General features: G+C 44.1%; 2 long non-coding RNA genes across 2 annotated transcripts; both read left to right on the forward strand.

The window, feature by feature from the left end:
* The first annotated feature begins 23859 nt into the window (after window positions 1-23859).
* LOC139830551 (uncharacterized) lies at window positions 23860-25787 on the forward strand. Its single transcript, XR_011742995.1, has 3 exons — window positions 23860-24275; window positions 24936-24992; window positions 25462-25787. It is a non-coding gene; the product is annotated as an uncharacterized lncRNA (long non-coding RNA).
* Window positions 25788-30241: 4454 nt separating this feature from the next.
* LOC139830550 (uncharacterized) lies at window positions 30242-32216 on the forward strand. The gene is made up of 3 exons (XR_011742994.1): window positions 30242-30808; window positions 31469-31525; window positions 31995-32216. It is a non-coding gene; the product is annotated as an uncharacterized lncRNA (long non-coding RNA).
* The last annotated feature ends 39873 nt before the right edge of the window (window positions 32217-72089 follow it).

Below are 72089 nucleotides of genomic sequence, written 5' to 3' on the forward strand. Positions count from 1 at the left end.
GATTCATGTTTTCTTCTTATTTTAGGTTCACGTGCTGTTAGTTTACGATCCTCTGGTTTATGGTTCTGTTCCCTTCGTTCTGCAATGTGTGCATTTTCTTCCTGCAGGTTTTAGTATGATTGCACTGTGCACACGGTCCTTTCAGGCGCTGGCGAGGCCAGTTGTTGTTGTCGACTTAAGAATGTAAACTCGTGTGTTGCCTATGTAGCAGTCTTCGGTACAATTACATATACTACATGCTATATACAACCGAAGAAATAGACCCTGGGACCTTTTTTCCAAATACACCAACGAGAAGAGGTATTGGTAATCAACGTAATCAACCTAAGTTTGGACTAGAAGTTATGTGACAGAACCAACAAACCGTCTCCTATAAGTAACATTTTGCATGTGATATCCACTATGTAAAACATTAGTCTCATATGTATTTCCGTACAAAGTACCACTGCAGCAACTACATGTATCAGCTTAATAGGCACACACATGTTATACATTGTGTCCACGAGTGGCGGCACGGATACACACTCATACTCAAACACATCTTTCCGCTGATATACATATCTTTGTTTCATGAATTTCTGTCTATTCTTTGGTTGATGCAGGCATTTTCATCTGATTGTTACATGCAAATGGTGATCTCATCTTACCCATTTATGCCACAGTTTAAGTGGAAACATCTTTTAACACCTCTATGATACGCCGATATGGGATCACTGTTACTCTAAAGTTTCTCCATATAATCTAGCATTTCACGCAGAAGACTTAAATGGCTTTATGTTATTTGTTCTAGCTGCGAATATATGGAAGCCAACAATTGCTGGAACTTACGAAAATAAGTGTTTCTTCCTTTGTTCTCCTTTCATTTTTTCCTAAGTCTTGAAGCTAACGGTTCCACATTATGGAAAATTGGAGATGCAATGAATAACCAAAGAGAGGTAACCGTCAACGTATTAGTTATATATAGTGGTATATTACCAATTAACTTTTTTTGCAAGGGCATGTTCATGGAAGCAGATGATGCAATTTGTTACTTTCAGAAAATTAGTTTACACTGAAGTGCAAAGAAAATTTGGGATTCATGAGAACATCACATGTGTCAGCTGATCTTTATCTAATTTTCTTGCAGATGTACACTAGGTATCGGCAAGGTGAAACATGTATATTCTCCGGAGTTCTGTGGGGTTCTTAACTACTGTACAAAGATATGAATTTCCTCACGAGTCACCAATCATCAGGAAAGAATACACTGCAAATTAACTACTTTCTGAACTTTTACACTTTGTTTTTGCTAGACTAATCAAGAACATTGGTTGTCCATGAAGGATATCTATTTCTTTTTGTTGTTGTTGACTATGAATTCAGATATGTTAAAATGTGTGATGGGTTCAGGTTAGCAAATTTCTTCTACACGATGGCCTCAAGATATATGGCTAGCATCGTTTTTTATAGATTCTAACCATTTTCACTATCCGGGAAGAAGCACAAGGGACAAAGATTGGTATAATTCTGGACACCTTTACCAGGAAAACCTACAAGATATGCTGATTTGTCTGACCATGGGAAAGAAACTATACAACATCTTCGTATTTCATTTGCTGAAGGGCCTACATAGCATGTACATTTGTTAGTAGCTTCTGGTTTCTGGGATGGAAATGGTTCCAAAAACGTATTTGTTGACTGCCTGCTTTGCAAAATGAATTTAGAGGCATCTGCATAGTATTTCTTGCGATCTGTTTGTCTGTCATTGTTTACATATAATATAATTTTGTTTTCAAAAACACCAAATATGCAACTGAAGTAAACAAAAATACGGATCATGTCACAAAGCAATCAGGGCCAGCAAAATCAACAAACAGTTGTCAGATATAATGAAGCGCATGCCTTGAATGGCTCGCATCTCTGTCACGGGCGCGGCGTGTCGCCGCGTCAACCTTCCTAGTACACATAATAACAATCATCATGGCATATCACTCAAATGCACAAGTCCTATGCATGGCACTATATGCAATTTGAAAAGTTTTTGTTGGTTTGAAATTTTGCTCTCTGGAATTCTTCTAACTTTCTTTTATTGAAATTTGGGATGTTACAAACCCTTCCCCCTTACAAAATATCTCGTCCCGAGATCGAAAAGAAAGTTAGGTACTAAAGAGATCTGGGTACTCCTTCTTCATGAAGTCTTCGCGTTCCCATGTGGCTTCATCCTCGGTATGATTGCTCCATTGTATCTTCAGAAACTTGATGCTTCGGGTGCGGGTGGTTCGATAAGCTTCCTCCAGGATGTGAATCGGCACTTCGCGGTAAGTCAGGTCCTTGTTGATATCCACCGATCGGTGATCGATGTTCTTGAACACTTCGGTCTTCTCAGGGACTTCAAGGCACTTCCGGACGAGTGAGATATGAAACACGTCGTGCACAGCCGACATTTCTTCGGGCAACTCCAGTTGATAAGATACTTCACATCGGCGGCTGAGGACTCTGAAAGGTCCGACATATTGGGGTGCGAGCTTTCCTTTCAGTTGGAATCTCTGCATTCCTTTCAAGGGGGATACCTTGAGATAGACGAAGTCTCCGATCTCGAAGGTCATCTCCCGACGTCTCTTGTCGGCGTAGCTCTTTTGTCTTGATTGCGCCGTCTTGAGGTACTCTCGGATCTTGTGTACTTTCTCTTCGGCTTCACGAAGAACATCTGGGCCAAAAACTTGGCTTTCTCCGACTTCCGACCAGTTCAGGGGGGTACGGCATTTCCTTCCGTACAAGGCTTCGAAGGGGGCCATCTGTAGGCTAGCTTGATAGCTGTTGTTGTAAGAGAATTCTGCGTAAGGTAGGCAGTCTTCCCACTTGGATCCGTATTCCAGTACACATGCTCTCAGCATGTCCTCCAGTATCTGGTTGACTCTCTCAGTCTGTCCGTCGGTCTGAGGGTGATAGGCGGTGCTGAAATTCAGACGGGTTCCTAGTCCTTCGTGCACCTTCTGCCAGAATCTTGAGGTGAACTGTGATCCTCTATCTGACACTATCGATTTCGGGGTTCCGTGCAGGGCGACTATTCTGGAGATGTATAGTTCAGCTAACTTTGGGCCTTGGTAAGTGGTTTTTACGGCGATGAAATGGGCGACTTTGGTCAATCTATCGACCACTACCCATATGGAATCATTGCCTTTGCTGGATTTGGGCAGTCCAGTGATAAAGTCCATTCCTACGGAGTCCCATTTCCATTCTGGAATCTGGAGTGGTTGCAACAGTCCGGCGGGTCATTGATGTTCTGCCTTGACTCTCTGACAGATGTCACACTTGGCGATGTAGCTGCCGATTTCTCTCTTCATTCCGTGCCACCAGAATTGCTCCTTCAGGTCTTGGTACATCTTGGTACCTCTGGGGTGGATTGAATAAAGGGTGTCATGGGCTTCTTGCAGGATGACTTGTTTCAAGTCTGAGTCCGATGGTACGCAGAGACGTTCTTTGTACCAAAGAACTCCGGCTTTGTCTACGGTGAATCCGGGGGCTTTTCCTGCGGCTATCTGTTTCTTGATTCCGACAATGCTAGCGTTGTCCTTCTGGGCTTCCTTGATCTGGCTAACCAAGGTGGGTTGTAGTTCTATGCTGGCTAGGAATCCTTCACTAACCAGTTCAAGTCTGAACTGTTCAAACTCTTGATGTAAGCTGGGCTGTTCGGTTGCGAGCATGGAGTTCAACTGGCACGGCAGTCGACTCAAGGCATCCGCTACCACATTGGCCTTGCCGGGGTGGTATGAATCTCCATGTCGTAATCCTTGATCAATTCGATCCATCGGCGTTGTCTCATGTTCTGCTCCTTCTGGGTGAATATGTATTTGAGGCTCTTGTGGTCGGAGTAGATCTCGCATCTATTACCCATGAGGTAATGACGCCAAACCTTCAAGGCTAAGACCACGGCTGCAAGCTCGAGGTCATGGGTTGGGTAGTTCTGTTCATGCTGCTTTAGCTGTCTTGAAAGGTAGGATACAACCTTGCCTTCTTGCATAAGCACACATCCAAGACCAGTCTTGGAGGCGTCGCAATATACGTCAAAGGGCTTTGCGATATCGGGCATGATCAGGATGGGGGCTGTTGTCAGTCTACTCTTGAGTTGGTGAAAGCTCTCTTCACATTTGTCGGTCCACTCAAACTTCCTGTCCTTCTTCAGCAGTTGGGTCATTGGTCGAGCGATGCTCGAAAACCTTCTACAAATCTGCGGTAATATCCGGCTAATCCAAGAAAAGCGCGGACCTCGGTTTGGGTGGTTGGGGCTTGCCATTCCATAACGTTCTTGATTGGCAGGATCTACGGCAATTCCTCCTGCAGACAAGATGTGTCCCAGGAATCCAACTTCTTCCAACCAAAACTCACACTTGCTGAACTTGGCATACAATTTGTGGTGTCTAAGGGTTTCTAGGACAGTCTCCAAATGTTGTTCATGTTCCTCTTCGGACTTGGAGTAGACGAGAATGTCGTCGATGAAGACAATGACAAACTTGTCCAAAAAGTTCATGAAGATCTTATTCATGAGATTCATGAAATAAGCGGGGGCATTGGTCAGTCCAAACGACATGACGTTGTACTCATACAACCCATATCTAGTGGTAAAGGCAGTTTTCGGAATGTCGGTGGCTCGGATTTTCAGGTGATGGTATCCAGTTCTAAGGTCAATCTTGGAGAAAACTTTGGCTCCGGTGAGTTGATCAAACAAGTCTTCTATCTTGGGTAGGGGGTATTTGTTTTTGATGGTGACATCGTTAAGCTTACGATAGTCCGTACATAAACGATTTGCACCATCCTTCTTGTCCACAAACAAGACGGGGGATCTCCAGGGGGATGCACTCGGTCTAATCAGACCTTTGGCCAACATATCATCTATCTGTTTCTTCAGCTCCACAAGCTCGGTTGCGTTCATGTTGTAGGCTCTCTGGGCTATGGGTCCAGTTCCGGGGATTAACTCGATGATAAACTCGATATCCCGATCCGGGGGCATACCGGGTAGATCATCCGGAAACACATCAGGGTAGCGAAAAATGACCCTGATTTGGTCCAGAGTTGGCTTGGATACACTTTGGTTGCAGGTAAATTTTTTGGGTAGTTTTTCAGAGATATGCTCTACTACGATACCGGTGCTGCTGGTCATGGTTATGGCTTTCTTGGCACAGTCTATCAATCCATTGTGTTTTGACATCCAGTCCATTCCTAGGACGACTTCCAAACCTTTGGTTCCCAGAATGATTAGATTGGCATAGAAATCTACATCATGGATTTTGATGGGTACATTTTTGCAAAATTTTGTGGCTTTGGTGGTTGATCCGGGAATTTGAACTATCATAACATGCTTCAAACTAAGGGGTTGAATTTTACTTGTTGATGCAAAGTCTTCGGTGACAAAAGAATGAGATGCTCCAGAATCAAACAACACTCTGGCAGGGATGTGGTTGACAGAAAACATACCCAGTACAACATCCGGTGCTTCCTGGGCTTCTTCGGCGTTCATGTGGTAGAGGCGGCCATTGCGGTTATTGGGGTTGTTGGGGGCGAACTTCTTGCCGGTGGAGACACGGCGTTGCTGCTGAGCAGGTGCAGCGGTGTTGCCGGCGAGCTTGGCGAGACGCTTGGGACACTCATTGGAGTAGTGCCCCACTACACCACACTCATAGCAAGTGATGGTGGTCTTGTCCTGCTTGTTCGCAACGGGGACGGCATTGCTTCCGGTTCTGGGAGCGGTGTTGGTGTTGTTATTGTTGTTGTTGGGGGCTCTGGGCGGAGCGCGGTTGTAGTTGTTGTTGTTGTTGTTGTTGTAGTTGTTGTTGTTGTAGCCTCCTGGCTTGGAGTTTCCTCCACTCCGGTTCTGATAACCGGGGCGCGAGTTCTGCATCGGTGGCTTGTTGTTTCTCGGAGTGAAACCTCCGCTTGAGCTAGGGCGAAACTTCTGGGTATGGCTAGACCCACTTTGATTCGCCATGCGGCGCTTGCGGTTCTCATTGGCTTGGTTCAGCTTGCCCTCCATCTGGATGGCGGAGTCAACAAGGGCTTCAAGGTCGGCGAAGGGGATGTTGACGAGGATAGTCTGCATCTCATCATGCAGTCCATTCAGGAATCTCTCCTTCCTCTTTTCAACGGTGTCGGTCTCATCAGGGGCGTACCTCGACAGTGTAAGAAACTTGTCGCGGTATTCAACCACCGTCATGCGACCTTGTTTCAGTTCACGGAACTCATCCCTCATCTTTTTGATAAGACCCGGGGGTACATGGTACTTGCTGAACTTTAGCTTGAAATCCTCCCAAGTCATGAATTGACCTCCGTTCATGGCACGGGTGCTTGTCCACCAAGCGCGGGCTGGTCCAGCGAGATAGTGGGTTGCAAACAAGACTTTCTCGTTGGCTTCCACTCCGGCTACTTCCAGGTTGTTCTCCATAGTCTGGAGCCAGTCATCGGCGTCGAGGGGTTCCTCGGTCTTGCTAAACACCGGGGGATTGGTGTTCTGGAAGTTCTTGAGTTTGGATCCGGGGTGGTCATGATTTCCATGGCCTTGGTTGGCGATGGTTTGCAAGGCGGTGATGTTGGCTTGGCGTTCAGCTCTTTCTGTCTCCCTGTCTGCAAGCAGGGTTTGCAGCAGTTGCACCATCGCGTCGTTGGTGCGATTGGGAGGGGCCATCTGAAGATATAGAAGATCATGAGATGAGAGGGAACATTCTATGGTTCATTTTGGTTAAGTTTGAAAACATTTGAAAACTTGTAATCTTTTCATGACAAACATAACATTCATTCATTCATTCAACACATAGTACAAACTAACACTCACATACTCCCATGGTTTTAAGAACCATTCTCATGCTACGATACAAAGGACGGGATACAACTCACACCTACATAAGTGAAACTAGTGCAACTACTCCTCCTCCTCGACATCGATCGGGACGTAGTCGTCAGGTCCTGCCTCCAGGAACTCGTAGTCCTCCTCCTCGGTGAACTTGTCCTCCTCAAAGTCATCGTCGTCGCTCAGGAAGGCTCCTCCTCCCTGAAGGTCGATGCCTCCGTCGTCATCCTCCAGCTCACGAATCTGATCCTCCTGGGCCTTGACAGTAGCCTCGAGTGACGCGATCTTGGCGCGAAGGCGCACAATCGTAGCGTCCTTCTTGGCACGCTGCTGGCGAAGGCTCTTGCGGTCATTGTTGAGTAGCTTGATCGCCTCACACTACTCGATGATGTGAGCATGGGTCTGGTTCGCGTAAGCGCGAGTGGCGTCGAGGTCCTTCTGAGTCTGGTAGAGCATGAAGTCCAGGTGCTCAGCGTGGTGCCTCAACTCCGGGTGCGGCTGCAGCTCCATGGGCACTCCCATGGCATCACGCCTCACGAGATGCGCGAAGCGAGAGGCGAGGATGCGCACCACGTTCTGTCCACAGAGGCGCACAAGTGCCTCCTGAAGGCCACGTGCGAGTCCGTCGAGCCAGTTGCTCTCGCGGAAGGAGAAGAGGATCCTCTCCGAGGTGGGAGGCTCCATCTTGCCCCTCAAGTCGGCAGTGATCACCCACTGCAACTCTCCCCCGGGCGTGTCGTCCAACTGAACCCCGTGGAACTCGGGGTGTGGGCGCCCAAGGAAGTCAGAGACGGCGTTGAGGTCGTGCTCGATGATCAAGCTCCCTCCGTTCCCAAGCTGGTAAAACTTGGTGTTGATGGGTTCATTCGGCTCCATCTGAAAGAGAATTGGATGAGTAAGTTAGAGAGTGCAAAGTGTGGCAAAATTTTAAGTAGATTCAAATAAGATAGAACATGATTCATCAAATTTTGGCAAAGTCTCAAAGACAAGAGTGTAAGTAAATTTTCACAAATATTTTCTTTCATTTGATTTCAAAGTTAAGTTTTTCAGAACACCCATTCTAACTAAGGTCTTGTAAGGTCAAACAATGGCTCTGATACCAACTTGTCAACACCCGGATTTTTAAGTCCGGATGCCTATTATGTCATACATCGCAATCCCAGGAATATTGTTGTTGCGATGCATAATAGTTAAGTATCATAGTCATCATTCATTACAAACCATAATGTCTTACAAATCGGAATCACATGATCAATATTACACGAATAGTTGATCTATCGATCAACAAACAAACACAAGTTCATAGCGGAAACGTAAGATACAAGGACTCTCTAGTCCACAGGCCAACACTTGACGTCAGAAGACTCCTAGTTGTCGTAGGCGTCCTGCTGGTCATCTCCTTGTTCATCTTCATACTCTGGCCATTTGAATAGCCAGGTACAAAGCCGTGAGTACTTCAAGTACTCGCAAACTAATACTAATGTAAGTGCTAGACATTCTAGTAAGGTTTGCTAAGCTCTAGTTTATTTGCATAAAGCCAATTTTAGTTCACAAGTATTTGAGAAAAGCTTATTCAAGTGCTAACTAACTCAAGTGGGAACATTAGTGTCATTCCCACCATTCAAGTGGTGATTTCAATTCAATTCACCACAAGCCATTTCACCATCTTCTTTCAACATCATTTTCAAAGATATGACATCGGAAACTGTATGGCCTTTCCAACCGTCCGTAACCGTGGACGCGGCTATTCGAATAGATTGACACTCTGCAGAGGTTGCACACTTGTGCCACAACATTTTATTTCATCCGTCGGGATTACCCCGAATCATCGTAACACAGTACGCGGATCATCAACCATAACCTTTCACTTACAAATCCTAGTATGAGCACCTCTCCCCATGAGCTTGGCCTCCCAGTGAAGACCAACTGTCCACCTGGGAACTGCACAGGGCTTGGCCGTACAATTCACCTCAATTTCACATCATTTCTCAACAACGGAGGCAGCCTCAAGCGTAACCCCTATGACGTGTGTTCAGAGGGAACCCATACTAAGATGCATAAACTTCCAGTTAAGCCCTACCCATAATCAGGTATTGTGGGGGTACTTAATATTGGAAAGGTATCGCATTCAAACCAACATCATGTTTATCAAAAATCACCATCTTCTCTTGGTTATATTCACCTTCAAAAATCATTCAATGGAATGCTTCATCATTCCAAGGTTTCAAATTCAATTCAAGTCACATTGTTCCCATCTAGAGTAGTCAAGTTGTATTCATTAGCACTAGCTCTAAATCATGAGGGGGTGCTATCTTGCTTTGCTTGATGGAGACTAACTTTACTACTCTAGTAAACTTATTTACCTTGACCAAAGTTAACTATAAAAGCAACTTCTTGAGAAAACAAGTAGAAAACTTGTAAGGTATAAACTTGGGGTAGGCTTATGTAAGAAAAGGTAAGATTCATGATGCCTTGCCCCAAGGGGCTTTGCACTTTGCAAGAATATTAGCTTGCCTTGGTAGTTCTCAAAATTCTCCTCCTCCTCCTCCTCTTGGTAGCAACCTTCTTCTTCCGTGTACTCTCTGGTGCTAGCGTCTAAATTTGAATACGAGTATAATTACTCACTAATTCAATGGCTATTCCATACATCACATATAATCACACAAACTATTCTATGCACACAAATAATCTAATTAGGGAGCATGGGTTGTGTTGCTTGAGGAGATTTTACTTCTTTTTATTTAATATGTAAATGATAGTTTCCATAGGGTTCTTGAGAAATAATTTCCTCTTATTGAAATCTTCCTAAGATTTAATTTCTCAACAATCATACATGAACCTATATTGACCTAAGTCAAACCTTCATGATCATCATTTGAGAAAATGATTTAAATGAGGTAGATCACCTCATATCATTTAATAACACTACACATGATTTAAATCTCCAAGTAATTCATATAGGAGAGTTTGGGCCAGGGGTCCAAACATCACATGAATTTATTTGAGACAAGATTTAAATGAAGTATAATACTTCATATGATTAACTTAATAGTTTTGGACAATATCAACTATGTAAACTAGCCATATTGTCCATCAATTCAACTAGGGCATGATCATGCAAAGTGACCACACCATTTTATTGCATAAACAATTAGTGTAAGTCAAATGTGAGCTATTAGAGTTGGAATTAACTTAGTATCTATTTTGGTTGATTTTTAATAATTATGTGAATATGGAAAAGTCCCTGCCTTCTTCTTTTTCTCAGATTAATTCTACAGCAAATCTTGGCATGGGACCTGACAAGGTATCAACTTGTCAATGCCTACGAGTTGTAGACTAGGGTTTAGTTGGAAGTAGAGGGCAAGTAGATCTCGAAGGTTTCAGCCGAAAAGTACTCGACGAATATGAAAACTAGGGTTTGAGAGACAATGATTCGATGCTTTCTTTGTCCCTCGACTCCCCCTTATATAGGAGGTGGAGCCGAGGGATTCATGTTGTACAAGTTACAAAGTCCGGGAAGGTTTACAACTCATCCCGCAAGATCACAAACACCACTTCTATTACAATTCTAACTTTCCTTAATATCAACTTGGGCTTCCGAACCTTCATATTCTTCGGGTCGTGGGCCTTCAGTAAACCCAGGGTACTATCTTCGGCAGGCCCATTGGGGACGCCTATGTCAGTAACCCCTGAGATTTTGCTTGAATCGCAGAGTCAGGGAAAATCTCCACTGTTTATTTTTACTCGACAACTTAAAACTTCTCTATATTTCTTTATGTTGATTTCTATATTGTACAGGGATAATGGTAGTTGGGGCTAGTTCATCTGACGGATCAGGTACTAGTTAACTGCTCTAGTGGCAATCCGCAAAAACCTACTTCAAGATCACGTCCCTGGACATGATCTCGGGATACTGGTGTAAACTTCGACAGGTGCCGCTTAAGGTCTTACCATTCTGTCGAGTCCCAGTCATATTTATCGGGTACCTAACGCGTTGATACGTCTCCAACGTATCTATAATTTCTGATGTTCCATGCTTGTTTTATGACAATACCTACATGTTTTGCTTGCACTTTATATCATATTATGGCATTTATTGGACTAACCTATTAACAAGATGCCACAGTGCCAGTTTCTGTTTATTATGTCTGTTTATTGCAGAAAAGGCCCAAAAACCAAAGTGCTCGGAAAAATCCAGAAAAATTACAGAAATTCTATTTCACTGGAAGACTCACAGAGCCAGAAGGGCAAGCCAGGGGGAGGCCCAGGGCCTCCTCACCATAGGCCGGCGCGGCCTGGAGGGTGGTCACCTCACCCTATGGTGTCGTCACCTCGGGACTCTTCCGACTCTGACTCTTCGCCTATTTAAGCCGTCGTGACCTAAAACTTCGACACCGCTTGACGAAAAAGCCACGGTACGAGAAACCATCCAGAGCCGCCGCCATCGCGAAGCCAAGATCTAGGGGACAGGAGTCTCTGTTCCGGCACGCCGCCGGGACGGGGAAGTGCCCCCGGAAGGCTCCTCCATCGACACCACCGCCATCTTCATCAACGCTGCTGTCTCCCATGAGGAGGGAGTAGTTCTCCATCGAGGCTCGGGGCTGTACCGGTAGCTATGTGGTTCATCTCTCTCCTATGTACTTCAATACAATAATCTCATGAGCTGCCTTACATGATTGAGATTCATATGATGATGCTTGTAATCTAGATGTCGTTATGCTAGTCAAGTGAATTTTACTTATGTGATCTCCGGAGACTCCTTGTCCCACGTGTGTAAAGGTGACAGTGTGTGCACCGTGTGGGTCTCTTAGGCTATATTTCACAGAATACTTATTCACTGTTATGAATGGCATAGTGAAGTGCTTATTTATATCTCTTTATGATTGCAATGTGTTTTGTATCACAATATATCTGCATGCTACTCTAGTGATGTTATTAAAGTAGTTTTATTCCTCCTGCATGGTGTAATGGTGACAGTGTGTGCATCCGTGTTAGTACTTGGCGTAGGCTATGATTATGATCTCTTGTAGATTATGAAGTTAACTATTGCTATGATGGTATTGATGTGATCTATTCCTCCTACATAGTGTGAAGGTGACAGTGTGCATGCTATGTTAGTACTTGGTTTAGTCGTGTTGATCTTTCATGCACTCTAAGGTTATTTAAATATGAACATTGAATTGTGGAGCTTGTTAACTCCGGCATTGAGGGTTCGTGTAATCCTACGCAATGGTGTTCATCATCCAACAAGAGTGTAGAGTATGCATTTATCTATTCTGTTATGTGATCAATGTTGAGAGTGAAAACTAGTGAAAGTATGATCCCTAGGCCTTGTCCCTAAATACTGCTATCGCTGCTTGTTTACTGTTTTACTGCGTTACCACTGCTGCATTACTACTGCTTGTTTACTGTCCTGGGCAAAGCACTTTTCTGGTGCCGTTGCTACTACTTATTCATACCATCTGTATTTCACAATCTCTTCGCCGAACTAGTGCACCTATTAGGTGTGTTGGGGACACAAGAGACTTCTTGCTTTGTGGTTGCAGGGTTGCATGAGAGGGATATCTTTGACCTCTTCCTCCCTGAGTTCGATAAACCTTGGGTGATCCACTTAAGGGAAACTTGCTGCTGTTCTACAAACCTCTGCTCTTGGAGGCCCAACACTGTCTACAGGAAAAGGAGGGGGTGTAGACATCACGCGTCCGTTAGGATTTTTCTTCGTATCTGTTGATACGGATAAAAGTAGCAAACCGACGTCAGAGACGGCGCCACGCCACACAGAACGGATCTGGGGTCTGACCTTCGCAAATTTGCGGCATTCAGAAATTGATCGCAACTTTGGCGTTCTGAGAATATATTGTCGAGTGCTTATTCGGCTGTTGGAATGGCACATTTTATTGAGTCAACGGATGACTTTATATTGCTTTCCCGATGGGAGTATATGTAGAGTTAGTTATAACTCGAAATATATTCTTTTGCTCTTCCATCTTTCTTCTTCTCTCTCTTTTTTTTTATAATTTCATCGGGCACGCGGACATCGTTCCCGATGGGAGTAGCCCCCGAGGCTACAACCAAGGACTTGTGCTTGGGTGTAGGCTCCACACCTTATGCCGCTATATTTTCTTTCTCTCCCGAAGTTTTCAAATTTCTCGGGTGCGCGAACAGCGCTCCCGATGGGAGTAGCCCCCGAGGCTATGAACAAATATTTGTATTTGATCATAGACTCATGCCATTTCTATTTTGTCTTTCTTGATCTTTTCATTTTTTCAAAGTAGCCCCCGAGCATTTGATCAAAGGCTCTCCAATACTTTTCCATGTCGCCTTTTTCATGAAGCTGTTGAGTCGAATTTTTCTCCTACCAAAGTGACGTTATTGCTGACGATAGCCACGATTGCAAGTCCGAAAATCGCGAGAAGTTTTCTCCCACTGCCTTGCGGGCCCAAATTATCTATTATCTTGACACGTCGTGCAGGTGGGGGACACACGTCCTCCGCTTTTCCTGGCGCTCGTACCGTAACTTCTCCAGGGTTAAAATAATTTTTTACCCCTATTCCACGTAGTTATCATCTGCCGCACAGTTTTTCCATCCAACGGTCCGCCGCTTCACCGCACCTCTATATAAGATCTCCTTCTTCTTCCTCGAGCACTTCTGCTCGCGCCGTTCTCCTGCTCTCCTCTGAAAAACTTCCTCATGCGCCCCACAACTCCCTGAGCTCATCTTCTCCAAGCTGCATTCATGCGCCATTGTTGATGCCACCGTGTAGGTTGATCAAACACAGCACGCCGGAATCATCAATGGCTGCCGTAGATCTGGGAAGCGCGGAGTGGGAAAGGTCCAAAATTTCCACCCAGGACATCAACCTCTTGAAGAAGCTGGGGATCACCAAGAAGCCCAAAGCGCTGTGCTTCCCTAGTGAAGAAAGCTACCCAACCCCTCCAATGGGGTATCGGGTAAGTTTCGTCGACCATCTCATCCGCGGTCTTTCCGCCCCTATTCATCCTTTCCTCCGCGGATTGCTTTTTGTTTATGGTCTGCAACTTCACCACCTCACGCCCAATTCTATCCTCCACATTTCCATTTTCATCACCCTCTGCGAGGCCTTCCTTGGCGTCCAGCCTAACTGGGCGCTATGGAAGTGCATTTTCTTTTGTCGCCGCAATGGCTCTCCCAATGTCGCCTATAATATAGGCGGCGTTGTTATCTCCGTTCGCCCCACAGTCGATTACTTCGACGTCAAACTCCCTGACTCAGTTCAAGGGTGGCGCAAGAAGTGGATGTACATTCAGGAGGAAAACCATGGATGTGCTGAAGACAACATCCCTCCTTTCGATGGTGCCGAGAAAATCTTTCGCCGCCGCTCCTGGGATGCAGAGGCTACCGAAGAAGAAAAATTATCGACAGAAGCCCTGATGACTCGCATCCATGAGTTGCAGAATACTCGCGGCAAAGAGCTGTCAGGTATCCAAATCACGGCGTACTTTCTTAGAGCCAGAGTGCAGCCTCTTCAGGCTCGCAAATACCCTCTCTGGAAGTATGCTGGCGACAAGGACACAAATCGGTTGTCGGTGGATTTAGAGGTCAAGGACTTAGAGAAACTTGTCCGAAAAATCTCCTCGCTCAGCAAAAAAGATCCTGTCCCTTATTCGTGCCGCGTAAAACCATACAGCGCCACCAATGCGCTTCCCAAGGTAACCTTTGTCAATTGATTTGCTACTGCCTTGCCATCTTTTTCATAACTCTTTTACTGACACCTCCCCCTGTTTTTTGTATAGAACCATCCAAATCTTGTCTCACTTCCTCCCCTTCCTGAAGGTGGAGAAGTCGATGAACGGGCTGTTGTCACTGACGACAACCAAGATGCCCCTTCTCTTGAGAATGAACCCGCAGAATCTCAAAAATCTGCGGGATCTTCTGAAAAGGAGGCTGCCTCTGAAGCTACTACATCGGCACAGTCTCCTCCTCCTGCTGTTTCTCCAAGGAACAAAAGGAAAAGGGCTGATGTCGAAGATTCCGGCACGTCCAAAGCCGAAGAAACTGCTCCTTCACGTCAGAAGGCAGCTTATGATCCATACCTTGAGGCCCTCATCAGCTCGTAAGTCACCTTTTATTTCCCTTTATTTTTGTACTCGAATTTTTTTGTCTATCTTGCTTTTTATGCTGCTAACATTTAATCGCAGTGGTGATGAGGAAAAAATACCAGCTTTTGATGTGGCTGTTCGAACGAGTACGTCGCATACTCTAGTTGTTTTTGAGACGCCAGTTGAAGGAGCAGAATCTTCGCCTCCCAACTAAGTGTAACAATAGCAACTAGAGCTAAGCAAGATAGGCACAAGATATATGTAGCACAAGTGATAGCAAGATATATGTACTTCAAGCACGATGGCTATCACAAGGAAAGAGAGCTCGGGTATAGAAATAACCGAGGCACGCGGAGACGAGGATGTATTCCCGTGTTCCCTTGCTTTGCAACAAGGTACGTCACGTTTGGAGGAGTGGAGGTCCCACGAAGGATTCCCCGCGCCACGAAGGCTCACCCTATTCTCCGAACCACACCCACGAAGGATAATGGCCCTTTCCTTATGGTTAGCTTTTCCTCCGCTCCGGAGATGGCAAGCTCCACAACCACTTCACAAGCTCCACGAAGGAGAAGCCCGGGCCCCTTCACAATCTTCCACGAAGAGATCACCGGGACACCAACCAAGCCAACTAGGAGGTCACCCTCCAAGAGTAACAAGCTCACGGTCTCTCACTCGAACAAATCATGGTGGAGAGCTCAACACTATGCAATGATGCAAAGCAAGAACACCGGAGGTGTTCAAGTTCTTCACACTCAAATCCCACCAAAGCAACGAATGCTAGGATGAGATTGGAGAGGAAGAACAAGGGGGAAAGTCAACCAAAGACTCCAAGATCTAGATCCCAAGAGATTCCCTCACTTAGAGAAGAAATGGTTTGGTGGAAGTGTAGATCTAGATCTCCTCTCTCAAATCCTCAAGTATGAGCAAGAATGGTTGGAGGAATCAAAGGGGAGAGCAAGTTCTTCAAAATGGAACAATGGAGGTGAGAGAATGGGAAGAACTAATGGTCTCAAGGTGGAAGAAGGGTCTATTTATAGCTAGGAGCAAATAAAACCGTCGGGGGAAAAAGACAAGAAAACTGCAGGAAAATCGGGCTGAAAAAACAGCCCAGCCGGCCAGCAGGCCGGCCGACCGGAGCCTGGGCTGAGGAGGCCGGTCAGGCGTCCGGTCGGGCCGGCCCACCGACCGGGCGGCAGCAGCACGCTCACTGGGCGGCGAATTGCTCACACCGCGCGGGGGCGCTAGGGCCGCGTGGGCCGTTCGGCGGGGAGGCGGCCGGTGGAGCATCCGGTCGGGCCGGGAGGGAGCCGGGCCAGGCCGGCGCCTGGGCCAGTTGGCGCTCGGTCCGGTTGGCGCCCGGACCTGGCCGGCTGGGCCGGCGCATGGCCTGGCAGGCCGGGCGCCCAACCGGCGGCCCCTCCTCCTCTTTTTCCTTTTTCTTTTATATTTTCTCTTTTTCCTTTTTCTTTAATAACTATTGCTCCCGAACTTCGATTGACATGAAACTAATTACGTTTGGAAGATAACGACAAATGCTATCCTATAAAAAGTGCCAACTCAAGAATCTGTAGAAGGGAATTTTATCATGAATATAAAAGGTAGAACCTTATATCATGAATAACCGGTAAAATTACCCAACCTCGAAAACGCCATAGAAGATGCATGCAAACTCCGTTTTCGATGAACTTGGGCTTGTTGTAAAGCTAGCAACAAGCTCAAGAACCTCACATAGAGAAACACCAAGAAGCAATAAGGATATGCAAAGTATGCAAAGGATTGAGCTCCCTAAGACGATGTGATCAAGTTACTCAACCGAAAGCCCCTCTTAATAGTGCGGCTATCTATCCTATAATCCGGTCTCCCAACATCCACCTTGAGACCGGTAAAAGGAAAACCTAGCAAGGCCATACCTTTGCCTTGCGCATCCCGCTTGATCTTGATCATAACTCTTCAAGCTTCACTCAAGCCGGAATGCCTCACTTGACCAATGTTGCTTCGTGAAGACTCACAAATGCTCCCCCATACACTATGATGGGAAAGCTCCATTGATGCACATCTTCACTAGTCCATTATCACCAAATGGATGGCAAGCTTCAAGAATGTGATTCACTTGAGATGCTCATCTTGAACTTGCCCAACTCAACCTTGTATCTTCTCATACTCACATAAGATAGAGCATGGCTAATATTGAGTTCCACATAAGAACTCCATCTTCGTTTCTTCTTCTTCTTGATCATATCACATATATATCTTCATACCGATGATCTTGATGCCAATACACAAGGTATACCTTTATCTTCATGGCATCCATACTTGAATCCAACACATGGAGTACAAGTAGCACCTATGGAATATTCCTTCATATAAACTCAATGAAAACATTAGTCCATAGGGGTTGTCATTAATTACCAAAACCACACATAGGGGCAATGTACCCTTACAATCTCCCCCATTTTGGTAATTGATGACAACCACAATAAGAGGGTTTATATAATGAATATTAGAAACAAGTACGCAACTTATCCGAGAATAAGTTGTATACAAGAGGTTGTATTTGATATAGTCAAGTAACACAAAGCTACTAGCCCATATCAAAACCGGCTCTACTCACACAACTACAACAAATGCAAGAGATGTGAGTAGAACCAATATATATAGAGAAAACTCCCCCACAATGTATGCACGTGTAATGAACATGAATTCATTGCATATATTGTCAAGATTAACCTTTGGGATAGTTTCCACTATATATATACAACCATGCAAGACATATAAATATGAAATGCATGAGAGGACAAAACACTTAAGCACAAACCAAACTTAAGTATAAAACCATTCCCTTAAACCCTCTAAACTTCTCCCCCCTTGGCATCGATTGTCAAAATGGGTGAAAAATTTAGAAGGCCAATATAATGTGAGTTCCTCCCCAAAGTGTGCACTTCTCATAATTTGAGTGGAATCAAGTGCACATATCCAATGATGAATACTTGAAGGAAGTCAAACTATATTGAGGATCAAAGATTGCATAGAGATAACATGGTGAAATGAGCTTCAACAAGTAAAGCAAGCAATCAAAGATCCAATTGGACAAACAAAGATATCATGATAAGAGAGATATAGTGCTCTTAAAAATAAGAAAGCTCCCCAAGGTTCGTGCACAATTTATAATGTTTGCATTTGAATACAACATGCACAAACATGGAATCCTCACTCCCTATATATCATTTAGAACACAACTAAGATAAAGAGAGTATGCTTATCAAGAACAACTTTAGTCCAACAATTACGAGATATGAGTGCATGAAGAAAATAAACCAAGCACTCATAAATTTTCTTTACCAACCCACTAAAAAACAAAAGGGGTAAAAGATGGTCGGCAAAGAACAAGGATATCAAGGTGATGGATTAACGCTCTTATGTATATGAGTTTCTAAAGTGGACAAAGTGATCCATAAAGAAACATGCACACACAAGAGGTTAACAAAATAGATGAGACAAGATATCCAAGATGAAGTCATAAAATATACCAAAGGATGTTTGCTTAAGAAGCATATATAGCCTATGGCTCCAATTTTCACTTATGGTATATGAATGAACTTCAACCAAGTTAAACCTCAAAAACATCACAACTAACAATAAGGGAAGTAGAGCTAGTTGGAGTGATTTGAGAAAGGCAACAAGTATCATAAATATGGACTTATTTCGCAATTTCATCAATATTGCACATAAGAGCTCTTTGAGGAATTGATATGCAATAAATTGCTAGAGGGCATGTGTGGGTAGGTGAATCATAAACATGATGTATATATATATTCCCAACATATGCATCTTCTCAAATTACTCAAATGTACAATAAGAAGTTTTACTTTAAAAATGATTTTTCAAGAACCGCAATATTTTCGAAATAAATAATTTCATGCCAAGATACAACCTACAAGAGGTTGGATGCTATATGAGAGTGCATGAATAAGATACTTGTTACCGAGATGGAAATGGCTTGATGTAGTAGATAAGAGTTCATCGATCATCCTAGCTTGACTCCAATCCTCATATGGTGACAACACCTTCCTTATAGATGAGACAAGCCTCCATTGCATCTCCAATGTACCTAAAACATCATTCAAGTACATCTTGGTCCCCAAACTTATTGGGTCCAACATGGTTAGACTAACCACAATATATAGGACACACTCCATATAAACATGTGCATATTTAGATGAAATTTGAATTTCATGCACATCTTAGCCATTTAGGATTTGATGGAGTATATCCTACAGAATGGATCGAAAGAAAGCAAGCATGCTACAAGTATAAACAAATTACATATAAGCATGCACCAAAACTTTTAAAGATCCAAGAAAGATATACTTTGGACAAAACACCAAAATAATTAATAAGGCATAGAGGTGTCACAAAACAAATTTGTTGTCCAAATTATATCTAAGAAGCAAATCACAAAAGATTTGTTCAACAAAGTTCAACAAGTGAACTAAGAAGAAACCATTGAGCATAGAGGATGAAATAAAGCAAACATGCTCAAAGACTTATCTCATTCAAGCTAATAAAATATGTAAGAAGGAATGAGATAGCAAACTCCCCAAAAGAGCAAGGTTCGAACAAATAAACCAAACCCTCACTTTTCACAATGGCACAATGTACCGTAAAGAAAAGGTATGTATTCCAAAACAAACACTTGATATGAATCAAGAGGATTTATCAAAAGATTTTTCAAAGGGACAAGGAAGACATATGGGAGCTATAAAGATTTCTTGGAAATAAAATAAGGAAGTAAGAAACAATCCAAGGTGAAGATGATCCAAAAATTCAACCACATACAAGGTTATCAATTGTCAAAGACAATGAGTATATTGGAAATAATTTCCGGTGGAGTATTAACAATGATAGTAAGGATCAACTTCACAATAAAAGGCATAGGATAAGTATATAGAATAAGCACTATGCACGGATGAAGATTCTTGATAACTTCAACTAGTCACACAATCACGCACGGCAATGATTAGAATAACTTGAAGCAAACGGTGTCCCAAATAAGATATAGAGATATGTATTTGAGGAAAAACCGCACCAAGAATTTCATATTCAAACAGGAGCCCACAAGATGAGTAATAAAATATTTTTATTAGGAATGGAGCTTGTTTGAGCAAACATGCCACCTAGGAACAAGATAATTAAGAGCATCAACTCTAAGTGGCATAACCTCATATGTTCACATTTTCTAGGCTTGTGGTATGTACAAAACATATTACTCCCCCATAATGTGATAAAACATTTCTTCTACATAAGAGGCAACTAAAATTCAACTAGAGATGATTAATGGATATTTAGAATTTGAATTTCTCATGAGTATGGCACACCACATAGTGACTAGATAATCTTGCAATATCAATACTAAGTGGTGGTACCCATGTACACACATTTTAAAGAAAGAGAGATGCACAAAGCATATCACTCCCCCAAAATGGGATGTTCCATTAATCACTCCAAAGAGAGCCAAATAAGATATCATCAAGATGCATTAGGCTCAAAACAATACACAAGTATATGATGAGTCAAACAAACATACTTGAATACACAAGATAGGCAAGTAAGACACAACACATACATACACATATTTGGTACAAAACCAAACATGCAAAGGGGCAAGTAACTTACAATAAACATGAAGAGTTGAAGTATAAGTTACCGCAAAGAGGAACATTGGATATAAGATATAGATGATAATCCATACGACTTGGCTTGGTAAAAATATAATATATGAAGATCCCTTAATTATTCATGAAGTAGCCAAGTCTCCAATGCCCTCCACTTGTACCTATTGATCAAGTTTGAGATTGTTGGTCCCCAACCAAGTTGGGTCCTAAGAGGTTAGTCACAATAGGCTTGGCAACCCAAATGGTTCTTTTCTTGAAACCACTTTGAGTTCCAACAAACTTGGCAAACACATTGCCATCCTTATCCTTCCCTAGAGAATAATCATTATCAACAATTATAGGGTTAGATAAGGTACCACCTAAGCAAGAAGAAGCAAAGTGCCCCTTCTCACGACATAAGTAGCAAGTGTTCCCCTTTCTCTTCTTTATTGATTTCTTCTCTTGGGGAACATTATCTTGATTCTTCTTGGGAAGTGGCCTATCTTCAACTTGAGGTCGAGCATGAGCTTGACCTTGACCTTGCGGCCGTTTCCCTTGTTGTTTCTCACTCAAGTGCTTCTTCTTCTTCAATGGGCATGATCTAACATGATGCCCTTCAACCTTGCACTTGAAGCAAACCAACTTGGCCGGATCCTTGACTTGGTCTTGGCCCTTCTTCTTGTTGCTCTTGCTCTTGGACTTGTTCTTGTTATTGGAGTTGAATCCAAGTCCACTCTTGTCATTGGGGGATTGTTGCACACTTAGCATCTTGTCAAGTGCGGATTTCCCTTCATGACGCTTTTCCAAGTCTTTCTTCAAAGAAAGGACTTGGGCCTCGAGCTCTTTGATTTCCTCTACATGGTTAGTAGAAATACAAGTACTAGAGGAAGTAGAAGCTTCATTGTTAGAGCAACAAGGCAAAGTGAGTAATCCAACACAAGGTGTATCACTAGTTTGACTAGATGGATTACAAGGACTAGCACATGGCAATATAACATTTGTAGTAGACATTGTGCTAACATCCATATGAGGCTCACAAGATGTTACCTTAGTGATACTTGCCTCATGAGCTAATTTTAGCCCATCATAGGAAATTAGAAGATCATCATGAGAGCTTGAGAGTTTTTTATGACTTTCTTCCAATTCCCTATAATTGCTAGTTAGCAACTCAAGTTGAGCCCTTAGCTCAACATTCTCCTCTAAGGTAGATGCTTCACAAGAATTAGAGTTAGTAGCACAAGCATCAACAATAGTTTTCTCATTTTCATGCATATAGGATTCAATTTTTTGTGTAAGCATAAAATTAGTATGCTTCTCATCTTTTAGCTCATGCTTGAGGAGAGTGAATCTCGTTTCCTCATTTTCAACATGGGACTCCAACTCCACTATGGTTTCCCTATATTTATTCAAGGTATCCATAGAGTGTTCGAGATTAGCACGAGCTTCATCATTACCATGAAGAGAAGCATATACTATTGCCATATTATGCACCAAGGTATTATATTCTTCATCATTATCATCATCATCGTTCTCATCATTAGAGGATGTGTTAGGAGTCAAAGTAGGAGATACCTTTGATCCTTTTGCCATAAGGCACATGTGCAAACCGGAGGATGAAGATGAAGATATTCTTGAATCCTCATTTGAAGTCGTGTCTTGATCCATAGAGTGTTCGGTTTCCTCTACATTGTTAGTCAACAACCAACTAGAGGAAATAGAAGCATTTTGATTATGGGAACAAGACAAGGTAAGCATATCATCATGAGATCTATGTAAGCAATTTACACATGATATGCAAGGACTATCAACACAAACATGTAGATTATTTTCAATGCTAGATGTGTTTAAGTCCAAAGAGGAAGCATTGCAATGGGATAGAGATGAATAATCATCACTATTGAGCACAATATCAACATTGCAATTTTCCTCACCACTCACCATATCATTACCTCGTGTCTTGCTACACGTTGGTGAAGTGGAAGAAGATGATAACTCATCACGACCGGAGGTGGAAGCAACTTGGAGCTCTTCATGATGTGAAGGGGAAGAGAGCTCCTCGAAGTCACCACCGACCATTTTAGAAGTGGATCCACCAAACATTTCCTTAAGCTTGATCCACATCTCATGAGACGATTTTCGCTTTATATATATCAAGAACCTACGAAAATCGGGTCTCAAGGAAAATAAAAGCTCATTAGATACTTGAGCTTCAAGATGTAAGTTTTTCTCATCCTCTAAAGATAGATTTTGTGAATCCATCGGAGGAGAAAAACCGACATCTAGAAATTGCTCTATATGTGGACACAAGGTCCGAAGATTACAAAGCAAGCAATTTCTCCACAAAAGATAATTTGTGCCATTAAAGACAATTGTGTCATTGTGCACTATACTAGCCGACATCTTTACTCTCAAGGCGGTGAAGCCTTAAACAAGGAGAGACCTTGCTCTGATACCAATTGAAAGATCGAGATGTCGCCTAGAGGGGGGGTGAATAGGCAATTACAAACTCTTGCGGATTTGTCTTGTAAGAATGCGGAATTAAACTATCGTTTAGTTTACAAGCACAAACCCTAAATATGCTAAGCTCAACTAAGTGTAACAATAGCAACTAGAGCTAAGCAAGATAGGCACACGATATATGTAGCACAAGTGATAGCAAGATATATGTACTTCAAGCACGATGGCTATCACAAGGAAAGAGAGCTCGGGTATAGAAATAACCGAGGCACGCGGAGACGAGGATGTATTCCCGTGTTCCCTTGCTTTGCAACAAGGTACGTCACGTTTGGAGGAGTGGAGGTCCCACGAAGGATTCCCCGCGCCACGAAGGCTCACCCTATTCTCCGAACCACACCCACGAAGGATAATGGCCCTTTCCTTATGGTTAGCTTTTCCTCCGCTCCGGAGATGGCAAGCTCCACAACCACTTCACAAGCTCCACGAAGGAGAAGCCCGGGCCCCTTCACAATATTCCACGAAGAGATCACCGGGACACCAACCAAGCCAACTAGGAGGTCACCCTCCAAGAGTAACAAGCTCACGGTCTCTCACTCGAACAAATCGTGGTGGAGAGCTCAACACTATGCAATGATGCAAAGCAAGAACACCGGAGGTGTTCAAGTCCTTCACACTCAAATCCCACCAAAGCAACGAATGCTAGGATGAGATTGGAGAGGAAGAACAAGGGGGAAAGTCAATGTAATACCCCAAAATCCAAACCTAACTTGGTGTGCCTACTTAACCTTATATAAAATAAATAGGACCATGAGAATATTTAAAATCTGATTAGGGAATAGGAAGTTGGAGAAAATAAATGAGTAGACAAAAAGAAAGGAAAATAGTATGTACTAGCACATGAGCTCACGACCTGTTGTTTGAGAGCTTGTAGTTTTAGCCAATTCCTTGTATTGTTGTTGTTGCAAAGCTAGTCAAACATCCTTTACCCCTATTTAACGTGAAGAAATAAGTGCGTTGGGCTGGGCTTTTAGAACTGGGGCCGGACTTGTTTTGCGGTTGAGCTACCCAGTAAACTAGGGTTGGGTCTGGCGCCGCCGTCACAGTTCTTCCCTAAAGTTTACCAGCGCTAGCGCCCTCGGGCCGTCGCCGCCGCGTCCTCAGCTTGCGACGTCGCTGCCGTCAGGTTGTTGCTACTTCTGCAGGCTGTGTCGCTGCTCTTGACGACAGTCTCTGTCAAGCCGTTCTGTCACCACCACCGCACCTCTGTTATGGTTAGTCCCCATTTGTTTACAACCTCTTGATTCGTAGCAATATATGAAGTAGCGTGCATGGCTGGACTTGAAAAGGAGCAAGATGTCCTACCGTTTTTGATCTACAGTTTTGGCTTCATGTCTGTGTGTTAGATTTCAGGATCAGTAGTCTCGTTTCTGAATTTTTGGTTAGTGGGTACAGTGAGTGGAAGTGGTCTAGCTAGCGCTTGTATATTCTGATCCTTGACTTGAAACCTGGACTGATTGGTCCATAATTTCGAGGTAGTGTCCAAATACAAATTATAGATTAGGTTTCAGATTTTCCATTGAGAACATACTTGCGTATTTTGGTTGGACAGGTTGCAAACAACGGTCAGTTTAGTGATTTGTTCTGTGTTGGATAGAATTACAAGAAAGCTTAAGATCGAGATCGAGTGAGTTAAGGTGTTAATATCCAGGCTATGTCAATAGTAGATGTGTGATAAATATCATGTTGTTGCTGATATATAATTTATCTCTCTGGTTGAGTTTTAATTCTACCTTGTGCTGTCACTTTAGTTGAGAGGCTAGACATATGTTACGTAACGAGGTCTCACACCTAGAAACGATGTTGTTTTTCTGTGAATGGCTGTGTTATAGAGTCATGCTTTTTATTGAGGGTTATATATGTTTGAATAACAGGTACTAGTACTAAAGGTTTGGAATCCTTCAATTCACAGTTGGTGCCCCGCGGTTGAGGCAAGTTCATAATGGGATAATACTTTGCATGATTCCCTCACTTGACTTTTATTTTATAGCACCTTTTATATATTCAAGTGGCTGGTTATTGTTTATATGTGTGGAGACAAAGTGATTACAGCAAAGAGTATAGTTCCGCGTGCATTTTGCATAACATGTTAAAGACAGTGCATAGTGTTGTGTCCTGCTGAGGTAGGCACCCTGAGACCGTCGATGTTGGGACGAGTCCCACATTGTCGGCAACCTCCACAAGTTGGAGCGAGTGAATGCCGACGGGTGTTCACTCAAGCGATACCGGTATACGCAAAGAAAAGTGAAAGCAAAGAGCATGTAGGCATACAGAAGCATCATTGCGCTATGACAAACGTTAAAGGATGATTGTTGGTGTCGTGTTTTGTGCAATGCTTATTATTTCTTTATGTGCTTGCTGAGTACGCTGTACTCACCCTTGTGGCTTCTATGTTTTTAGGTACCATTGAGGACGACATGCATGGGACCTCGGGGGTAGCACATCCACATGTTTCGGCACATAACTTTCACACAATACACCACTTTATACTTAAATTAGTTTAACACGCTCAATCCTACAGTTCTCTTATATCTATATATGAGCTGCCATATGTGTTGTACCTACCAAGCTAGTTGTTTTTGAGACAACCTGGTTATTGAGATTTAGCTTTGCCTTGCAGAACTGCGTAGTAGTGTGTATGTATAATATTGGAGGTTTATGTTTATTATGTTGTCGTGGTTATCACCATAAACAAAGGAGACTATGCTGAGTTTTATAGTTTTGTCCTTATTTTTAAAGATTGATAAAGTATGTGTAGCATTGCCAGATAGGGTAGATATCTGGGGTGTTACAGTTGGTATCAGAGCCTAGGCTTTAGGTCTCTGGAGTAGATTAATAGTAAATAGGATAATTTGTCTAACAACTAAAACTTTCTTTATTTTTTTAAAACAAACAAAAAACTTGATTTAAAATGTAACAACATAAAACTTGACACACTGGTGCACAATAGGATGGGTTTGGGGTCATGCATTGCATTTGTGCTTCTCCTGGATTTTACTGTTGACTTCTTTTATGCATGATTGTTGTTTGACTTGTGGGCAGACCTTTGCCATGATAGGCTTACATGCCTTGTTTGAGTTACCATTATCCCTTTGTTATTTGTAGTTGACTAGAGAAGGGGAGAGAGACACTTCATGGTTGAAAAATTCCTCCTTGGATGGGAAATGTTCGTTTTTTTTATGCTAGTTCTATAATTGTGCGAATGACGTGATGAAAGTATAGGATTGATAGATTTAGATATTTTTGTTGCTTCGTTGGACTTATGAGGAGATTGAAGAAGAATTTGGTTTTGGTGTCAAGGTAATGCCAGTATTGAATATTAAAGATTGGTTTGCCTAGAGCTACTTGAAGCTTTGGATATAAGTGTCAGGTTATGCCAATAGAATTTGAGAGGATAGTTTGGTAATCTTTAAGATGAGTTGGATAAGGCGATTGGTTTTCAAAAGAATAAAACTAGATTAGATAACCTGACTGGTGTAGTAGCAGCACTGTAGATAAAATATTTTTATGACGACTTATTTGGATTCATTTCAATATGAGAAGCTCTTTCCTGTATCCATGTTCAGTAAACCGTAATTTCCACTTGACTTTCTTATTCTCATTCACCTATTCTTTGAGGTGCATCTCGCTTAGTTCGATGATCGTCATCTAGTAGTGGAATCACTCATGTAGGCTTTGTCTCCAAGACAGATGAAATATTTTCAACCGTGTACTTCAAATGTCCTTATCTCAAACTATTATTGTTCCAGAGTTAACGCCTCATGTTTTTACCAATCGTTGTCTCATATATTCCTCTTTGACATAGTTTGTGTCCCTTCTCCCACTCTTGGGTATAAATAATTGTGAGCACGTTATTTTCCTAAGAGGCATTAGTTATTCTTTCCAAAAGAAAATCATTCTGTTTCTCAAAGTCTTTTCCTTAATAGGAGTTGTAGGGGAGAAGCTTGTCCTTTCTTTATCCTCCATAAGGCTTAGTTTTATAGGTCAAGCTCCTAGCCTTCCATAAAGCGAATTTTGATATTCTAAAGTGTGTTTTGTACACGCAAGCTTGAGTTTACGATAGTTTCTATTTTTTGTAGCGGCTTTGCAAACAATAGATGGGAGTCGACCTTGAACCTTGGTTCATGCCCATGAAATATGTTTGCAATGTGAGTGAGGATGCCCGAGTGATAGTGTTGCGTGATTCATTATTTCAGTTACTGAGTTAATAGTTTGGATTCGGGATGGATTGGCCCCCATATCATTACCCTTATTATTCGCTCCTGCTACATTGAAGTGATGAATCACTATGTGACTTTTCCGTTAATTAGTTGAGAGACGATGTTGTGCAGCCTGAATCATGGAATGGCACGATGTTCCTCTTGTAACATAGGCACTGCCAAGCGTAGGAGAGGTGGTGATGATGATCATTCGTTGAATTTATGGTACCTTACCAAAAGTACGCCCTTCTTGACCACCATGAGATTATCAGATAGGTTTAGTGGTGTTTGTTAGTTCCAAATTTGTATAACTTCGAGTACTCAATGGTCATGCGACATCTACATTCTTCATAAGCATTTCATGATTTACCAAGGACAAAGATAATCGTTTTTCACCAAGATACCATGTCTAGGTCCAAGAGCTTTGAGAGTGGTACGTGGAATTCCATCTTGATCTTACTCCTGGCACTCGACCTATCTCTATGTCTCCTTATTGTTTGTCACGACCAATTCAAGAAAATATGAAGAAACATCTGAACAATATATTATCTGTAGGTTTGAATTCGACGTAGTGTTCCCCCTGTGAAGTGCCGATTATGTTTACACCCAAGAGAGATGATAGTTGGGGAAAGTGTTTGGATCACCGAGCTCTTATGTGGTAACAAGCATTCATTGCCCTGCATAGAGGACTTGTTTGATCACCTCAATGGACTTGTGCTCTACAAGATCGATCTCTAGTTTGGCTAACAAAATATTGAAAGGAGTGCTTTCTCCGCTAATTATGGGAAGTATAAATATAGAGCTATGTCTATTGGACTAGCCTATGCCTTCTTGGTGGATACAATGGACAAGATGCTACATAGGTTCCTTGATAATTTTGTGTTAGTGTTCTTTGAAGACACCCTATTATCTTATTGACAACTAAGAAGATCATGATGGTCATTTGAGGTTTGTGCTTGAGGCTTAAAGAAAGAATAAATTTTATGCGATTAGTTTTGCTTTTCGGAAGTGGCTTTTCTAGGTCATGTTTTTTTTACCAACATGGCATCTGGGTTGAGCATAGTAAGGTTTCTACTTTTAGACCGACACAAACCATCTAATGTAAGGAAGTATGAAGTTTCTTAAACCTATACGGTTACTAGGGGAAGATTTTGAAGGAATTTTGTTTTATCGCCAAGCCAATGACCAAACTAACCCGAAAGGATGTTAATTCCAGTGGAGTGATAAATGCTAGAAAAGATTCTCCGCACCCAAGAATAGTTGGGTAAGTGCTTCTGTTCTCACCCATGCTGAGCCATGGGAGAGCTTCCAGGTCTGATCTTGTATTCCTCTAGTTGTACTTGGGTGGATTATCAAGCAAAGGTTATTGCTTATGCTTCTAGTCAATTAAAAAAAAATCTGCAAAACTATCTAGATCTGGAACTTGCGGTTGTGGTCTTTGCACTTAGATTTTTTTTGGGCATTATCTTTATAGATAATCTTCTGATGTGTTCGCTAACCATAAGGGTTTCAAATACCTCTTCGCATAGGAGCTGAATCGGAGACAAATACAATTGCTAGAATTGACAAAAGACTATGACCTTGCTATCAAATATAACCTAAGTTGTTTTGGTGGTGCAACACCCGTGGAGACACAATCCATCTTCACTTTGTTAACGTAGATAGAATGAGAGTGTTGCACACCAAGATATTAGGACCTGAAAAGAAAAAACTTATTTGTGGACAAGAATGAAAGTAGATGTGGCTAAGTATGTGTCCTGTTGTGAGGTTTGTAAGAGAGTAAAGGATGAGCATAAGAGGAAAGCGGAACAGCTGCAATCCTCATAGGTTTTAGAATGGCCTTGAGATGACATTGTCACAGTTTTTGTTGTTAACCTATCTAGTATGTGGAGAGGGAAGGATGCAATTTGGGTGGTCTTGGGCCAACATAGTAAAGTTGCTCATTTTATTCCTATAATGCACCATATACTATGAAAGTGACTTTTCACCGTGAGGCTGCTTGGGGATCCTAAAACCATAAATTTGATACGTGTGCTAAGTTTGTGTCGAAATTTGGGGAGAGCTTGAAGAGTCCTTGGGAACGCAGCTATGACTTAGTACAGCGTTTCTCTCACAAACTAATGGTTAGTTAGAGTGTACAATCGAAACACCGGAAGAGATGCTCAGGTGTTACATCCTATCTTGGCAAGGTTGCTAGGAGTATCAGATGTCACTTGTTGACTTCTCTTATATTAACACTTACATACCCAGCTAGTATACATATGAGACCTTACGGGGCTTTGTATTGAAAAACTTGTAGACCTCCACTTTGTTGGAATGCCCTGGGCTAAAAGGTAGTTTCATGGACAAGAACATAGTAGTGGGATCAATTTGGGTTTAGCAAACTACATAAGAGATTTAGATATATAACACATGTTTATGCACAGAGCATTCAAAAGGGGTTTGCTGATCCTAAAGTTGGATATGGAATTTCAAGTTGGTGACGAGGTACTCTTAAGGGTGTTCTTAAGGGTGTCACCGACAAAATATGTTATAAGATTTAATATCAATTTAAATCAAAGGGAATCTTAGTTGGTAATACTTTGGACCATTCATAATAGAAGTACGGGTGAAGAAGCTAACCCACCGTCTTTGGTTGCCCAAGTCCATGAATATGTGTGCATAAGGTGTTTCATTTCTCTATGTCGCGGAAGCATTTCGTGACCCAAAACGATAGATAACCGTGGAGCTGATTACGATTGAACAAGATTTAACCTTCGAGTTTTTCCCTGTGAGGATATAGGAAAAGTCCTAGAGAGTGATGAGGCATATGCTGGAGAATGAGAATGTTTTTTTGTCACAGCAAACCAAGCTTGAGGCGACTTGCAAGCTTGAGCCTCGATTGTGCAAGAAATATCCAGAATTATTCAAGGCTGGTAGGTGATGCATGATATGTTTTTATATTATGTTTAGTTGTGCGAGTTGAGTCGGAAATCGAGGAAGAATTCGAGGTCGAATTCTGTTTAAGGTGGTGAGAATGTAATACCCCAAAATCCAAACCTAACTTGGTGTGCCTACTTAACCTTATATAAAATATATAGGACCATGAGAATATTTAAAATCTGATTAGGGAATAGGAAGTTGGAGAAAATAAATGAGTAGACAAAAAGAAAGGAAAATAGTATGTACTAGCACATGAGCTCACGACCTGTTGTTTGAGAGCTTGTAGTTTTAGCCAATTCCTTGTATTGTTGTTGTTGCAAAGCTAGTCAAACATCCTTTACCCCTATTTAACGTGAAGAAATAAGTGCGTTGGGCTGGGCTTTTAGAACTGGGGCCGGACTTGTTTTGCGGTTGAGCTACCCAGTAAACTAGGGTTGGGTCTGGCGCCGCCGTCACAGTTCTTCCCTAAAGTTTACCAGCGCTAGCGCCCTCGGGCCGTCGCCGCCGCGTCCTCAGCTTGCGACGTCGCTGCCGTCAGGTTGTTGCTACTTCTGCAGGCTGTGTCGCTGCTCTTGACGACAGTCTCTGTCAAGCCGTTCTGTCACCACCACCGCACCTCTGTTATGGTTAGTCCCCATTTGTTTACAACCTCTTAATTCGTAGCAATATATGAAGTAGCGTGCATGGCTGGACTTGAAAAGGAGCAAGATGTCCTACCGTTTTTGATCTACAGTTTTGGCTTCATGTCTGTGTGTTAGATTTCAGGATCAGTAGTCTCGTTTCTGAATTTTTGGTTAGTGGGTACAGTGAGTGGAAGTGGTCTAGCTAGCGCTTGTATATTCTGATCCTTGACTTGAAACCTGGACTGATTGGTCCATAATTTCGAGGTAGTGTCCAAATACAAATTATAGATTAGGTTTCAGATTTTCCATTGAGAACATACTTGCGTATTTTGGTTGGACAGGTTGCAAACAACGGTCAGTTTAGTGATTTGTCCTGTGTTGGATAGAATTACAAGAATGCTTAAGATCGAGATCGAGTGAGTTAAGGTGTTAATATCCAGGCTATGTCAATAGTAGATGTGTGATAAATATCATGTTGTTGCTGATATATAATTTATCTCTCTGGTTGAGTTTTAATTCTACCTTGTGCTGTCACTTTAGTTGAGAGGCTAGACATATGTTACGTAACGAGGTCTCACACCTAGAAACGATGTTGTTTTTCTGTGAATGGCTGTGTTATAGAGTCATGCTTTTTATTGAGGGTTATATATGTTTGAATAACAGGTACTAGTACTAAAGGTTTGGAATCCTTCAATTCACAGTTGGTGCCCCGCGGTTGAGGCAAGTTCATAATGGGATAATACTTTGCATGATTCCCTCACTTGACTTTTATTTTATAGCACCTTTTATATATTCAAGTGGCTGGTTATTGTTTATATGTGTGGAGACAAAGTGATTACAGCAAAGAGTATAGTTCCGCGTGCATTTTGCATAACATGTTAAAGACAGTGCATAGTGTTGTGTCCTGCTGAGGTAGGCACCCTGAGACCGTCGATGTTTGGACGAGTCCCACATTGTTGGCAACCTCCACAAGTTGGAGCGAGTGAATGCCGACGGGTGTTCACTCAAGCGATACCGGTATACGCAAAGAAAAGTGAAAGCAAAGAGCATGTAGGCATACAGAAGCATCATTGCGCTATGACAAACGTTAAAGGATGATTGTTGGTGTCATGTTTTGTGCAATGCTTATTATTTCTTTATGTGCTTGCTGAGTACGTTGTACTCACCCTTGTGGCTTCTATGTTTTTAGGTACCATTGAGGACGACATGCATGGGACCTCGGGGGTAGCACATCCACATGTTTCGGCACATAACTTTCACACAATACACCACTTTATACTTAAATTAGTTTAACACGCTCAATCCTACAGTTCTCTTATATCTATATATAAGCTGCCATATGTGTTGTACCTACCAAGCTAGTTGTTTTTGAGACAACCTGGTTATTGAGATTTAGCTTTGCCTTGCAGAACTGCGTAGTAGTGTGTATGTATAATATTGGAGGTTTATGTTTATTATGTTGTCGTGGTTATCACCATAAACAAAGGAGACTATGCTGAGTTTTATAGTTTTGTCCTTATTTTTAAAGATCGATAAAGTATGTGTAGCATTGCCAGATAGGGTAGATATCTGGGGTGTTACAGTCAACCAAAGACTCCAAGATCTAGATCCCAAGAGATTCCCTCACTTAGAGAAGAAATGGTTTGCTGGAAGTGTAGATCTAGATCTCCTCTCTCAAATCCTCAAGTATGAGCAAGAATGGTTGGAGGAATCAAAGGGGAGAGCAAGTTCTTCAAAATGGAACAATGGAGGTGAGAGAATGGGAAGAACAAATGGTCTCAAGGTGGAAGAAGGGTCTATTTATAGCTAGGAGCAAATAAAACCGTTGGGGGGAAAAAGACAAGAAAACTGCAGGAAAATCGGGCTGAAAAAACAGCCCAGCCGGTCAGCAGGCCGGCCGACCGGAGCCTGGGCTGGGGAGGCCGGTCAGGCGTCCGGTCGGGCCGGCCCACCGACTGGGCGGCAGCAGCACGCTCACTGGGTGGCGAATTGCTCACGCCGCGCGGGGGCGCCAGGGCGCGTGGGCCGTTCGGCGGGGAGGCGGCCCGGTGGAGCATCCGGTCGGGCCGGGGAGGGAGCCGGGCCAGGCCGGCGCCTGGGCCGGTTGGCGCCCGGTCCGGTTGGCGCCCGGACCTGGCCGGCTGGGACGGCGCATGGCCTGGCAGGCCGGGCGCCCAACCGGCGGCCCCTCCTCCTCTTTTTCCTTTTTCTTTTATATTTTCTCTTTTTCCTTTTTCTTTAATAACTATTGCTCCCGAACTCCGATTGACATGAAACTAATTACGTTTGGAAGATAACGACAAATGCTATCCTATAAAAAGTGCAAACTCAAGAATCTGTAGAAGGGAATTTTATCATGAATATAAAAGGTAGAACCTTATATCATGAATAACCGGTAAAATTACCCAACCTCGAAAACGCCATAGAAGATGCATGCAAACTCCGTTTTCGATGAACTTGGGCTTGTTGTAAAGCTAGCAACAAGCTCAAGAACCTCACATAGAGAAACACCAAGAAGCAATAAGGATATGCAAAGTATGCAAAGGATTGAGCTCCCTAAGACGATGTGATCAAGTTACTCAACCGAAAGCCCCTCTTAATAGTGCGGCTATCTATCCTATAATCCGGTCTCCCAACATCCACCTTGAGACCGGTAAAAGGAAAACCTAGCAAGGCCATACCTTTGCCTTGCGCATCCCGCTTGATCTTGATGATAACTCTTCAAGCTTCACTCAAGCCGGAATGCCTCACTTGACCAATGTTGCTTCGTGAAGACTCACAAATGCTCCCCCATACACTATTGAACTCAGTGGTCAGTGCTATCTAACTTCACACAGAAGGATCATGTAACACTCAACCTAGTACTGACTTGTGTCATAAGAAAGGAAGATGTAACAGCTCATTCAACCAACACACTATAGAATAGTAAGATTGACATGAGCGAAGGAGGATTCACCATACATTCACAATCCATCAAATATATCAGTACATTAAACAAAGTTCATTCTCTGGTTCATTTAAAAAAATGATGAAAAAATGGTCATGCTACTCCTACTGGTTGATTTAGTTGGTTAATCAAAATGCTTGGTATCTCAAGTTGAGATTTTGCATGCTCTGGTTCATTTTTGCATGCTCATTTTTGTACAGACTAGAATACATGGTGAAAAAGAAAATGAAATGCTTGTTGGAGAAGAACTAGGCACTAGGCAGTATGTTAGTTTTTCATTTCATTAAATGAAAATGAATAACCAGTTGGAGAATAACCTGTCTAATGCACCTAGTTCATCTAGGAGCCATCTCACAAATGCTTGGTTCATTTAACTTGTTGGTAAATGCTTGCAGTAGGTTCTCTGGCTATTGCTAAAAAACCAGAGAACTAGTATACATTTAAATTCTATAGATGTTCATGCTATTCTATAAATTCTATAGATGTTTGCTGGCTGAAATTCTGGTTCAATTCATTCTTTTAAATTCATTCTCTAGTTCAATTCATTTATGCTTGTTTGAGAATTTGAGATATGGTGGTTCAATTCATTCTCTGGACACTAAACCAATTTGAGAATTTGAGAATTTGAGATATGGTGGTATGGTGGTATGCTACTGCCATATATATATAATGCTCATGCTTATGCTACTGCAATCAAGTTGAAAATGCAAAATGCAGTAGCTTGGTTCATATATAGTTGCTGCTATATAGCTTCTGCTATATATAGCTGTTGCTACTACTACTGTTGGTACTACCGTTGGTTTAGATCATGTCATTTTTGTGTTGTTTTAATGCTAAGTTGTTCCAAATGAAAATGAAAAGTTCTTGTCTCTGGTTATACTTGTAAAATGCTACTACTGGTATTTAGTTTATTAGGTGGAGTTCTCTGGTTATATTTGTAAAATGATACCGGTGAAATGAAGTTGTTATATATATGGTGATGGTTGAGATCTTGATGGTTATGGTGTAAGCATCGGGACAAGTGGATGTAGATGTGATGTTGGAAATTCTATATATGGTTGAATTGTATATATATGTTTGCAGGGATTGAGTTGCTATTGAGTGCCAGAATGTCGATTCATTTCCGTTCCGGCAATTCTAGCACTCGGCATGACCAATTTTTAGCAAAGGTCATGCCGAATTTTTCCGTGAATTCTAACTCTTTTTCATCTTCTATTAGTGCAAGCCACCATGGCGTCTCAAAAACAATTAGAGGACTACAATAGGCACTTCTTTAGGACGGAGGAGGATGCCGAGGCTGCTGGTGTTGGCGGCGACGAGGACCATGAGATGGAGGATGACGCTGGGGGTAGTGCCGACGAGCCAAGCGGCAACGAGGCAAGCGGCGCCGCCGGGGGTAGTACCTACGAGCCTAGCGGCGATGAGGCAACCGGCGCCGCCGGGGGTGGCGGCGAGACAAGCGGTGACGATCCTAGCGGCGCCGCCGGGAGTAGTGGCACCGGGACAAGTGGTTCCAAGAGGCCGCAGAAGGCAAGGCGCCAAAACACGGTCGCCACCGGCAGAGACACAATCAAAGAGGTGGACCCCGCCAGTGGTTTGCCGGTGGAGCCTAAGGATGTTGCCAAGGGGTACGACAACCAACTGGCATGTATCCTCCGAGAGGTCATCAATCTCAACAAGACAGATCTCCGAGCTGAGAACAAAGCGCATTTGCGAGACCAGCTCATTGCGAGGTTGCACTCACGATACAAGTTCCTAGGCGACTACGCCTCCACTGATGAAACCAAGAACATTGTGAACTCACAAGCCCTCCTGAAGTTCACCAAACACCTCAGCAGCTATAAGTACATGGTGCGGAAGCTGATTGCTGAAGGCAAAGGTTTCGAAGAGGTCCACTCTGCCTTTCCGCATGTCTACCAGGCGGACTTTGATGCTTTCCTGGCCAATGAAGAGCTACAAGCGACCAAGAATCGCAAGTTGTGGGGGAAGGAAATGCGGGAGCTTAACATCGGCGACCACAAGCTTGGGAGCCGTGGGTACGAGGGAAAGGAGCCCTATTGGGCGAAGGAGGACGAGGCGTATGTAAATGCCGGCATTGAGAACCCCTGGCTCAAGTACAAGGACCCGCTTGAAAGAAGATTCATCAGGTCCCGGTACCATAAGAAGAAACTAACCGGGGAACTTGTCACGGACCCCAAGGTCGTAACCGACATAATTTGGTTCACGAACGACAAGAAGGTCATGTCGTTGGAGAAAAAACTGGTAAGAAATTTACCGGTTTAATTAGATCAAGTATCGTTCATATAATAGTAGCAACATTTCTAAATGGTTCGCGTTTCTTCCGCAGGAAGAAAAAAGACAAAAACTTTCTCAATGTGACGAAGGCTCCTCGTCCCAGGCGTCGACGAGCAGGGTAGCCTAGGACAAGCCTCTCGTACGGGCGCTAAACATCGTTAATGAACATCCACCTACGAGAAGGCCGCATAGAGGCCGTCTGGCTGGCACCGGTACAGGCTACAAGCATGGTCACTACGGCTTGTCGTCTGCGGCCGATAAAAATGCGCGCAATGAGAGGAAGCAGCGGGAGGCGGAGGAAATGAGGGAGTCAATCCTAGCCCAAGTCCAAGCTGGTTTGGTACCGCAACTGGTATCGCAACTCAAAGCTACACTCGTACCTGAAGTCAAAGCTGAAGTCGCCGCTTCAGTCCAAGCGGATTTCAATGCTCTACGCGCGTGGTATGAGGGTGGCAAACAAGGCCCCCCCGGAAGTGCAAGTGGTTAGCTTCGACGCCAGCAACTCGATGGCGCCGCCGTCCGCCGGCAATGACAATGTTATAATGGAGACTCCTCCGGCCGCCGGCAATGTCGCTGGTGCTAGGGATTCACCGTCCATGCCGAGTAGCAGCCCCTCCGTCACTTGCTGACATAGGCATCCCAAATGGGCTTGCCAAAGATAGTACCCGGGGTTTACTGAAGGCCCACTACCCGAAGAATAAGAAGGTTCGGAAGCCTAAGATATTATTAAGGAAAGCTAGAGTTGTAATAGGAAGCATTATTTGTAATCTTGCGGGATGGGTTAGAAACCCTCCCAGACTCTGTAACTTGTACAATACGAATCCCTCGGCTTCGCCTCCTATATAAGGGGGAGTCGAGGGACAAAGAAAGCATCCAATCATTGTCTCTCAAACCCTAGTTTTTCATAATCATCGAGTACTTTTCGGCTGAAACCTTCGAGATCTACTTGCCCTCTACTTCCAACTAAACCCTAGTCTACAACCCGTAGGCATTGACAAGTTAATACCTTGTCAATTGGCGCCGTCTGTGGGAACTAGAGGCGTCAAGGATACGATTTCGATGGCACGTTCAAGATCGTCAACTTCATCAACCGCAAGCAACGTGATGGATCGAGGTAAACAGATCGCAACTGGTCTTGTCGATTTTGTTCCTCACCCGCCCTCCCGTTTGGATGCATATGCGTATCTGGAAGAGCCTATGGAGATGACGTTCGGAAGATTTCACTTTCGCGTCGAGAAAGAGGGATCGTATCGTGTCGAAATTCCGATTTCGTTGGGATCGTCGGCGGTCGATTCTGATTTTTCAAGCTATACATCGTCAACAGAATCAGGAGAGGAAGAAACTTCGTCGTCACGCTTCATCAGCACCAGGGCAAGAGAAAAACTTGCCAAGATCTTCAGCGAAATGTCGTTTGAGTCATCTGCGGACTCCTACATAAGCGATGGCTCAAGCAGTGTCGACAGTTACGACTTCATCGACAAATCTACTACAGTGGGCAAGGTCTTCGCCAATCTTCATGATGGTGTCACCAAACCCAACATAGATCTGAATACAAAGTATCATCAGATTTATGTCATCGGAGAGCCAAGTCGTGATCAGGAGGAAACATCTGAGGCTTTCGATGATTTGGGAAATCCATACGTCGATCCCTCTGATTTGCGACGAGGCCTAAGCAATAAATATATCGGGTCACAGCCGCGAGACAGAGTTCGACTCCCGCAAGCAGCATGGGATAGAGCCGCAAGGGCTATGGATGGCTCAGAGCCAATGGCTACCACAGCCACGCCAGAAGAATTACAAGCATATCAATATAGGCTCGCACGAGCTGCAAGGGAATTGGAAAAACAGACAGCTGAGCTAAACAGAAGAAAAGAGGCAGCCTCTGCATCGAGTAGGCGAAGAGCAGAGCTGAGTCGACAATCTAGAACTTCGGGTGATAGCCACAGGGAAGCTCGGAACAGAGCAAGATCAAGGTTGCAAAACGTACCTGAAGGAGAAAGAGAGCACTTGGTGCAAAACCTCGACATGTCTTTTATGTCGATAGACACAAGAGGAAACATCATACCCAAGACACCAGAAGCTGGGTATATGGCGACACAAGCTTTCATCCTTGCATCCAGACCACCCCCAGGAGATCCAAGGGAGGCATTGTACAACATGGAAATGGCAGGAGTTGGAGCCATGGGGACGGCGTTTGTGTCAACACCTCCCGAAGGAACAGCATGGCAAAATAGTCCACGACTTGCGGCAGCAACAGCAGCGGCTCCCGAAGGACCAAGTGGAGCAAGGGACACGGCAGCACAAGCAAGGGTCGACAGAGCGCGACAAAGCAAAAGGGAACATCGGCAGTCCCCAGAGCTAAACGACGAGGATATGTGTGGGTTGCCATGCTTCACAAGGAGAGTTCGAAAAACTCGAGTCCCTTCAGGATTCAAGTTACCCGATAACTTCAAGAAATTTGACGGCCTTCAAGATCCAGAGGATTGGCTAATCGATTATCTCGAGACGGTGAAGCTCACAGGAGGAACCAGAGCAACAACTATGCAAAGCATCCAGGTGCATTTGAGTGGAGCCGCATGATCTTGGATAAAGAAACTTCCTCCAGGATCTATCGACAGCTGGGAAACCTTCGAGGACGTGTTCGTCAAGAACTTCCGGTCCACATGTAAAAAACCTGCGTCGTTAGAGGAGCTAAGAGCATGCCGACAGAAGCCAGACGAGCCTATGAGAAAATATATCCAAAGGTGGAATATCATCAAAAACTCGGCAGAAAATATATCTGATGAGAGAGCAATAGATGCGTTTGTCGCAGGAATCAGGCGTGGAGATTTCGTCGAGGATCTGGGGAGGACCAATCCAAAGACATTATCCGCATTAATGGAAATAGCAAACAGATGGGCAGATGGAGAAGATGCTGTTCACAACAAATGGCATAGGTCGCCAGAGGAAGACCGCAGTCGAAATTACCAACCAAGGCGACGATTTCCTCGGCAGTACTCGAGCTATGATGCTCCAGGACAAATCTCGGCTGGTTTCCGATCAAGCGCAGGAGGAAACAATAGAGACGAGTACCAGAGAAGCAACGAGCAACGAGGCGACAATAGAGACGACTCTCGAAACAATAGGCAAAATAGTGGGCCAAGGTTCCAGAGACCTTTCGTGTCTCCCGAAGATATGATGAACGGGCCGTGTCAGATGCATTTTTTCCTCGACAGCAACGAAAAAAGACAGTCAGGACATCTGCAGAAGGATTGTCGCAATTTCCAGGCAATGCTAAGGTATGCAGGGCATGCTAATGCTCAGGCAGCACAGAGAAATCCTCGAGAACCCAGGAGTGAGATTCACTTGCCACCTCCTCCCGCGATTACGGACGACAATCGACATCAGCTCAGAATAGCGGCAGCACCGCCACCACCACCTTACGTGGATCCTAACTCTAACGGAGCGGTCTCGATGATTCAGAAGGGAAGGCCATCCAATAGAGCTCAGAAAGTAATCTCGCGGCTGGTGTTTATGGCAGAAAAAATGCCTCCACCAACAGTCGAGTACCTTAATTGGTCAGGGCAAGACATTGGCTTCACCATAGTGGACCATCCACAGCAAGTTCCTCGACCAGGGCAGTCAGCACTCATACTACCAGCGGTCATCGCAGGATTTGACGTATCTCGAGTGTTTATAGATGGCGGCAGCAGCTTAAACCTTATGTACGCAGATACATTGAGAAAGATGAACATATCCTTAGCAAACCTGAAACCAACAGACACGAGATTCCACGGTATCACACCAGAGAAGCCAAGTTATCCGCTGGGGAAGATTAATCTCGACGTTCAGTTTGGGACCCGAGAAAATTACAGAATCGAGAAGTTGGAGTTTGAAGTCGTAGATTTCCCATCACAGTACCACGCTCTGTTGGGACGACCAACATATGCTAGATTTATGGCGGTACCACATTACACGTACCTGTTGTGGAGGATGCCTGGACCCAAGGGGCCAATCACAGTCAAAGGAAGCTTCGCCCTAGCCGATAAATGTGATAAGGATTTTCATCGAATATCAGAAACTTTCGGGATGCAAGCTGAATATTTGGCGTCAAGGCTCATGACTGACTATGACGTGCTGCCAGACGTGGGAAGGCCAAATAAAGAATCAACTTTCAACACTGAGAAAAATTCTAAGGAGGTGCAGATTCACCCGACAGACCCAAAAAAGACGACATCCATCGCAAACGACATGGACCTCGCATAGGAAAGCGCGCTCGTCGAGTTCCTCCATGAGAACTGGAAAATCTTCGCATGGTGTCCAGCTGACATGCCAGGAGTACCCAGGGAACTTGCCGAGCACCACCTAAACTTGGATCCACTAGCGAGACCAATCAAACAACCTTTGCGGCGTTTTTCGGAACCAAACCGCAAGGCTATGATGTCAGAAATTGATCGACTAAGAGAAGCTGCACACAGAGGCCACATGGGTAGCAAATCCAGTGTTGGTGCCGAAGAAAAACACTAAGGTCCTTCGCATGTGCGTCGACTTTACGTGTCTCAACAAACATTGTCCAAAGGATCACTTTCCCCTCCCGAGAATCGACCAAATTATCGACTCCACGGCAGGATGTGAACGTCTTTCCTTCTTGGACGCATATTCTGGTTATAACCAGATCAGATTAAAAGAAGAAGATGAAGTAAAAAACAGCGTTCATCACACCTTACGGCGTGTTTTGCTACAGAACAATGCCCTTTGGTCTGAAAAACACGGGAGCAACATATCAGAGGATGATGCAGAAGTGTTTGGCGACACAGATTGGGAAAAATGTGCAAGTATACATCGACGATGTCGTCATAACATCAAAAAAGGGGGCGACGCTGATCGAGGATCTCAAGGAAACCTTTGACAACCTCGACAAATTCTGCCTCAAGCTGAACCCGACGAAGTGATCCTTCGGCGTCCCAGCAGGAGAACTTCTTGGGTTTCTAGTTTTAGCAAGAGGGATTGAAGCAAATCCAGACAAAATACAAGCTATCGTAACAATGAGGAAGCCAACAAAGTTGAAAGAAATACAACAATTAACTAGGCGAGTCGCAGCTTTAAGCAGATTCATCGCCAGGCTGGGAGAAAAAGCATTACCGTTCTACGCTTTAATAAAGCAAGGGGAGAAATTCCAGTGGAACAAAGAAGCCGATAGAGCTTTCGAGGATTTGAAACGCACAATCTCGACACCACCAATCTTGGTGGCGCCGAAGGAAAAGGAACCTCTCCTGCTGTACATTGCAGCCACACCCCAGGTGGTTAGCACGGTGTTAGTCGTTGAAAGAGAGGAAGAAGGAAAACTCCATGGAGTGCAAAGGCCGGTATATTTCATAAGTGAAGTTTTATCACCTTCCAAACAGAGGTACCCACAGTACCAAAAACTAGCATATGGAGTGATTACAACGGCAAGAAAGTTGCGCCACTATTTTTCGGCACACCCGATAATAGTAGTCAATGAAGCACCTCTCTCAAATATACTGAACAATCCAGAAGCTACAGGACATGTCTCCCTTTGGGGAATAGAACTTTCCCCTCGGGACATCACGTATGAAAAACGAAAGGCAATCAAGTCGCAAGTTTTGCCAGATTTCATTGCAGAGTGGATGGAGCTACAAAACACGGGACCCCCAGATTTGTCGAGAACTTGGACTATGAACTTTGATGGATCCAAGAGGGTAGAAGGAGCTGGCGCAGGAGTGATACTTATATCACCTGAAGGCGACAAGTTAAAGTATGTCCTACGGATGACGTTCCCAAACGCATCCAACAATGAAGCAGAATACGAAGCCCTCATACACGTGATGAAGATGGCGAAAGCTTGTGGCGCAACTCGACTAAAAATCTTTGGCGACTCACAATTGGTGGCTCGGCAAGTTATGAACCAATGTGATGCAGTCAATGATAGCATGATAGCATACAAGGAGGTGTACAATGAGCTTGAGAAGTTGTTTGATGGATGCGAGGTAAATCACATCAGTAGGTTGAGCAATGATGAAGCCGACGTTCTCGCAAACATCGGGTCGCAGTGCCTCCCAATCCCGCCAGGTGTATTTTGGGAAGAAATAGCAGAGAGATCCACAAAGCCGAAGAAGGCGCAGAAAAAAGCAAAGGAAGAAAAAACTTCGGCGCCCCTCAAAGAGGCCGTGGAGGACGAAGAAGACCAAGAGCTTGTGATGATGGTAGAAGTTTCTTGGATGCAAGCGTACATATCGTATATCCTTAGGAAAGAAATACCCGACGATCCAGTTGTGGCAAGGCGAATTATTCGACGATCCAAAGCTTTCACAGTGGTCAAAGGGGAGTTATACAAGCGAAGTATTTCAGGCGTCCTGCAAAGGTGCGTCACACCCGAAGAAGGAAGGATAATCCTAAAGGATGTGCATGAAGGAATATGTGGTCACCATGCGAGCAGTCGAGCTATTGCAGCCAAGGTTTTTCGGGCAGGATTTTACTGGTTGACAGCAATCAAGGATGCAAAAGAAATAGTAAGAACCTGCGACGCGTGCCAGAGATTCGCCGCAAAACCTCACTCTCCGGCGGCAGAGCTGATGCCAATACCATTGTCGTGGCCCTTTGCCCAATGGGGACTCGATATGGTGGGCGAGTTGCACAAAGCTTCGCAGGAGGATATGAGTACCTGTTGGTTGCTGTCGACAAATTCACAAAGTGGGTAGAAGCAAAGCCAATAAATTCACCAGATGCAGCATCAGCAATAAAGTTTGTGAAAGGCCTCGTTTTTCGGTTCGGAGTGCCTCATAGCATTGTCACAGACAATGGTACCAACTTTACGTCCAAGGAATTCAAGGAGTACTGCGCAGAAGTAGGCATTAAATTGCACTTTGCGTCAGTTGGGCACCCGCAAACCAATGGCCAAGTCGAGAAAGCCAATGACATCATCTGCAATGGTATCAAAAAATGCTTGCTAGGACCGCTTGAAAAAGCTCGACATACTTGGCCAGAAGAACTGCCGAGTGTTTTGTGGAGCATCCGAACAACACCAAATACGGCGACACAAGAAACTCCGTTTTTCCTCGTCCACGGAGCTGAAGCAGTACTACCAATTGAGATAGAGCATGATTCTCCAAGAGTGACAGAGTATGACGAGGAAACTTCAAGAAAGGCTTTGGAGGACGACGTAGATGCACTCGATGAAGCTCGAGATGAAGTACTTTCACGAGTCACCAAATACCAGCAGGACCTCAAAAACTACCACAGTCGACGGTTAAGGCCAAGATCTTTCCAGGTCGGAGATTTGGTCTTACGGTTAAATCAAAAAAGTACTGAAAAGCTCGAGTCGCCATGGCTAGGCCCTTACATCGTCACAGAAGTAATCGAAGGAGGTGCATACATGATCAAGGACAAGAAGACAGGGGCTCCCGAGAAAAACCCCTGGAACGTGGCGCAGCTCAGGCGGTTCTACGCTTAAGAGTCGAAATATAGTCCTCCTCCGTAAAAATACAATGTACTGAAACGCCCGCGAGTTTTCAGACGCACTCTTTTCCTTTTCGGGGCACCGAGTGGGGCCGGGAAGGTTTTTAATGAGGCGGGCTCGCGGTGCTGCAATATAATAAAGATAGTGGAGATATACTTCTTATTCTTCGATACGCTCGGGGGCTCAACGCCTTCAAGTTATAAAATATAGATAAACAAGACTTACCGAAATATTTCGCCTTGGTACAAGAATACCTCGCCAAATAGAACATCGGAAGCTAATAATTATAAATATAGTGTACTCGTCAAAATTTTACTGCTTTGGTCTGAAAACCTCGCAACAAAAATATAGAACTTCGCCACCAAGACACTCGGGGGCTCGTAACCCATCGATGGAAAAATAAATATAAGTTCTTGCAACAAGAAGAAGAATCTTTGAGATAGCAAAACAGTATAAACTCCAGCCAGAGGCTCGGGGGCTCCAACAATATAAGCTGATGTACAATATAAGCAAATTTTTCGGAACAAAAAAGATCGACAAGATATAGACATAATTTCTCGCAATATAGTACAACTCAGTTTAGGCCTAATATGCTATCTATGGATAAACCTCTGGATGTCTTGTGCTCAGCATAGGCCCCCTTGACGAAGAATTCTGAATCCATCCGAAGAAGTTCATCCATCATCGCCTCAGCCACAGGAGTAACCATCTCATTGATTGAGTCAATGTTATTTTTTCGCCGCGATTTCTTGGCCAAGCAATCAGCAACAATCTTTGTCAGGTCCAACTTGGGATGGCAAATGTGTATCATAATCATGGCAAACCTTGCGCCAGCAGTCAATTGAGCTTGCACAAAGTTGTGAATGCGAGGAGCATCTCTAAATTTCTCCATCAGTCCAAGAAGAGTTTCGGGAGCTTCATCTCGAGGAAATAAAGTCTTGTAAACAAGGGTCAAGGTTCTCGTGCAGAAATTGAGAAATTCGCGCACCTGGCAAGCGCGATCTTGGAACCTGACAATTTGCTGGGTTCGCTCAGGGGTGGCCCAGAACAGACAACCATGGTTAAGAGAAAGATTGACGAGGAGATTCGTCCTGACATTCACTCTTTCGTCTTCAGCGGCAGCGTCGAGAACCGAGCCTATTAAGCGACAAAGCAAGAAATCTAAGGGGAGGCACAGCAAAACAAGAAAGAAGCACTGTGAGGTTGGAAAAACATACCTAGCATATCCGCGCTAGCTTCAATAATTAGCTCGAGCATGCTATTTTCTCGAGTGGTGGCTTTCTCAGCTTCTGACACAGCAGCATCCTTGGCAGCTATGGCCTCTTTGGCCTGTTGAAGAGCAATTTTCTCTCTCTCGGATGATCGTCGAGATTGTTCCATCATCGCAAGAGTTTGTTTCTTCATGGATTGGAGTTGTTGGCGCAGTTCTTTCAAATCTTGCGACAAGTGTTGTCTTGAAGAACTTTCGATGAGGTTATCATTGACTAGTGTTTTCTTCGAGAAGGAGGAAGCAGGAGAAGTATCGGCGGAATGAGGATTGGCAGAGTAGTTATCAAATATCAACTGGAAAAGAAAATTCAAATATCAAAGGATTGCACAAGACAGAATTCCATTGATCTTCAAGAAATTTACATGGATATTACAGAAGGAGTTCTTCAAAAGGACTACCAAGATAATTGTCGCCAAAGCTAATATGGCGACAATAGCTAAAGAAACAGAAAAAATAAAAAAGAATGGGCATTCAACTAGACCTCCGGCTTTGATGAGCTAGGAGTTGAAGATGGCTTGATTCCAAGATAGGCCAGGATTTTCTTCGTGTTGGGCTTTGCTGCCTTGATCAGCGATCGCCATTTTGTTTGCTCTATCTGCTCCGTGTCGCCTACTTTTGCCCAGTCGATAGTTTGTTGGCTATCAGCGACCAAGGCAACAGTGTTTTCGACAGCAATCTTCATGTTCTCCTGGCGCATCTTCAGTCCAAGATCCTCTGGTGGGTTGAAGTCCTTGGCAAGAGCAAGGAAAGTCTTGGGTTCCGCTTTCTTCGGGAAGAAGTAGGGGAACAGCCGCAATAATCCTGAATCAGCATGTCCAATGCCTTCGCGAGCTTCGGTTCCATGAAACTCAAGAATAGAGAGCGCGTCAAGAAGAGGATCGTTGTCAGGATCTTCAAGCTCGAATTCTTGGTTTGTTTTACCTGTCGCAGAAAATATATGATGATCGACAGTAAGTAAAGAAAAGCAAGACTAAGAAAAATAGAGTGGATCGACAAACTTACCGACAAAGCGCTGATTCTGCGTGTTCAAGCTCTTGATGATCGCCTTTTCACGAGTAGCCTGGGCGGCTTTGTGCTCGTTCAAAGCAGTTTCGGCATCATCAAGTCTTTTCTGCAGATCTTTGACACCAGCAGCTTCTGCCTTGGCCTTATCAGCCACCGCTTTAGCTTTGCTAGCATCAAGTTCAGCCTTCTTGCGAGCCGCTTCACTTTGCTCTAATTTTTGAGCAAGCGTGTCGACAAGCTTGTTGGCTTCCGCAAGTTTTTCTGCCAAAATAGTTAAGAATCGTCAAAAGTGCGACAAAACAGGAGCAAGAAGTTATAAACAAGGGCCAGCAAAGAATTATTACCTTCAGTCTTGCTGGCATACTCACGGTACCCAATGAATTGGGCACCGATGCGAACAAGCTCTTTGATCATAGGCTGTCAGAGAAAGACAAAGAAAGAAAATGTCGGTATGGGAAAAATATGATGGCATAAAGAAGCAAACAGAAGAAATATAGACAGTGGCAAGAAAATTGAAAAACTTACATCATCCAAGAGAGGGCTAGAGGAGCTACCCAATTGGGGGGTAGGTTCCGGGATTGTTTCAACCCTTGTCCTTTTTGGTGAAGGGACAAGAGGGCTCGAAGGAGGAGTATGAGCGCCGACGTTTTGTTGAGGAGGCGAAGATTCCTCTCCTTCGACGGGCGTCTCCGAAACAACCAGAGTATGTGACGTACTCGTTCGAGCAGCCACATCAACAGTTGGTACTTCTTCCTCATCATCACTGCGATTAAATGTCGGCAACATAAAAAGCAAGATAGACAAAAATCTTCGAGTACAAAAATAAAGGGAAATAAAAGGTGACTTACGAGCTGATGAGGGACTCAAGGTATGGATCGTAAGCTACCTTCTGGCGTGAAGGAGCAACTTCTTCGGCTTTGGAGGTGCCGGAATCTTCGACATCGTCCCTTTTCCTTTTGTTCTTTGGAGAAACAGCAGGAGGAGGAGATTGTGCCGATGCAGTACCTTCAGAAGATCCCGCAGATTTTTGAGAATCTACGGGTTCATTCACAAAAGAGGGGGCATCTTGGTTGTCGTCGGTGACAACGGCCCTTTCCTCGACTTCTCCACCTTCAGGAAGGGGAGGAAGCGAGACAAGATTTGGATGGTTCTATATAAAAAACAGGGCAAGGTGTCAAGAAAGGAGTTACAAAAAAAAGATAGCAAGGCAATAACAAATCAATCGACAAAGTTTACCTTGGGAAGCGCATTGGTGGCGCTGTAAGGTTTTACACGACAAGAAGAAGGGACAGGATCTTTTTTGCTGAAGGAGGAGATTTTTCGGACAAGCTTTTCTAAGTCCTTGACCTCTAAATCCGCTGACAACCGATCTACGTTCTTATCGCCAGCATACTTCCAGAGAGGGTATTTGCGAGCTTGAAGAGGCTGCACCATGGTTCTAAGAAAATACGCTGTGATCTGAATACCTGACAGCTCCTTGCCGCGAGTATTTTGCAACTCATGGATGCGAGTCATCAGGGCCTCTGTCAACATTTTTTCTTCTTCGGTAGCCTCTGCATCCCAGGAGCGGCGGCGAAGGATTTTGTCGGCACCATCGAAGGGAGGGATGTTGTCTTCAGCACATCCATGGTTTTCTTCCTGAATGTACAACCACTTCTTGCGCCACCCCTGAACTGAGTCAGGGAGTTTGACGTCGAAGTAGTCGACTGTGGGGCGAACGGAAATAACAACGCCGCCTATATTATAGGCGACATTGGGAGAGCCATTACGGCGACAAAAGAAAATGCGCTTCCATAGCGCCCAGTTAGGCTGGACGCCAAGGAGGGCCTCGCAGAGGGTGATGAAAATGGAGATATGGAGGATAGAATTGGGCGTGAGGTGGTGAAGTTGCAGACCATAAACGAAAAGCAGTCCGCGGAGGAAAGGATGAATGGGGGCGGAGAGACCGCGGATGAGATGGTCGATGAAACTTACCCGATACCCCATTGGAGGGGTTGGGTAGCTTTCTTCACTAGGGAAGCACAGCGCCTTCGGCTTCTTGTTGATCCCCAGCTTCTTCAAGAGATTGATGTCCTGGGTGGAAATTTTGGACCTTTCCCACTCCGCGCTTCCCAGATCTACGGCAGCCATTGACGACTCCGGCGTGCTGTGTCTGATCAACCGACGAGGTGGCATCAACAATGGCGCGGGAATGCAGCTAGGAGAGGATGAGCTCTGGGAGTTGTGGGGCGCAGGAGGATGTTTTGCAGATGAAAGCAGGGGAACGGCGCGAGCGGAAGTGCTCGAGGAAGAAGAAGGGGATCTTATATAGAGGTGCGGTGAAGCGGCGGACCGTTGGATGGAAAAAAGTGTGCGGCAGATGATAACCACGTGGAAACAGGGGTAAAAAAGTATTTTAACATTGGAGAAGTTACGGTACATGCGCCAGGAAAAGCGGAGGACGTGTGTCCCCCACCTGCATGACGTGTTAAGATAATGGTTACTTTGGGCCCGCAAGGCAGCGGGAGAAAAATTCTCGCGATTTTCGGACTCGAAATCGTGGCTATCGTCAGCAATAACGTCACCTTTGCAGGGAAAAATTCACCTCAACAGTTTCATAAAAAAAGGCGACATGGAGAAATATTGGCGAGCCTTTGATCAAATACAAGTTTTTGATCAAATGCTTGGGGGCTACTTTTGAAAAATGAAAAGATTAAGAAAGACAAAATAGAAATGGCGAGAGCCTATGATCAAATACAAATATTTGCTCATAGCCTCGAGGGCTACTCCCATCGGGAGCGCTGTTCGCGCACCCGAGAAATTGTAAAACTTCGGGAGAGAAAGAAAATATAGCGGCATAAGACGTGGAGCCTACACCCAAGCACAAGTCCTTGGCTGTAGCCTCGGGGGCTACTCCCATCGGGAACGCTGTCCGCGTACCCGATGAAATTATAAAAAAAGAAAGAAAGAATGAAAAGAAGAAAGATAGAAGAGCAAAAGAGTATATTTCGAGTTATAAATAACTCTGCATATACTCCCATCGGGAGAGCAATATAAGTCATCTTTGACTCAATAAAATGTGCCATTCCAACAGCCGAATAAGCACTCGACAATATATTCTCAGAACGCCAAAGTTGCGATCAATTTCTGAATGCCGCAAATTTACGAAGGTAAGACCCCAGATCCGTTCTGTGTGGCGTGGCGCCGTCTCTGACGTCGGTTTTTTACTTTTATCCGTATCAACAGATACGAAGAAAAATCCCAACGGACGCGTTAGGTACCCGATAAATTTAACTGGGACTCGACAGAATGGTAAGACCTTAAGCGGCACCTGTTGAAGTTTACACCAGTATCCCGAGATCATGTCCAGGGACATGATCTTGAAGTAGGTTTTTGCGGATTGACACTAGAGCAGTTAACTAGTACCTGATCCGTCAGATGAACTAGCCCCAACTACCATTATCCCTGTACAATATAGAAATTTATGTGAAGAAATATAGAAAAGTGTTAAGTTGTCGAGTAAAAATAAACAGTGGAGATTTTCCCTGACTCTACGATTCAAGAAAAATCTCGGGGGCTACTGACATAGGCATCCCAAATGGGCTTGCCAAAGATAGTACCCGGGGTTTACTGAAGGCCCACTACCCGAAGAATAAGAAGGTTCGGAAGCCCAAGATATTATTAAGGAAAGCTAGAGTTGTAATAGGAAGCATTATTTGTAATCTTGCGGGATGGGTTAGAAACCCTCCCGGACTCTGTAACTTGTACAATACGAATCCCTCGGCTCCGCCTCCTATATAAGGGGGAGTCGAGGGACAAAGAAAGCATCGAATCATTGTCTCTCAAACCCTAGTTTTTCATAATCGTCGAGTACTTTTCGGCTGAAACCTTCGAGATCTACTTGCCCTCTACTTCCAACTAAACCCTAGTCTACAACCCGTAGGCATTGACAAGTTAATACCTTGTCACTTGCACACCCGCCGCCGCATGTGCCGGCCCGTCGACATTAGCCGAGCTCAACGCCCTCACAGTAATTAACTAATGTGTACATCAAGTTAATATATTAGTTTCGTCATCCTTGCCCTCTCTCTAACGCCATACACATGTTCTCGCAGACGCTCTCAACGCCATGCACCTTCCTGATGAGAGTAAACGATGAACTCAAAGACGTCGCGAGGGGGTCCATCCTTCGGCCCCTGGATAAGAAGTGGCACACACGAGATATGGAGGATGACGTTTACCGGTTTGAAGTGGATCGGGCGTTACCGGGCTATGAGGATTTGTTTCCTCCTAATCAACCGCATGGTGCCGATGACGATAGTCCGTTGAATCTGGCCTCACTGAAGGGTTGGGTACTGCTATGGCCGAAGACCCTAATTAGGATCAACACCTACTCGGGGTCGACGACAAGCAAAGACAAGCACCTTGCGGTGCCACAGGTCAGCGCCCCTCCACGACAGCCAGCGGCGCCGGTGGTCATCGCCCCACCACAACGGCCAGCTGCTCCAGAGGTCAGCACCCCACCACAATGGCCAGCTGCGCCATAGGCCGAGGAATACGAACGTGAGAACTTCCAATGGGATATTCCTACGTCTTCACAAGTTGTCCATGAGGATGCGCCGGCCTCGAAATATGTGTGCTCCAAGAAGCTGTTCGATTCTCAAGAAACGACTGAGGAGGAAAATCCTGAGGAGGTCGCCACCGCCGCCTTCAAAAAGATGTTGAGCCCAAACACACTCCTTGCTACGACCAATACGGCGATGGATGGTCTAGTAGTACAACCCAAGAAGAGGAAGAGGCCAAATAAGAAGGACGCCAAAGACAAGGCGGCGGCCAAATCCAAGGACAAGGTCCCACTCCTTGACAAGTTGCCAAACAATTGGTGACCTCTGCATCACTTGGGTGAACTGATGCTGCCGAAGCATGTCGTCAACAAACTCACCCCGGATATGAGGAGCTTGCATGAGACTGTCAGGCATGTGGAGAAGCAACTTCTCAAATCAAAAGATCCTAGTTACCCTCTCTTCGTGACGAAGGTGCCAACTAGCATGAACTTCGTCGAGAAGTACCCCGCGGACTTGTGCTTCATCCGGTTCAATGACATCTTCAGCATCTATCGCATGCAAATGCTCCACTTTAGTGTGGTTCGCCTAGTTGCTCTTAGCTTGTCTTCCCAGATTGTTAAGGAGGAGACGCCGACCATCGCGATAATGGACCCCTTCTATATGCGGGAGAGCATCATCTGCAAAGCTGGGGATCGGGCGATTGCCACCCAGCAGGTCGAGGAATTCATGCTGGCGAACATTAAAAAGGGCGCCATTCTCATCCCTTACTTCCCCGAGTAAGTAATCACTCGCTACTCCCCCATCACCATTCTATCCTATATCTCCATTTGCATTTCCAAAGGTTAATCCGTGTGTTTTCCGCAGAGACAAGTTCTGCACCCTCATCGTCGTGCACCCGCAACACTCGCATGCAGTCTATCTCGACTCGGGTAGGGACCACAAGAAAGACTACACCCACATCAGGGCCCTTCTCAATGATGCTCTCACCGGCTTCGCCAACAAGGCAGGCCCCCTCAAAGTAGAGAGGAAATCCCGAGGAGTCTTGGTCTTAACCCACACAACCAACTTCCCATGCCTCAGGCAGTAGACGGAAAACAATGGGATGGACGCGTGGTACGCCATCCTTCAGATGCAGGAGTACATAAAGTACGCAGCTGACATGTTGCTGCCAGAGAATCTCAGAAACAGGTTTGCAAACATGGCGGATGCCCCTGATAGAGAGAATAGAAAGAACTGGGGTCGCATCCAGCAATTCATTTGCACGATAATCCTGCAGGATGTCAACAGTAGGTCTGGCGAGTTCTTCTACAGCTACGGTCTACCACCTAATGATGAGATAGAACTCCGCTTGGAGATGTCGCGTGATGAGAGGCCGTTCAACTCGCTTGAGGGCTGCCGTCCATTCCCCCCTAGGCGTACAACCTGATCCTACGATGGGAACACTATTGCTAAAGCTTGAACGATATATCCTTGAACTTCTGTATTGTAATAATTGCTATATATTCCCATAGAATCGACTTGTTGCTTTTATTTAGTTGTATGGATGTGCATGTGAACATGTGTCTATAGTTTCATTTACTTTGCTATATATTTCAACATTATGGCGTAGATACCTTAATAATTATTTGCATTTACTCGACCCCTACTTGCCTCGTATTTGGAGTTCGCCGATGATTAGAATGTTCGGTCACTTGTACACTCGGGGGTGGAGCTAGTGATCCTTGGTGCGATGGACACAAGTATCAATCTATTGTGCATCCTACCTAGCCTCACTGACTCCATCCCTGGATGTTAATATTTGTTTCGACCGACAAAGTATGAGGCACGCTATTTAATTCATACTACTTGTCTTTTATTTGAGTTCGCACTTCTTAATTGCATTGGCCGATGATTAAAATGTTTGGTCACTTGTACACTCCGGGGTGGGGCCAGTGAGGCTTGGTGTGATGGCCACAAATATCAATCTATTGTGCATCCTACCTAGCCTCGCTGACCCCATCCCTATATCTTAATATTTATTTTGACCAACAAAGTATGAGGCACATGCTATTTAGTTCATACTACTTGTCTCTTATTTGAGTTGGCACTTGTTCATTGCATTGGTACTAAAGTTTTACTTGTCTTGTGCATGAAGATGCCGACGACATATGTCGTGTACAAGGGGAGGGTTCCTGGAGTCTACGACGACTGAGAGGACTGTCGGAGACAGGTGCACCGTTGATACGTCTCCGACGTATCGATAATTTCTTGTGTTCCATGCCACATTATTGATGATATCTACATGTTTTATGCACACTTTATGTCATATTCGTGCATTTTCTGGAACTAACCTACTAACAAGATGCCGAAGTGCCGATTCTTTGTTCTGCTGTTTTTGGTTTCAGAAATCCTAGTAAAGAAATATTCTCGGAATCGGACGAAATCAACGCCCAGGTTCCTATTTTGCTCGGAAGCATCCAGAACACACGAGAACCGCCAGAGAGGGGGCATAGGGCCACCAAACCCTAGGCCAGCGCGGCCAAGGGGGGGCCCGCGCCCCCCTATAGTGTGGCCACCCTGTCAGCCCTCCTGCGCCGCCTCTTCGCCTATTTAAAGCCTCCGTCGCGAAAACCCTGATAAGTTCGACGAAACCCACAGAAACCTTCCAGAGCTGCCGCCATCGCGAAGCCAAGATCTGGGGGACAGGAGTCTCTGTTCCGGCACGCCGCCGGAACGGGGAAGTGCCCCCGGAAGGCTCCTCCATCGACACCGCTGCCATCTCCACCGCCATCTTCATCACCGCTGCTGCTCCCATGAGGAGGGAGTAGTTCTCCATCGAGGCTCGGGGCTGTACCGGTAGCTATGTGGTTCATCTCTCTCCTATGTACTTCAATACAATAATCTCATGAGCTGCCTTACATGATTGAGATTCATATGATGATGCTTGTAATCTAGATGTCATTATGCTAGTCAAGTGAGTTTTACTTATGTGATCTCCGGAGACTCCTTGTCCCACGTGTGTAAAGGTGACAGTGTGTGCACCGTGTGGGTCTCTTAGGCTATATTTCACAGAATACTTATTCACTGTTATGAAGAGCATAGTGAAGTGCTTATTTATATCTCTTTATGATTGCAATGTGTTTGGTATCACAATTTATCTATGTGCTACTCTAGTGATGTTATTAAAGTAGTTTTATTCCTCCTGCACGGTGTAATGGTGACAGTGTGTGCATCCGTGTTAGTACTTGGCGTAGGCTATGATTGTGATCTCTTGAAGATTACAAAGTTAACTATTGCTATGATGGTATTAATGTGATCTATTCCTCCTACATAGTGTGAAGGTGACAGTGTGCATACTATGTTAGTACTTGGTTTAGTCGAATTGATCTTTCATGCACTCTAAGGTTATTTAAATATGAACATTGAATTGTGGAGCTTGTTAACTCCAGCATTGAGGGTTTGTGTAATCCTACGCAATGTGTTCATGATCCAACAAGAGTGTAGAGTATGCATTTATCTATTCTGTTATGTGATCAATGTTGAGAGTGTCCACTAGTGAAAGTCTGATCCCTAGGCCTTGTTCCTAAATACTGCTATTGCTGCTTGTTTACTGTTTTACTGCATTACTACTGTTGCGTTACTACTGTTTGTTTACTGTCCTGGGCAAAGCACTTTTCTGGTGCCGTTGCTACTGCTCATACTTATTCATACCACCTGTATTTCACTATCTCTTCGCCGAACTAGTGCACCTATTAGGTGTGTTGGGGACACAAGAGACTTCTTGCTTTGTGGTTGCAGGGTTGCATGAGAGGGATATCTTTGACCTCTTCCTCCCTGAGTTCGATAAACCTTGGGTGATCCACTTAAGGGAAACTTGCTGCTGTTCTACAAACCTCTGCTCTTGGAGGCCCAACACTGTCTACAGGAAAAGGAGGGGGAGTAGACATCAAGCTATTTTCTGGCGCCGTTGCCGGGGAGGAAAGGTAAAAGGTACTCACACTCCGGATCTCGGCTACTAAGCTATTTTCGCCGTTGTAAGTACTCGAAGCTATTTTCTTTAGATCCTGCAATTGCAACTTTTTGTTTCTTGTTTACACTAGTTAGGCATAATGGAAAACAACAAAAATATGAGAGATCTTTATGAACTTTATCTTGAATTAGGACATGATGTGTTTGAAGAGAAAATTAAAAAACCCATAGAACTTTATATGCATGCTAATGGGAATGTTATTAATATGAATGCTTTGAACACTATTGTTGCTAATGCTATGGAAAATTCTAAGCTTGGGGAAGCTAGTTTTGATGAGCATGATCTTTTTAGTCCCCCAAGAATTGAGGAGGAAATTTACTTTGATGATACTTTGCCTCCTATTTATGATGATTATAATGATAGTAGTCTTTTGTTACCACCTGTTATGGAGGATGAATTTGATTATGATTACAATATGCCTCCTATATTTGATAATGAGAATAATAATGGTAGCTACTTTGTTGAATTTGCTCCCACTACAACTAATAAAATTGATTATGCTTATGTGGAGAGTAATGATACTTTTATGCATGTGAATAAGAATGCTTTATGTGATACTTATATTGTTGAGTTTGTTCATGATGCCTCTGAAAATTATTATGAGAGAGGAAAATATGGTTGTGGAAATTTTCATGTTACTAAAACACCTCTCTATGTGCTGAAATTTTTGAAGCTACACTCGTTTTATCTTCCTATGCTTGTCACTTTGCTCTTCATGAACTTGTTTATTTACAAGATTCCTATGCATAGGAAGCATGTTAGACTTAAATGTGTTTCTAATTTGCCTCTTGATGCTCTCTTTTGCTTCAAATATTATTTCTTGCGAGTGTATCATTAAAACTGCTGCGCCCATCTTAATGGCTATAAAGAAAGAACTTCTTGGGAGATAACCCATGTGTTATTTTGCTACAGTACTTTGTTTTATATTTGTGTCTTGGAAGTTGTTTACTACTGTAGCAACCTCTCCTTATCTTAGTTTTGTGTTTGGTTGTGCCAAGTGAAGCCTCTAATCGAAGGTTGATACTAGATTTGGATTTCTGCGCAGAAACAGATTTCTATCTGTCACGAATCTGGGCTGTTTTCTCTGTAGAAAAATCAGAAAAATATGCCAATTTACGTGCGTGTTCCTCAGATATGTACGCAACTTTCATTAGTTTTGAGTTTTCTGATCTGAGCAACGTAAGTATTTATTAAAAATTCGTTTTTACGAACTGTTCTGTTTTGACAGATTCTCCCTTTTATTTCGCATTGCTTCTTTCGCTGTGTTGGGTGGATTTCTTTGTTCCATTACCTTCCAGTAGCTTTGAGCAATGTCCAGAAGTGTTAAGAATGATTGTGTCACCTCTGAACATGTGAGTTTTTGATTATGTACTAACCCCTCTAATGAAGTTTATGAGAAGTTTGGTGTGAAGGAAGTTTTCAAGGGTCAAGAGAGGAGGATGATATACTATGATCAAGAAGAGTGAAAACTCTAAGCTTGGGGATGCCCCGGTGGTTCACCCCTGCATATATCAAGAAGACTCAAGCGTCTAAGCTTGGGGATGCCCAAGGCATCCCCTTCTTCATCGACAACATTATCAGGTTCCTCCCCTGAAACTATATTTTTATTCCATCACATCTTATGTGCTTTGCTTGGAGCGTCGGTTTGTTTTTGTTTTTGTTTTGTTTGAATAAAATGGATCCTAGCATTCACTTTGTGGGAGAGAGACACGCTCCGCTGTAGCATATGGACAAGTATGTCCTTAGGCTCTACTCATAGTATTCATGGCGAAGTTTCTTCTTCGTTAAATTGTTATATGGTTGGAATTGGAAAATGATACATGTAGTAATTTGCTATAATGTCTTGGATAATGTGATACTTGGCAATTGTTGTGCTCATGTTTAAGCTCTTGCATCATATACTTTGCACCCATTAATGAAGAAATACATAGAGCATGCTAAAATTTGGTTTGCATATTTGGTTTCTCTAAGGTCTAGATAATTTATAGTATTGAGTTTGAACAACAAGGAAGACGGTGTAGAGTCTTATAATGTTTACAATGTGTCTTTTATGTGAGTTTTGCTGCACCGGTTCATCCTTGTGTTTGTTTCAAATAACCTTGCTAGCCTAAACCTTGTATCGAGAGGGAATACCTCTCATGCATCCAAAATACTTGAGCCAACCACTATGCCATTTGTGTCCACCATACCTACCTACTACATGGTATTTCTCCGCCATTCCAAAGTAAATTGCTTGAGTGCTACCTTTAAAATTTCATCATTCACCTTTGCAATATATAGCTCATGGGACAAATAGCTTAAAAACTATTGTGGTATTGAATATGTACTTATGCACTTTATCTCTTATTAAGTTGCTTGTTGTGCGATAACCATGTTCACTGGGGACGCCATCAACTACTCTTTGTTGAATTTCATGTGAGTTGCTATGCATGTTCATCTTGTCTGAAGTAAGAGCGATCTACCACCTTATGGTTAGAGCATGCATATTGTTAGAGAAGAACATTGGGCCGCTAACTAAAGCCATGATCCATGGTGAAAGTTTCAGTTTTGGACATATATCCTCAATCTCATATGAGAAAATTAATTGTTGCTACATGCTTATGCATAAAAGAGGAGTCCATTATCTGTTGTCTATTGTCAACACCCGGATTTTTAAGTCCAGATGCCTATTATGCCATTCATCGCAATCCCAGGAATATTGTTTTTGCGAGACATAATAGATTGATATCACAGAACATCATTCATTACAACATCGTAATTGTCTTACAACAACGGATCACATGATCCAGTCTCATTACAATAGTAGATGATCTATTGATCAATTACAAAACACATAGCGGAAGCGAAGTAGCGTAGTAGTAGTCCATCTATTCCACAGGCAACTGTTGACGTCAGGAGTGATCCTAGTTGTCGTAGACGTCCTGCTGTCCTTCTTCCGGGTTCTGGTACTCCTCTTCATAGTCTGGCCATTTGAATAGCCAGGGACAAAGCCATGAGTACTTTAAAGTACTCGCAAACTAATACTAAGGTAAGTACTATCAACTATAGTAAGGGGGTTCTAAGCTCTAGTTTTATTTGCATAAAGCCAGTTTTATTTCATAAGCACTTTAGTAAACCAAACCTCTTCATAGTCTAACTTACTCAAGTGGGAACATTAGTGTCATTCCCACAACTCTATTGTGATTCAATTCAAATTCACCATTCACCTTTCAAGTCACAAGTCACCCTTCACATGTCACATTTTTGAAAAGTTCTGATGACGGAACAGTATGGCCTTTCCAACTGTCCATAACCGAGGACGCGGCTATTCGAATAGGTTTAACTCTGCAGAGGTTGTACACTTGTGCCACAACAATTGCAATAGTTCATCAGGGGTAACTGGCCCTGATTTATCGTACGCAGTACGCGAACTACCAATCCTAACCTTTCATTTACATACTCTAGTATAGGCACCTCTCCCCATGAGCTTGGCCTCCCAGTGAAGACAAACTGTCAGCCTGGGAACTGCACAGGGCTTGGGCCGGACATTCACCTCATTTCACGTCATTTCACATCATTCCTTTTGTTGTAGAGGCAGCTTCCAGCATAACCCCGATGACGCTTGTTCAGAGGGAACCCATACTAAAATACATAAGTTTCCAGCTAAGCCTTACCCAGATTCAGGTATTGTGGGGGTACTTGTAAAATTGGAAATGGTATCGCATCCGAACCCAACCATCAGTTTTGGTAAAATTCACCAAGTCATTCACCAGTCATATTCACCTTCAAAATCTCTCAATAGAATGACTCATCATTCCAAGGTTTTCAAAGTCATTTCAATTCACCAGTTCCCAACTAGAGTAGTCACTGTTAATATTGAGCACTAGCCACTAGTTATGAGGGGTGCTAAGTAATTTGCTTTGCTTCTAGGCTAACTTTGATACTCTTGTACTAATCCAATACTAACCAAGTAAATCATAAATCAAAAAGTACTTTGATAAAACAAAAGTAAATAAAGCTTGTAAAGTAAAACTGGGAAAATAGGATCATAAGCATAAAGTAAATGGGTAATGCCTTGCTCATGGTGAGCTTTGCACTTTGCAAGAGTATTATCTTGCAAGAATATTTGCTTGCAAGGGTGTTAGCTTGCCTTGGTTGAGGTGGTGGTCAAAGTTCTCTTCTTCTCCTTGGAAGTAGATCTCCTCCTCCTCTTGATACTCCTCGGTACTAGCGTCTAAAATACGAATACGAGGATACAATCACCAAACAATTCATTGGCTATTCCAAACATCACATATATTCTCACAAACTATTCTATTCACACAATTTATACAATTTGGTGCATTGGTGGTCTTGCTTTGAGGAACAATAATTTCCTCTCATTTTATATGTAAAAGATAGTTTTCAATATAGTTCTTGAGGAGTAATTTCCTCTCATTGAATCTTCTTTAAGATTTAATTTCTCAAACTATCACACATGAGTTTATGTTGACCTAAGTCAGCCATTCATCATCATCATTTGAGAAAAATATTTAAATGAGGTAGGGATACCTCATACCATTTAATAATGCCTATTATGATTTAAAAAAAATCTCCAAGTATTTCATGTGAGAGTATTTGACCAGGGGTTCAAACTTCATATGAAAGTACTTGGGACAAGATTTAAATGAAGTGAAACACCTCATATAATTTACACAAGTAAACTAGCATCACTCATTACTATTAAGTGGGTAAATGTGTTGTTTTCTTATTTAGGAAAAAAAAATAATTTCCTCTCATACTAATTAAGGTGTTACTTTTAAATACTTAGAGAAATAATTTCCTCTCATTATCTTATTAAGATTTAATTTCTCTCATGAACAATATATGACCTAGGTTGACCAAAGTCAACCTCTTCATACTTATCATTTGAGAAAATGATTTAAATGAGGTTCCATACCTCATGCTATTTAAATCCTATTTGATTTAATATCCTCCAGTGAGCATATATGAGACCCAACAATAAGGGTCATCACATTACTTTAGGCCACTTGGGAAGTTGATTTAAATGAGGTGCTACACTCATAGATTTGAATCCTAATTTTGAACATAAAGTAAGTGAGGTGGTGCACCTCATGCATTTTCATAACCCATAGTGATGATTTAATATCATCAACTAATTCAATATGAGATTTAACTAACCATGGTATCTACCTCATGTTGAATTAGTTGAGACAAGATTTAAATGAGAGGGAAGCTCTCATACATTTTAATAAATTATCTTGCCTAATTTAAATGATCTAGAACTAGCCATAGGGCCAATCTTTAAACTAGGCCATGATCATACACAGAACCTATATCATATTTTTACATAAACAATTAGAGTTTGTGAAATGTGAATTATGAGAGGTGGAATCACCTCAAAATTCAAAAGGGTTGATTTTTAATAATTATTCTAAGGCAGAAAAGTCCCTGTCTTGTTTATTTTGCTACTTTAATTCTACAAAAGATCTAGGTTTGAAACCAGTGTGGTTGGATGGGGCCTTTCATGAGCTTTCTAAATATATAAAATTTATCAAAAATGACCGAGCAGATTTGAAATGATTAAATATTTGGCAAAGCATGTGAGAGCAAAAACACAGAAAATAAATAAAACGAAGTTTGAATTTCAAACGAGGGCGGGAAGGAAGTGGGCCGGCCCAGTTGCTGCCCGGGCCGTGCGTGCATGGCGCATGCACGTAGCCGGCGCGCCGGAAGCACAGGGCGTCAGATCAAGATCCGACGGCCCTGGGCCATCGTCTTCCTCCCGATCCCGTGAGCTTGCGAGGCCTATTTCTCCCACCTCGGTGCTCGGTTGACGGCGGGGTTGGGCTCGTTCGACGGGGCTTTTCAAGAGCTTCAAGATGGTATAGGGCTCGGTGGCTATGGTGGCGAGAAATGGCGCGGCCTTGAGAGTGGCCGCCGGCGAGCTTCGGGCGTCGGTGAGCGGCGAAGAGAGGAGGGGAGCTGCGCTAGGAGGAAGAGAGGGAGGCTTCGAGGGTGTGTGGTGATGTCCAGAGGCGCAGGGGGGTTTATATAGCGGCTGGAGGAGCGGGGCGCGACGGGACCGGCATGGTGGCGACGCCACGGTGCACGGCGGGCATGGGCTTCTCCGGCACTGCTGCTGCGTCAGGCGGTGAGCTCATGGGTAGGTGGTGACGCGTGAGTAGTGGCGCGGTTGATGGCGTAGTGTGCAGGGCGCACCGGGTCAATGCCGACGTCGGCGTCCTTCCAAGACGTCGCGTCGTGGCGTCGTCCTGGGGCGCGCGCGGGCCAACGGCCGTGTCCGGCAAGCGTGCAGGAAGCAGAGGGTGCTGGTGGCGCACGGGGACGCGTTGGATTGCAGCGTGCACGCGGGAACGGGGTCGTGTCCACTGGTGGTGATCAGGGGACGTGGCACGGGTAGTCGTGGTCGACCTCGTGCTCTCCTCGATCAATGGTCATGTCTGGTAGGTGTAGGAGGTCCATGTCAAGTGTGATGACACGGTGAGAGAGAGAGAGAAAGGGAGGGAGCAAGTGGTGGCATGGTGGTGACTAGGGTGGCCGGCATGATGTGTCATTGGGTGTGTGTGATGCATCAAGTCGTCGAGCATCATGTCTGGCACGTTCAGAGGGGTGAGTGGAAGGGCCAGGACATGGTCGTGCATGCTGAAATGGACCAGAGAGGAAGGTGACATGGGTGTGTGTCATGTATGCCACGGCATGGCAAGCTCTGGTGGATTTGGGTCAAGTAGTGGTGATGGCAAGTGGTGGCTCTGGTGCTGCAGGGTAGGGAGGGTCTCCAGACGTGCAGGGGTGGCCAGAGTTGGACCAAGTCCAAGCCAAAATTCAGTATGGGCTTCAAATTTCACTCTGCCCACAAGGTGTTTGTGGAAATGGCCGAAAGAGAAAAGTTTTCAAATTTTGAAAATTCCTTTGGTGGATCTCATTCATATAATATTTGAAGTAGATTGGTGGTGGTGGTGCTCATTTTGGTGAAGGTTTGCAAGAATTCAAAAAGTTGGTCATCTTCTCTTTGTTTCAAAGTCTCCACTTGGCATTTCTCTACTGGTCAACCTGGTCAATTTCAGCAGGGATGGTCAACATGGAAGTTGTTGACCTTGACATGGTCTTGGATGACATGGTCATAGTTGACCAAGTTTAGTTTAAGAATAGAGAAAACCAGAGGGGTAAAGTAGTGAAGAAAATATTTTGGTGACATATGACCATTATCATATGTGTGAAGGTTTTGAGATTTCCTTTGGTTTGATTTTGGTTTCTTTGATGCAAATGTGTTTGTTTATCATATATAAGAGTTTTACAAACAATAGATCAAGCAAATGGTGGCCTTGGTTGAAGATTTGCAAAATTGGCCATAACACATAAGAGGTGATGTGTTAAGTTTTATTATTTTTGTAAATTGTTCACCTTGCTTTACTTGGGCATGGGTTAGGGTCAATTTAGTGTTACATTAGGTTGAGAGATGGTTTCCCATCATTTGGTCAAGGTTTAGAGTCATAGGTCAAGGTTTGGTGAAATGGCTATGTGTCACATATGCTTCTATGCATATGTTGCATTTGATTTTTGATTTGAGTGTTCTTGGCCCAAAGGGTGTTGTTGAGGGTTGAAAAGGTATATGGAAGTGAATCAACCATTCACAACAAGTACTAGGGTCAATTTTCTTTATTTCCCAAATTGCTATTTTATTCTCATATGCCTCTATGGCATTTTTAGTTTCTTTTTATTTTCTTTGGAAACCACTTGGGTTTGGTTTGATAAGTACTAGGTAAGGTGTGTGAAGGTTTTTCCAAACCTCTAAGCAAAGTAGAAAGGCTTAGGGTAAAGTTTTATAAATATAGCCATAGGCACATATGCCTCTTTCTTATTTAATTTCCTTTTATTTTAATTTAACTAGGGTGGTGAGAAGAGGGGTGAGGTTTAGGGTTTAGTGGGGTTCACAATGGTTCACCACCATTTAGCATAATTAATAAAGGTAGGGTTCAAGATTTCCCTAATATGGCTATATGCCCCCATATGTCTTTTATTTTATTTTGGGTTTCTCAAAATAGATCCAAATGATTTTTGGAGAAGATTAGGGTTTAAGGTTTTTCTTATTTGATTTCTTTCTCTTTTATTTTATTGGGTTGGTGATCTTCACTTGATCACTTTAGGGTTTTAGGGTTTAGCACATAAGCATAATAACACTCATCATGGCGAAACACAAGATTTAAACAAGATCTATATGTATCAAACTTATTTTAATAAAAGTTTTTGTTGGTTCCAAAATTTGGAACTAGGGAAATTCATTTTGTTTGTTTTGAAATTTTTGGGTTGTTACATCTATGTTGTCCCGGTATGGATGTCTAAGTTGAGAATAATCAATAGCGAGAAATCCAATGCGAGCTTTCTCCTTAGACCTTTGTACAGGCGGCATAGAGGTACCCCTTTGTCACACTTGGTTAAAACATGTGCATTGCGATGATCCGGTAGTCCAAGCTAATTAGGACAAGGTGCGGGCACTATTAGTATACTATGCATGAGGCTTGCAACTTGTAAGATATAATTTACATGATACATATGCTTTATTACTACCGTTGACAAAATTGTTTCATGTTTTCAAAATCAAAGCTCTAGCACAAATATAGCAATCGATGCTTTTCCTCTATGGAGGACCATTCTTTTACTTTCATTATTGAGTCAGTTCACCTATTTCTCTCCACCTCAAGAAGCAAACACTTGTGTGAACTGTGCATTGATTCCTACATACTTGCATATTGCACTTATTATATTACTCTATGATGACAATATCCATGAGATATACATGTTACAAGTTGAAAGCAACCGCTGAAACTTAATCTTCCTTTGTGTTGCTTCAATACCTTTACTTTGAATTATTGCTTTACGAGTTAACTCTTATGCAAGACTTATTGATGCTTGTCTTTAAGTACTATTCATGAAAAGTCTTTGCTATATGATTCACTTGTTTACTCATGTCATATACATTGTTTTGATCGCTGCATTCACTACATATGCTTTACAAATAGTATGATCAAGGTTATGATGGCATGTCACTCCAGAAATTATCTTTGTTATCGTTTTACCTGCTCGGGACGAGCAGAACTAAGCTTGGGGATGCTGATACGTCTCCGACGTATCGATAATTTCTTGTGTTCCATGCCACATTATTGATGATATCTACATGTTTTATGCACACTTTATGTCATATTCGTGCATTTTCTGGAAATAACCTATTAACAAGATGCCGAAGTGCCAGTTGCTGTTTTCTGCTGTTTTTGGTTTCAGAAATCCTAGTAAAGAAATATTCTCGGAATCGGACGAAATCAACGCCCAGGTTCCTATTTTGCCCGGAAGCATCCAGAACACACGAGAACCGCCAGAGAGGGGGCACAGGGCCACCAAAACCTAGGCCGGCGCGGCCAAGGGGGGGCCCGCGCCCCCCTATAGTGTGGCCACCCTGTCAGCCCTCCTGCGCCGCCTCTTCGCCTATTTAAAGCCTCCGTCGCGAAAACCCTGATAAGTTCGACGAAACCCACAGAAACCTTCCAGAGCCGCCGCCATCGCGAAGCCAAGATCTGGGGGACAGGAGTCTCTGTTCCGGCATGCCGCCGGAACGGGGAAGTGCCCCCGGAAGGCTCCTCCATCGACACCGCTGCCATCTCCACCGCCATCTTCATCACCGCTGCTGCTCCCATGAGAAGGGAGTAGTTCTCCATCGAGGCTCGGGGCTGTACCGGTAGCTATGTGGTTCATCTCTCTCCTATGTACTTCAATACAATAATCTCATGAGCTGCCTTACATGATTGAGATTCATATGATGATGCTTGTAATCTAGATGTCATTATGCTAGTCAAGTGAGTTTTACTTATGTGATCTTCGGAGACTCCTTGTCCCACGTGTGTAAAGGTGACAGTGTGTGCACCGTGTGGGTCTCTTAGGCTATATTTCACAGAATACTTATTCACTGTTATGAAGAGCATAGTGAAGTGCTTATTTATATCTCTTTATGATTGCAATGTGTTTGGTATCACAATTTATCTATGTGCTACTCTAGTGATGTTATTAAAGTAGTTTTATTCCTCCTGCACGGTGTAATGGTGACAGTGTGTGCATCCGTGTTAGTACTTGGCGTAGGCTATGATTGTGATCTCTTGTAGATTACAAAGTTAACTATTGCTATGATGGTATTAATGTGATCTATTCCTCCTACATAGTGTGAAGGTGACAGTGTGCATACTATGTTAGTACTTGGTTTAGTCGAATTGATCTTTCATGCACTCTAAGGTTATTTAAATATGAACATTGAATTGTGGAGCTTGTTAACTCTGGCATTGAGGGTTCGTGTAATCCTACGCAATGTGTTCATCATCCAACAAGAGTGTAGAGTATGCATTTATCTATTCTGTTATGTGATCAATGTTGAGAGTGTCCACTAGTGAAAGTCTGATCCCTAGGCCTTGTTCCTAAATACTGCTATCGCTGCTTGTTTACTGTTTTACTGCGTTACTACTGCTGCGTTACTACTGTTTGTTTACTGTCCTGGGCAAAGCACTTTTCTGGTGCCATTGCTACTGCTCATACTTATTCATACCACCTGTATTTCACTATCTCTTCGTCGAACTAGTGCACCTATTAGGTGTGTTGGGGACACAAGAGACTTCTTGCTTTGTGGTTGCAGGGTTGCATGAGAGGGATATCTTTGACCTCTTCCTCCCTGAGTTCGATAAACCTTGGGTGATCCACTTAAGGGAAACTTGCTGCTGTTCTACAAACCTCTGCTCTTGGAGGCCCAACACTGTCTATAGGAAAAGGAGGGGGCGTAGACATCAACCGTTTCAGCGGCAACAACTACAAGGGATACCCCACAGGGTGGAGGCGGAAGGAAGATACGCCCGTTATCTAGCGGTAGAGATGAGAGACATGAGGAGGAACCGGATGAAGACCATGGCCTTCATGATGATGCTCATCGTGACCATGTTGGTCATGTTCTATGTGATTGTAGTTTAGGTTAGTAGCTACATTGTGAGGTGTATGACGACACTTGTGACGACTATGTACCGAGACTTGTAACTTTGTGAAACTTCGTCGTTCGGTGTTGCATATGCACATGTGTTGTATGAATCAACATTCCGAAACGAGACTTGCGTATTTGTGTATTGATACCGAAATAAAACTTGGCTCTCTATGTGCTTCTCATATTGCATGTACTGCTGTATAAATATCTATTGTATTGGATGATATAAATATGTATTGTAATATGCTGGAAAATGCTGTAAAATTTGAAATTTGGGATTATACCGCCGGCGCACCTCTACCCCCTTCTACCGGCGCATAGCGACGCGCCACTGCTGACAGCATCTACTGCCGGCGCAGCACCACGTGCGCCAGAGCTACACCTCGTTGCCGGCGAACACAGACCAGTGCGCCGGCAATAACTGAGCTACCGCCGGCGCACAGGCTGGTGCGCCGGCAATAGCCAGTTATCACCGGCATGTTCGCACCGGCGGGCTCCAGTGCGTCGGCAGAAGGCCAAATTGGTGCGCCGGCGGTAAGGGTTTTCCTAGTAGTGTGCCCCTCCATGAGTTCATGATTAAATCTCTTGTCTAATTCTTCGTCTAAGTCATGACTTATTTATTTAACTAGGGTTCTAATTTCATGTAAATTTCTTCATAATTATAGGTGTTACAATGCCAAAACAATTATTCCGTGCTGCGGAAAAGAGAAAGCTAGATAATCAATTCATTGCAACGCAAAGAGGTGCTTTGAATAAATATTCTCCAATGATATTCGGTGCTGCGAAGAAGCATTTTTGCGAAGCATTGAAGCGCAGTTGTTAATGGAGTCTTTGTTTTTTTTTTTGAGATAATTAAACTAGTAGAAAATACTTGTTATATTTTCCAACCATTTTATTATTATTTCTATCAGATATGCATATAAAATAAAAGTAGGCGTATACGTATAGTTATATATCTAATTATGCGTACACATATGTTAGTATTAAGGGGCCTTTTTGTTGACTTCGCCCAAAGGCCCTGAAAAACATAGGGCCGGCCCTGACACAAACCACCAAAGCATTCCACTAGTCCCTCTGACCGGCGGCGCATCCAAAGCGAGGCCCCAACAGGAAAGTGACACAAGAGCGTCACCCTCACCCAATCCCACGTGGGACCTGGAGTTTCCCCCAAGAGAATCCCGGGTGGAGGAGCAAGAACACCGCCACGATGACGCCTTCAAGAAGGACACAACACCCAAGGGTGTCACCGTCATCAGACCCAGCAGCAGCCTAGGCAAGGCTGTCGCCCAACACGGAGTTGCAAAACTTACCCGCCCCTAGAGGACCGGCCGAACCACCATCCCCGACCCGCACACAGAAACGCCAGCTTGCGCTCCTGACTTCTGAGGCCACAAACGGAACTAGGCGTCGGGGCCTAGAGCCCCCTCACACTAGAGGCACCTCCTAGCTTGGCACGATGTAGAACCACCAAACCGGGGATGCCGTCCTAGCATCCGGGCACCACGTCAAGCCGAGGATCGACGGGCACCCTCGAAGCTAAGCCAATGACCAACATGAAGAGTTGCGATGTTCGTCGTTGAAGCCATCAAAACTAGGCAGCCGAGTGATATGGGGTGGCCCGATCTTCTCAGTAAGCAACGATGGTGATGATGATCACGGGGCGAACACAGCGGAGATAACTTGATGTAGTGGATGATAACTTGTATGACGCAACGAGATCTCTCGATTGGTCCCTGTCGCCAATGTAACAGCTCTCAACCCTGCAATATATTCGCAACTCCACACACTTGCGCACGTAGCCGCCGACCATGAAGCGGTAAGTTGCAACCTTCTAATTCCCAATGGAACAACAGATCACACAAGACTTTCAGATCTACACCAAATCAAGCAATATGGTGTAGGGATTCAATAGTTTTGTAGAGCAAACAACTAAGAACTAGGGTTTATCTTAAACGTGGTCTCCAACAACTTTGGGGGCGTCCTGGGCACTTATATAGGGGTTCAGGATGACCTCAGGTCGAAAAAGTACGAAAATAACCGATCCAGAATAGATCTGGTCGAGACAGACTCGGACTCGGTCAGCCTGGGGGCCGGTCGACCGGGCCTGGGACCGGGCCATCCGGTTCAAACCGGGCCTGGCGTCGGGTGGTGACCGGGCGACGGTTCCGGGCATATTGGACAGTGCCCGGTTGGCACAAGCGCCACGTCCGGTTTAGACCGCACGGATCCGGCCTGGAGGCCGGTTGGACCGGGCCTGGAACCGGATGGTCCGGCGGCACGGCCGGTCGGACCGGACCAGGGGCCGGCCTGGACTTGATCTCATCCTCTCGCGCATGCCTCCCGCTCCTCCCTCGCGCGTCCATGGGATGTCTTCATGTCCAGCTCCATGTCCAGCTTCATGTCCATCTTCTTGTCCAGCTGCTCCTCGCCTCCTCGTGCGATGCTTGGTTCCTTTTCATACCTGATCATACATAAGTAATACGACTTAGGCAGTATAAAGCTCTCATCGATCAAAGTATCACATAGGAACAACTTCACCTGTTGCTTAAGTAGCTTCGCACGCGCTCGTGTTATTGGTCCAATCCTGACTTCATTGGACTTGAGCTTCACAGCAGCATCATCTTCATCTTGCAATGACGGAGGTAGTAGTGTGGTAGGGATGTCCTCATCACCGAGCCTAGCATCCCTTGCACCGCAACACCTAGGCTCCTCGTCGCCATGACGACTGTCCGAATCATCACCGCCGCCCGCGAGATAGTCACCTTAGCAACCAGAGCGAACCCGGGTAGCTACCACGGTGCTCGAGGCTGAATACCACCACCACCAACTTCCTCCACCTCCATGCTAGGACACGGTGGGGGATCCCGAGATCCACCATAACCGCCCACACCGGCCGACCAACTCCGGTGAGAGAGAGAGGGTCACGACCACCATGCCCGAGGATGCTGCCCCGGCGACCACGTGATGCAGGCAAGGCGCACCTCGGCAGGAGCCCCCCGCACGCAGCTGATGGAGCAGGCACGCGCTGATAGGAGAAATGCCAATATGTGGCCCGCCTGGCCCAAACGAGCTCAGATCGGGGGCCCAACCGCTCCGCCGCCTGTCGCCGACGCCTGCAGTCGAGAGCGCGTAGAGCAGAGCACCAGCCGCTGCCTCACCGCACCACCTCCGCCATGCCACTTTGTCAAATGGAAATGGATCTGCAAACCTAAAAGTAAAGGTGGTTTTGGGTGTAAAGGACCTGACTAAAAAAAGAAAATACCACTTTATCAAATGGAAATGGATCTGCAAACATAAGAGTAAAGGTAGTTTGGGTGTAAAGGATCTGACTAAATTTTATATCAGTTTCATCTGCAAAATGGTTGTGGAAATTGGAGAATGAAGAGGGGCCCTGGAAAGATTTCATGAGAACAAAGTATCTAGGTGGATCTGTTTTTTTTTTTTTTTTTTTTTGCCAAACACAGAAATGGTGATTCTCCTCTATGGTCTGACATGTTGCATATCATGGATATTTACTTGTGTGGCAGGAGAACATCAGTGGGGAATGGATGCAGAACAAGTTTCTAGGGGATACCTGATGTGGCCACTCTCCCTTGAAGGATAAATTTCCTGATCTATACAATATTTGCAATTTGAAATAAATTATTTTGGCTGCAGGAAAAGTAATTTGGCATGGAGACTATCTTTCAGAAGATGGTTATTTGTAGATCTACAGGAACAATGGATGGGCCTTGTTTGTATACTCAATCAGGGAGTGCTGGATGACAATGTTGACGGACCAAGGTGGAAATGGACAAAAAATGGGAATTTTAGTGTCAAGAGTATGTACAAGCAATTGTGCAGTAATGGAGTTGACAGATTCTTGAGGCACTTGTGGAAGAGTAAAATCCCCCTTAAAATCAAGGTGTGGCTGTGGTTAATCTGGCACCATGCTATTGATACCAAAGATAACATGTTGAAACCCAATTGGACTGGGATCCTCTTTGCCAATTCTGCAATGAATTTGAATCCATCATACATCTTTTTTTCACATGCCCTGCAGCTAAGTATGTCTGGAGCGTTGTGAGACTAGCAATTGGAGCTCGCTCGCGTCCTGGGTCCTTTGCCCAATGTTTCTGGTGGTTGCCCCAATTCTCCTGAGCTGGCCGTAATGTTTAAATTATCGGTGTGGCTACCATTTGCTGGGACATTTGGAAAAGCCGTAACAAAGCTTGTTTTGAGAAAGTTTTTTCTTAAAAATCATGTTGATCTAATTTGTCCTTCTCTCACTTTGATGAAATACTAGGCATGTCTCCATCTCCTGTAGATGCGGCTGCTTTGTGGGGGGTGATGCTCTTCTCAATCTAGCCCTGGATGTTGGAGCACAGAATGAAGGCAATCCCAATGTGGTGAGGCAACGAAGCCTGATGACTGATGATTAACCCAGTGATTGATGGATATATTGAGGTTTTCTTTGATAAAGGAACTATATTAATATCAAAAGATACTAATTACACTCAGCATTTGCAGCAACGCAACACCCTAACGGCAGTATGGATGCACACAACCAAAAAAAGATAAAAGAAAACTAACAAAGAAAAGTTCGCTAGAGTATCCCAGGCCTAGCAATAGTAATACATCCACCCCCCTAGACAACACCTAAAATACAGACTCTTCAAAAGTGACACCTCCAAGAAGGGAACAATGCACCAACGCCGTCGTCACCCGATCAAAGATCTTAGATTTTCACCCTGAAGATAGTCCCCGCTCTCAAAGCAATGCCTCCAACAAGATCATTGTCAGGCACAACCAGTTAAGGCCAGACTCTTAATGGGGTGAAAAGATAGGAAATAAATACTTGGGACAATCTGATGAACAAGAAGTGGGGTGAAAAGATAGGAAATAAATACCTGGGACATGTGAGAGAAGTTGGCAAGGATAACAGAGGCTATATTTGGGCTTCATCTTTGCGCTTACGTGTGGAGCATAACGTGGAGATGCCTATCAAGCGCTGGATCCCCATTGCTGGCAGTGATGGAAGTAAGGCCCGCCGCTTTGAAGTGAAGTATGAAGGAGCACCCCATTTCTGCTTTTTTTGTGGCATTTTTGGTCACAATGAGCGAAGTTGTTTGCTGCCAGAGGAAGAGAAAGTGGTGAGATACTGCGAGGAGCAAAGGGCATCACCTTACAGGCACTCTGAAAATCGCAGCTATTATGTCCCGGCAGAAGAGAAAAAAATCAAAAGAAGCTTGCATTTCTCGACAGCTAGCTCGGGATGGAAGCTGACTCTAGAATCTGAAGGCACTATGGGGGGACAGCTGGTGGTGGCTAACCAAGGGGAAGTAGCGGAGGAAGACGATGTTGTGCAGCCTTTGCCAGACCAGGTTCAGGAAGTCCTAGCTGCGGCAGTAACTAATCTTACTGTAAATGAGGGCATTGCAAAGGCTAAGGTCACAGATGCCCAGGTGACAAAGGCAACAATGGCAGTGAAGGAGAAGATACGCTTGTCAAGGAAGAAGAGGATGGATAACAAGAAAAGCGGTGCTAGTGGCTCCAAGATCCTTGTTCCTTCGATTTTGGACTGTCTGAAGGAAGATGGGAGCCTCTATGCGGAAATACGTGTCGGTGCAGCTCAAACAGCATCAGCCTTTCTGAAGAAAAAAACTAAGGTATTGGCAAAATGCCAACTTTCTGAAGATACTAGCATGGAGGAAGGAAGCCAGAGTTTCATCATTCGCTTTAGGGGTGATGGAGCAAAGAGGACTAGAGGATCTGAAGCAACTAGCCAGGAGGTGCAGCAAGGAATGGATGGAGAGGAGGAACAAAAGGAAGCAACCAGTCCCGGGGCTACTGGTCAACTGACAGGCACGGAGGATCGTGCCTGTCAGAAGCCATGATCGCCATGGCTTGGAACCTCCGGGGTGTAGGCGGCCCTGGGACGGTTCAAGATCTCGAGCGCCTCGTGCACACATATCACCCTCAACTTGTCTTCTTGTCTGAAACTCGCCAGCGAAAGGATGTCGTCGAAGGCCTTAGGTGGAGGCTAGGTTTAAAACATGTAGTCTCCTTTCGTGAGGAAGGGAAGGGGGTGGCCTATCCCTCTTCTGGCATGATAGTTTAGATGTAGAGTTGTTCAAAATAAATGAGCGTATCATTGATGTAAAAGTTCATGATTTAAAAAAGGGAATAAAATTCAGGTGCACGTTTGTTTATGGCGAGCCACGTACTCATCTTCGCCATAATATGTGGGATATTTTAAAAAGAATAAAACCAATGCTTAATCTCCCTTGGCTTATGATGGAGGATTTTAATGAAACAATGTGGCAGCGTGAACATTTCTCGGATAAAAAAGAAACGAGAAGCAAATGCTAGATTTTAGGGAAGTGCTTTTTTTTTCTGTGATTTACATGATCTGGGATTTATAGGAGCTACCTGTACTTTTGACAACAAACAAAGTGGTAGAAGAAAAGTTAAAGTTCGTCTAGATCGAGCTGTTGCTTCGCCAGAATGGTCAAATATCTACCCTCAAAGTCGAGTAAGTCATTTGACCTCTTCTAGATCAGATCATTGTACTATTTTGCTTACTTTCCAACAAAATGCTACTGTGAGATCTTTCTGTCGTCCTAGGAGGTATGAAGCTTGTTGGGAACAGGAGGAATCTCTAGCGGAAGAAGTTAAAGCTGCCTGGGAAGGTCATAGACGCCCAAGTGATCTTGGCGGCGTGGCTTCTAACCTGAACGGGGTGATGGACTGCTTACAAAATTGGAGCAA

This window comes from Lolium perenne, chromosome 4 (genome assembly GCF_019359855.2).
Source record: "Lolium perenne isolate Kyuss_39 chromosome 4, Kyuss_2.0, whole genome shotgun sequence".
Classification (NCBI taxonomy): domain Eukaryota; kingdom Viridiplantae; phylum Streptophyta; class Magnoliopsida; order Poales; family Poaceae; genus Lolium; species Lolium perenne.